Source organism: Mirounga leonina, unplaced genomic scaffold (genome assembly GCF_011800145.1).
Source record: "Mirounga leonina isolate KUSES-001 unplaced genomic scaffold, KU_Mleo_1.0 Mir_169, whole genome shotgun sequence".
Lineage (NCBI taxonomy): Eukaryota > Metazoa > Chordata > Mammalia > Carnivora > Phocidae > Mirounga > Mirounga leonina.
Genome location: NW_023270431.1, coordinates 9,947,219 through 10,019,307, shown reverse-complemented (window position 1 = coordinate 10,019,307; position 72,089 = coordinate 9,947,219). Strand labels below are relative to the sequence as shown.

Sequence of the window (72,089 nt, the reverse complement as noted above, 5' to 3'; positions counted from 1 at the left end):
ATTAGGCATACTTTCTACAGAAGCATTTCTACATATATTTTTATCAAATAATTATATGAAATAAATTTTATATACACAAAACCAAAACATTGTAAAGACAAACATATCCAAGGTCTCAGAATTGTGATTTGAATTTTTATTGGTATGCCCCATAGCCTATACTATTCCCATAACGAATGAGGAAAGGCAGAGAACTGTTTTTATTATCCGTTAATACAGGTAGAAACTTTGTTGTTAATGAATGAATGGCTGGTAAGTAAATGAAAGCAGCATACATGGATTATTCTTTGCAAGAGTTCAGGTATGAAAAAGAGGATGATGACATAGGGTAGGAGAGTTGAATGATACTTCATTTCTTTGTACATGGAGATAAAAGGCCAAAGTAAAGGGGAAATAGAAGGGATGCTTAACCAACTGAGCCACCTAGATGCCTCTGGCCATGGAAACTTTATTATTCATTTATTTTATTTTATTTTTATTTTTTATTTTTTTTAAGATTTTATTTATTTATTTGAGAGAGCAAGAATGAGAGAGAAAGAGAGTACATGAGAGGGGGGAGGGTTAGAGGGAGAAGCAGGCTTTTTAAAAATTAATTATTAATTATTAATTAATTTTTAAATTAATTATTAATTAATTAATTAAATTTTTAAATTTATTTATAACTGGTTATAATTTTTTAAGTTTTTATTTAAATTCCAATTAGTTCACACATAGTGAATGTTAATTTCAGGGGTACAATATAGCGATTCAACACTTCCATACAACTCCTGGTGCTTATCAGCAAGTGCACTCCTTAATCCCCATCACCGATTTAACCCATTCCCCCACCCATTTCCCCTCTGGTAACCATCAGTTTATTCTCTATAGTTAAGGGTCTGTATCTTGGTTTACCTCTCTCTCTTTTTTTTTTCCCCCTTTGCTCCTTTGTTTTGTAAATTTACTTTAACTTTTTGGCCTACCAGCATTAAATACCTTCTGTTGGTAATTTAATTTTTCTAGAAAATCACTTTTATATCTTCTAATATATTCTCTTAGAGTCTTTCTAAGAATTCTCCTGTATCTTTGTTACTAAATCTCTTTTCCTTTTTAATGCTGTGTTCTTTCTTTCTTCCTGAGTCAGATGTGGCGTTTTTTAAATTCCTATTTGAAAGGACTAACTCTTTGTTTTATGTAGCAATTCTATTACTTTTTGCTGTATTAGTTAATTTCTAGTTACTTTACTAATTACTAACAGTTTATGAATATTGTTCTAATAACTTCATTTTATTGAAATCTAGGTCACTAAATTTTAAATTCGTAAACACAATGATGTCTATTCAGGAATTATATTTTTATTATATTGTATTAAATTGTATTACATTATACTATATTACATTGTATTTTATTATGGTTTTGACTACATACTACAAAATTTGAAATGCTCTATTTTTATTTATCCAAGTCTCCATTGTGACATTTAATTTTTCCTAGGAATGAAAATTAAATTCCTTTTTTTTAAAGATTTATTTATCTATTTGAGAGAGGGAGCAGGGGCAGGGGAGAAGGAGAGGGAGAGGGAGAGGGAGAGGGAGAGAGAGAAGCAGACTCCTGGCCAAGCACAGAGCCCCATGCAGGGCTTGATCCCAAGACCCTGAGATCATGGCCTGAGCCCAAATCAAAAGTCTGACACTCAATTGACTGAGACACCCATGCATCCCAAAAACCAAATTTTTAGTGAATCCTTAAAATGTTTTCGTGATTTCACTTTAGCATTTTTTTGTGTGTGTCAAATTCAATTCTTGTACTTTTTTCAGAGGTCTAAACTTGTCTTAGTGTATATTTTTCTTGGTTTATAAGGGGAGTTTCTTTCATTGTTTACATAATCAACTAATAAAAATGTTAAATGAAGATTCTTAAAATATGTTTTGTAGCCATCAGATACATATATACCACATGCCTATTTAATAAAGCTTCTTAGTTCTATTATTCCTATACTCTTTAGTTTTATTATTTTACTTTTATTGACTTGCCAATTAAAAAAAAGCTGTATAATCTCTCAATATAACTGTTTCCCCTAATTTTCTTTTATGAATATGAGATTTTGTTCAATATAATCCTACATTTTCCAACTAAGTATTTCTTCAGTGGATAGAAACATTTTAGTAACATACAGCTTTTTTTCTGTCCTATTTAATGTTTTTACTTAGAATTCAATCTTGATATTAATACCATCACGTTAGCTTTGCTTTATTTTGATGTCTGCTTTTATATGACCAACAGATAAGGCCTGATGGTCAAACAATTCACTGCAGCAATGAAGAAAATCATTTTGACATTCTCTCTGGTGCGCCAAAAGGGAAGAGTTAGAGAAGGGTGTAGAGAATTTTTGGATTTGGTGACAAGAGGTTTAAGATGAGTCTTTCATTGTCAGAAATTAATTGGGATTAGGCAAAGTCTGTCCCAGCAAGGCAAAACTGAAGCAATTTTTAGTGGTCAAACTCTTGCTCAGATAACTGAACTGCTTGTCTCAGTGAACAAACCAATGCTCTGATCAGACAGCCATTTGTCCAGGTGAGCAAAATGTATACCTGTATAAACTGGTTTGCAAGAATTTCCTGAAGTAAACACTGAAGATACTTAACTTCCTAAGTAAGAATATCTTCGAGCAAATAGTTATGTCGATGCAGGTGGTTTCAGTTCTCAAATTATTTTAAGTTATGATAATGCAGCAATCTCCACTTATCTTTGACCATCTCTTGATTTTTAAGCATTCTATATAATTTCTGAAATTTTACTCTAAATTGCATATTGCTAGATCTATTTTTTAGATTCTCTATTCTGTTCCTTAGATCTATATTTCTGTCCTTTTCTCAATAGCACTTATGTTTTTCTCAGCTGTAAGTTCTCATATTTATAGCTTTGATCCATTTTAAGTTAGATGTTCTGTATGGTGTTAAGTAGTTTATGATTCCTTTTTTATATGAATATTCAATTGTTTCAACAACATTTCTGGAAAAGACCATCTATTCCTAGATAAATAGGTAAATAGATAAATAGATAAATCTGCTCTGGGGTTTCTATTTTTTCCTCAATAATCTATATGTGTATCCTGATGTCAATAGCCCATTGTCATTACAGGAAGTCTTAACATCAGGACACTAAAGTCCTAAAACCTTTGTTTTCCATGGCAAAAATTGTTGCTCTTCTACTTTTTGTGATTTTCCATATACATATGAGAACAGCTTGTCAATTTTTACCTCCTCCCTCCCCTAAAAATCTACCCTGCTGGGTTTTCATTTGGATAGCATTCAATTTAGAGATCAACTTTTTGAGAATTATCTTTTTAATAATTTGGGGTTTTCTCATTCCTAATATGGTGTATCTCCTTATTTTTTACATTGTCTTTAATTTCCTCTAGCAACATTTTTGTAGTTTTTAGTTAATGAAACTTGTACATATTTTGATAAATTTGAAAAAATGTGTTCCTAAATATCTTATAATTGTAAACAGTAGTATACTTTGACTTCAATTTCCAATTATTTGTTGTTATATAGAACTACAATTTGATTTTGGTACATTTTACAAATTAGCTGAACTTACTTATTAATTTACAGAGCTTTCATGTGGATTCCTTCAATTTTTCTACATAAATTATGCCATCCAATAATATGAACACTTTTACTTTTTCCTTTCCAACCAGTATTCCATTGATTTTTGTTTATGTTCTTATTGCACCGGCTAGGATATAAAGTATATTGTTAATTAAATGTAGTGAAAACACATATTTTTGCCTTGTTTTTGATATTTGGGTAAAGCCTTCATGCTTTCAATGTCTTACATGTCAGCTGCACATTTTTTATAGAAATTCTTTTTCAGGTTAAGCAATTTTCATTCAATTTTGAAAATTACATCATGAATGGGTGTTGAACTCTTTCAAATATTTTTCCTGCATCTATAGAAATGTTCGAATGGTACTTCTTTTTGGATGTATTAATGTTGTAAATTTCATTCATTGATTTTTCATTTTTAAACTAATTGTGCATTTCTGGGATGAACTCAGTTTTGCCAAGACATGCTATACTTTTTATAAATCACTGAATTCCATGTGCTGAAAATTTAAGATTCTTTGGGTCTATATTCATAAGGGATAATTGTCTATATTATTCTTTTCTTGTAATGTCATGTCGGTTTTTGGAACCACTGCTGATCTCATTAAATGAATTAGGAGGTTGAACATCTTTTCATTTGTCTGTTGGCTATCTGAATGTCTTCTTTGGGGAAATGTCTGTTCATGTCTTCTGCTCATTTTTTAATTGACTTATTTGTTTTTTGTGGTGTTGACTTTAAGTTATTTATATATTTTGGATGTATCAGATATGGCATCTGCAAATATCTTCTCCCATTCTTTAATTTTTCTTTTAGTTTTATTGATTGTTTCCTTTGCTGTGCAGAAGTTTTATTTTAATGAAGTCCCAATAGTTTTTTTTTGTTTGTTTGTTTTTTTGTTTTTGCTTTTTTTCCCCTTGCTTCAGGAAACATATCTAGTAAGAAGTTACTATGGCTGATGTCAAAGAGGTTACTGCCTGTGTTCTCCTCTAGGATTTTAATGGTGTACTGTGTCACATTTAGGTCTTACTGTATGCTTAATAACTGGAATTTAAATAAAAATTTGAAGAAAAAAAGAGGCATATGGGAGTACTCTCATGTGTAACTCATTGAAACTAAAAAAAAAGGGGGGGGGGCCTGGGTGGCTCAGTTGGTTAAGTGTCTGAATCTTGGTTTCGGCTCAGGTTATGATCTCATGAACTGTGAGATTGAGCCTGTGATGGGCTCTGTGCTCAACGGGGAGTCTGCTTGAAGATTCTCTCCCTCTGCCTCTCCAACTGGCACGTGCTCTCTCTCTCTCAAAATCAATAAATCAATAAATAAATCTTTTTTTTTAAAAAAAGAAACAAAAAATGAGTTAGGGAGTGCTATAACCTCTCATTTTCTGGAAAACAATTGATTGGGAAGAATTTGCACAAATTTTCCTTAAATGTTAAGTAGGATGTTTTTAACTATAAGTTCAATTTTTTTTATTAAAGATTTTTATTTATTTATTTGATAGAGAGAGTACAAGTAGGCAGAAAAGCAGGCAGAGGGAGAGGGAGAAGCAGGCTCCCTACTGAGCAGGGAGCCCGATGCGGGACTTGATCCCAGGACTCTGGGATCATGACCTGAGCCGAAGGCAGCCGCTTAACCAACTGAGCCACCCAGGCGCCCCTATAAGTTCAATTTTTAAGTAGATATATGGCTACCCAGATTATCAATTTCTTCTACAGAGTTTGTTACATTGTTATATTGCTATACATTGTTATATGATAGTTTTATCTTTCAGATAATATATTTATATCTAACTTGTTGAGTTTATTACCAAAAAGTTTTTCATAATTCATATGAATGTCATAATTCATATTCCCTTATTACCCATGTAATGCCTACAGCTTGTGCAGTGTTGTTCCCTTTTCTCTAACATCGGTCTTTTTTTTCCTGATCAGTCTGGCTACAGTTTGATCAATTTTAATGATGTTTCAAAAAAAAAAAAAGAAAGAAAGAAAGAAAAGAAAAAGAAGTTTCTGGTTTATAAACTCTGCTTTTTATTTCATTGCTTTCAATTCTATATATATATTTTTTTCTGCTTGCTTTGAGTTCAGTTTGCTTTTTTTCTACTTTCTAAAGGTGAAAACTTAGTCATTGAATTTAGACCTTCCACTTTTCTAATAAATGTGATCAATGCAATAAATTTTACTTTAGATACTCTTTAGCTGTATCTCACAAATTTTATTATTTAAACATGTTTTCTCATTCAGTTTAAAATATTCTCAAACTTTCATTTATATTTCCTCTTAAATGTGTGGATTATTTTGAAGTTTGTTGATTAATTTTCAATATGTGGGGATTTTCCAGATAATTTCCCATTATTAATTTCTTTTTTAATTCTGTTGTGTTCAGAGAGTATACATAAGATGATATTTTTCCTTTTACATTTATTGAGACTTGACTTATGGCCCAGAATATGGTTTATCTTGGTAAATATTCCATCTACACTTGGGAAAAAAATGTGTATTATACTACTGTTGATTGTAATGTTCTATAAATGTTAATTAGGACAAATTTTTCTAGTCTTCTATGTTCTTACTGATTTTCCTGCCTTGTTTTTCAATGAACTATTATTATAAGTGTACTTCGGATTTCCATCTCCTCAGGACTTATCTTTTTTTTTGCAACTTCTCTCAGGGATTCACAGCTCTGTGCTATCTAATGTCTAAAAACAGTTTTTCAAATGTTACCTAGATTTCTATTTGCTTAAGTTAGGATGGTAAATCTGGTTCTTGTTACTCCATCTTGGCCCAAAGATGAAAATATTTACTTCTTCTGTTAAAAATGTCTCCCTCTTCCTTTTTTCTTTAGTATTATATATATACATATATATATATATATATATATATGTAGATATATATTTATTAACACTAGTTTTTGCAAGACAAAAAGATTGCAGGGAATTTTTGCTTTTCTTCTTTTCTCATATGCCGTAACATTTTTTGCAATCTGATATTTAAATAAATACAATCTATTTTACATGCAATAAGTAATGTAATAATTTTAAGTTCAGCTTTGAAAACAAAGTAAATTGATATAAATTGTCCATTCTGTAGAATAACCTAAATCTGAAAGTTTATTTGAATTTTTTAAAGCCATATTATTTTTATTTATAGTCAGGATTAAACTCTACTCTTTCTGCATCATTAATACTGTTATCTCCAAGAGTGCACATGTTGTTATTCACCATAAACTTATTCAATTAGTGCATTTGCACTTTCAAAAATCATATTTGCTATCAAAGGAAGAATAATTGATATAGTCAAACCTTTAGGCTAATTAAAAAAAAAATCCATACACTGAAATACAGTGGCCACAAATGACAAGGATATCAATGGATTTAAAGCTTCCTAGGGTGATTGTTTTGAAGACTATTGTTCTTTCCTATAAACAATATATCTATTATTCTATCATTCATATTCAATGACACAAAGATAATATTTAAATCACAAACATAAATTACAAATATAATCATTATTTCAATGCATTAAAAATCTGATTTCAAAGTGCACCCAATTATTTTCCTCTGTTCTTTAGTGAAGCTAACAGAATTTTCCAGAGGAGAGAGTGTAATTAGCAAATCTATGGGTTAATTTAAAGACACGCAATTTTCAATAATAATGAGAGTTAATATTTCTTATGGGAACTGGCTTAAACTGGGTTATGAGGAGGTATGAATAGTTGAAATAGATTAATTATCTTTCAAATTTGGGATATTAAGATTGAATAAAATGCTTTTAAAAACTCTATTAAAATGATATCTTTGTGTGAGCAATCCAGGTCATAGATCTCATTCCCCCCCCCCCCGAAATTCATATTTTAAACCATTTAACTGTAAACTATTGAATGGAAATGATAGCTTATGGGATTCTTGCCAATAACACTGAAAATATATTAATGGTTTTATATACCTTCATGCAGATAGATTGAGAATTGTTGAACAAGTAAAGGGTCTTCAGAAGCAACAGTCTATTTTTTGAATAGGCATATTTTTCTTTGCCAGTTATTTTGTAGATCCAAATTTTTAAACTTATATATCTGCACTAGCATAAATCTTAATTTATTTTATTTATATATAGATTAATTTGCTCAAATCAGACTTTGAAATTAGACTCTCAGTTTGAAAATTTTATCAGCCCCAATTATTTACATACAAACTCTAAGAAATTAGTAGTAATTCACTTTTATTTTTCATAGTTTCTACTTTTCTGTACCTACATACTGCTGGAACATCTGTAGCTGTACAATTTGTACTTGGAATGCTGGCAAATGGCTGACTTCCAACACTTCCTGCCAATATAAATTAATATGTACCATCAGAGGGACCCCCAAGTGGTATGAGAATGCAGTCTCTTGGGTTATTTTTATGGAAGAAGCTTGAAGCAAAGCTGAATAGCTCTGGCTCCCATACAGCAGACATGAAAACACTCGTGCCTTTGGTGTTGTCCCTGATGGTATGTACTAATTCACTCTAAATTATTCTAGTTTCTATTTTAAAATGAATGAGAATGAGGAAAAAAAGGCTCCAGTGAGTGGGTACATTTTTGTATGCTTTTGTGCATAAATGTATACAGAATATATCTATTTATCTATCTCCATATAAAGAACCCTAATGATATATTTAAGCTTCTAGGAAGATCACTTGTATATACCAGTTCTTTACTTTAAAGAAAAATTAATATAAGATTCTGATTAATCTATATTAAGATATAATTTTAAAATTATAAATGTTTTTCTTTAAATAGCAGCTTTTCTTTTTGCATGGTAAATTATTATATCACTGTTTATTTTCTCATACTTCATAAAACCTTATTTTTAGAAAGATAAACACCCGTAAATATTCTTCCTGGACTGGTATAGATATGGTAAATTTTTTTTTAAAATAATGAGTAAATGGTGAGTGCTGTGAATTGTGTAAGACTGATGAATCACAGACCTGTACCTCTGAAACAAATAATACATTATATGTTAAAAAAAAAAAAAAAAGAAGAAGATAGCAGGAAGGGAAAAATGAAGGGGGAGAAATTGGAGGGGGAGATGAACCATGAGAGACTATGGACTCTGAGAAACAAACTGAGGGTTCTAGAGGGGAAGGGGGTGGGGGGATGGGTTAACCTGGTGATGGCTATTAAAGAGGGCACGTACTGAATGGAGCACTGGATGTTATACGCAAACAATGAATCATGGAACGCGACATCAAAAACTAATGATGTAATGTATGGTGATTAGCATAACATAATAAAAAAATAATGAGTAGATTTTGTATATTAAAATCACTCTTAAAATATTTTAACAAATGAACAGTCACTATTCCCCAAAACTCTCATAGCATGTAGACACACACATACACACAACCTTATAAAACATTTTTTAAAAAATAATTTTTTAATAATAAGGTTAATTGGAGGGGTGCCTGGATGGCTCAGTTAGTTAAGTGTCTGACTTCAGCTTAGGTCATGATCCTGGGGTCCTGGGATCCAGGCTGCATGGGGCTCCCTGCTCAGCGGGGAGCCTGCTTCTCCCTCTCCCTTTGCCTGCCACTCCCATTGCTCTAGGGCGTGCACTCTCTCTCTCTGTCAAATAAATAAATAAACCTTTTTAAAAAGTAGGGTATTTGGGGCCATCTGGCTGGCTTAGTCCATAGAGCATGACTCCTGATCTGCGGGTTGCAAGTTTGATCCTCACGTTGGGTATATAGATTACTTAAAATAAAATCTTAGAAAAAAAAATAGGGTTTTTGTGGAATCCATACATGAACATTTCAAAAAACAACCTTTTTTTTTTTTTTTAAGCAAAGAAGAGGCTTTGAGAACCTCTTGGAAGCTGGCTATATTTTGACACTCTAAAATCTAATTTTAATTGCTTATATGCAATTTTTTAAGTTAAATAGCACATTTTTAGTAAACATACAGTTCACATATTACTAGAAGTAGAGGGTAATATTATAGGCTTTCTCCTTACCACTTAAATTTTTTCAAGTCTCACAAAAATTTGATAAGCTAATATAATATCAACTTTTCTGATTTAAATTGTAATTATTAAAGAAGATATAATGCATAGGATAGAATAAAAGACATAAACAATGTTATTATTGATTAATTGAACTATAAGGACACTTACCATAGTTATTTTAGGGTATTTATTTCTTTTTAGAGTTCCATCTCTTTAACATAGGCATCTTAGCCTCTTTTTTTTTTTAACTATATTTATTTCTTTGAGAGAGATCATGAGCAGTAGGGAGGCACAGAGAGAGGGAGAAGAAGACTCCCTGCTGAGTGGGGAGCCTGCCAAGGGGCTCAATCCAGGACCACAAGATCATGACCTGGGCCAAAGGCAGATGCTTAACCAACTGAGCCACCTAGGGGCCCCAGGCATCTTAGCCTCTTTATTGTATTATACACTTGCCAAAGATGCATGTGACCACTCAATGTTTATTCGTTATTTTTTCAAAAGATTCTTCCACTGATGCTATTTTCACGATTCCAAAAGCTTCTTGGCCAACAATTCTCTTTTCTTTGTACTCTTTCTCTGCATATCCATACTTTGCCAAGTCCTGTCTCAAGGCCCTTCCTAGTATCAGGACTCAGCTGGCAAATCGATGAGACTACAAATGAAAGGAGATATATATATATATATATATATATATATATATATATATATATATGTTGTGAGCAACATGGCATTGATATGAATAACTTTATTTTTGTGTAGCTATTTAGTGTAAAAATAAATATCTGATGTTTCACAAGCTTAATAGTTTATTTTGTATATAAAAATTTATATGCTTTATATTTTCAAAAGAATATATTTTCCTGAATTCAGTATTTCTTCTAAACAGTGAATTGAAGAGACTGCTGCTTGGAAAGTGAAAATATATAAGTAAATTGTAAATCTACTTGAAAATATATAAGAAAATATATAAGTAAATTATAGTGATCTTATCTTCCTATCCATTCCATATTATTGTTACCATTCCCTAACATCATAAAGGATAAATCAAGATGTAATTATGAAACTCATGACTTGTTTTTCCTAGTGATTAAATGAGACTAAATAAAAGCACAAAATGTAGAGGTCAGTTTATTGTTTTCAGTTTTGTTCATTAGTTTAATCAATACTTACTAGTTCCTAACTAGTTACATTAGATCAATCAAGTATTTGTTGTGTGTCTACTCTGATGTAGACAACTCCTAAGAGCTGATGATAATGAAGTCTCAGTTCTCAGGGCTCCTCTATTTTAGTGAGAGAAGCAGTCACAAAATAGCAAAGAGATATGTGAGAGATGTGAGATGATGAAAACTATGGTTAAAAAGAAAACACCTCTGAGACCTGAAAGCAAAATTTGTAACAAAATATGTGGCAAATATGTAAGAAAATTTGTAGCAAATATGTAAGAAATATTATTCGAGGAAGAAGGATGAGCTTATGCAAAGATTCTGTATTAGTTTCCTGAGGCTGCTGTAATGAATTCATACAAACTGGGTGACTTCAAACAACAGAAATTTATCTCATACTTTTGTTTTTTCTTTAAGTTTTTGTTTAAATTCCAGTTAGTTAGCATACAGTGTAATATTAGTTTCAGGTGTACAATATAGTGATTCACCACTTCCATAAAACACCATGTGATCTTCACAAATGCTCTCCTTAATCCCCATCACCTATTTAATTCATCCTATTTAACTCATCCCCCCACCACCTCCCCTCTGGTAATCATCAGTTTGTTCTCTATAGTTAAGAGTCTGTTTCTTCATTTGCCACCCTCTCTTTTTCCTTTTTGTTCATTTGTTTTGTTTCTCAAATACCACATATGAGTGAAATCATATGGCATTTGTCTTTCTCTGACTGACTTATTTCGCTTAGCATAATACTCTCTAGCTCCTTCCATGTCATTTGTAAATGACAAGATTTCATTCTTCTCTATGGCTCAGGAATATTCCTCTGTGTGTGTGTGTGTGTATTGCACTGTATATACATATATATACCATATCTTCTTTATCTATTCATCAGGTGATAGACACTTGAGCTATTTCCATAGTTTGGCTATCATAGATAATTATAGATTCTAAATATAGATAATTAAAACATTGTGGTATATGTGTCTCTTTGAATTAATATTTTTGTATTCTTTGGGCAAATACCTAGTAGTGCAATTGCTGGCTTATAGGGTCTATTTTTAACTTTTTGAGGAAACTCCATACTGTTTTCCAGAGTGGCTGCACCAGTTTGCATTGCCACCAAGAGTGCAAGAGGGTTTCCCTTTTTCCACATCCTCATCAAAACCAGTTGTTTCTTATGTTGTTGATTTTAGCCATTCTGACAGGTGTGAGGTGGTAACTTATTGCAGTTTTGAATTGTATTTCCCTCATGATCAGTGATGTTGATCTTTTCATGTATCTATTGGCCATCTGGATGTCGTCTTTGGAGAAATGTCTGTTCAGTCCCCTGCCCTTTTTTTTACTTGGATTTTTCATTTTCAGGGGTGCTGAGTTTGATAATTTCTTTATATATTTTGGATACTAATCCTTTATTAGATATGTCATTTGCAAATATCTTCTCCCATTCCTTAGGTTGACTTTTAGTTTTGTTAATTGTTTTCTTTATTACGTGGAAGCTTTTTATTTTGATTAAGTCCCAATAGTTTATTTTTGCTTTTGTTTTCCTTGCCTCAGGAGACATATCTAGAAAGAATTTGCTATGGCTGATGTCAAAGAGGTTACTGCCTGTGTTCTCATCTAGGATTTTTATGGTTTCTGGTCTTATCTCCTAGTTTTAGAGGCCAGAAATCAGAGATCAAGTTGGGCCACACTTCCTGTGGAGGCAATAGTGGAGAATCTTTTGCTCCTTCTAGCTTCTGGTGGCACCAGGTATTCCTTGGCTTGTGGCATAATTCCAATCTCTTCCCTCATCTTATCTTTGCCTTCTCTGTTTTCTCCTCATGTAAGAGCACTCCTTTTTTATTTTTAAGATTTATTTGAGAGAGAGAGAGAGAGTGCATGAGCGGGAGGGGCAGAGGGAGAGAGAATCCCACACAGACTCCACACTGAGCATGGAGCCCTATGCAGGACTTGATCTCACAACCCTGAGATCACCACCCAAGCCAAAACCAAGATTTGGACGCTCAACTGGCTGTGCCATCCAGGCCCCCCAAGAGCACTTTTATGAACACTTTCGTTAGCTTTAGGGCCCATCCAGATATTCCAGGATCATCTCATCTTCATTTATCTTACCCTTAATTTCATTACACCTCCAAAGACTCTTTTTCCAAATAAGGTCATATCACAGGTTCCAAGAATTAGAGGGTAGTCATTGTCTTTTGGGGGGGCTACCATTCTACCCACTACTCCAAAGCTCCAAGGCAAGGGCACGCTTAGAATATTCAACCAAGAATGCCATTATGCTATATTAGTACAAAGATCAGGTAAACAAACAACAAACAAAATCACTGGGGGCAGTGTTAAGGATTGAATTGTGACCCCCTCCCCAAAAGATACGTTGAAGTCCTCACACTCACAATCGGTGATGTGATCTTACTTGGAAATGATCTTACTTGCAGATGATCAAGTTAAGATGAAGTGATTAGGATGTCCTGATCCAATATGATTGGTGTTTTTATAAAAAAAGAAATTTGGATATAGACACAGACATTCACCGAAGGAAGACAGTTTATGAAGATAGCTATGTGATGAGGGAAGCAGATATTAGACTGATGAAGCTGCAAGCCAAGAAATGTTAAAAATTACTGGCTATACCTAGAAGCCAGTAAGTGGCAAGGAAGGATTCTACCTTCAGAGGAAGCATGATATTGTAGACCCCTTGATTTTAGTCTTCTATACTCCGAAACTGTGAGACAATAAGTTTCTGTTGTTTTAAGCTACCCAGATGTGGTATTCCATTACAGTAGCCCTAGCAAACTAATACTGTTATTATCTAAGGTATTAGGGACATATAAATCTAGGGCTTTGAAAATCATATGTGTCTAATAAAGCCTAAGTTCAGCTACATGTAGTAGAAAACTCAAATTCCAATTTAATTCATTTTTAAATATGTATTTTAAAAACTTTATTACACTACAAGAGGTCTAGGTCTTTTATGATGGATCCAGTTTTTCATGAAAAACGTAGAGCCATTCTAGCTATCTTCTACACCATCCATAGAGCATGGTTTCTATTTTTATAGGATAGCTGCCCAGTTTAAACAACAACATACTTACATTCTAGAACATGAGGAAAGACCAGAGACAAAAAAAAAAAAAAAAAAAGGGAATGGCAACGGAACCTGCCACCATTGTAGGAACATTCCTGAAACTACTGTAAAATGTCCGCTTACATCTTTCTGGTCTCTATCTTACCCCTTTCTGTAAGGCATGATGGGAAATAAAGTTTTAGGGATAATCACAGTATAACTTCAAATAAAATCAGTATTCTTTTAATGAGGAAAGAGCAGAATGGGCAAAAATTGTAGCCTCTGCAGTACTAGGATAAGGATTTGGAATTTTATGCTGCTAAATATTAGAAACCGTTTCAGATGATTTTGAATAGAAGATGCCAAAAACCTACCTATATTATAAAAGGTTATCTCTGCCTACATTGTTGGCTATAGAACTTGAAAGAACAAGGGTTAGAACATGGAGACCAGTAAGGTCATTTAAGCAATACGTAATGATGGCTTAGACTAAGACATCAGCAGTATTAAGTGGGGAAAAGTAGTGATTTTGGCTATCTTTCAAAATTAAAGTTGACAAGATTTTGTCAAGGTATGAATTTGGGGTGTTTATTATAAGAGGAATCAAGGATGATTGCAGGATATTTGTCCTGAGAGAGTAGAAAATAAAAGTTGCCACTTCCTAAGATGGAGGATATTGTGAGAGAAAAAGTTTGATGGTAAATTCAAGAGTTCTGTGTCATAATGTTAAGTTTGAATTGCCCATTACATTTGTCAACATAAATATCCAATATAAAGAAGAGTTTATGAGACTGAAGTTCAGAAATATTGGGTTGGAGGTCTATATTTAGGAATCGTTATATAATAGATTTTTTCTTATTTGTTTTGTAAAAACATCAATATGATAAACGAAACATTAATTTTCAAAAATACAAACAGAAAAGTTTAAGTTAGATTATTGTCATTAGCATTTTAGTAATAATTATCTAGATATTCTGTATGCATTGAGGTATGCATATAAGTTAGATTGTTGTGTGGTTTACATACAAAATTTTTCAAAATTATGTAATTTACTATTATCATAAAATAATGATTCTTTCCAGATATATTGTGCAGTAAAGTGCTAAACTCACTTTGAAAGCCAAATGAAAAAAACCTTATTATATGAAAACTTTAGTTTATTAGAAATGTGCTTAAATCTGATATTATAAAAAACAGATTATTATAATATTTATTTAATTTAAAAATAAGATTATCATGCTTTTTCTTCACTTTCATATTACTTTCCATTTTGAATAGTGTTTAGGAGTTGGTTTTCTTTAATTGGTTGTGTTTTTTTCTTTGGCATTTCCATATATTGCCCTATACAGGATGAATTTTCAAGCAGTTAAGATCTTCACGGGTTATCTTAGAAACTACAAAATCTCTTCTGCCATTTTGGATTTTCTTATTAGCAGGAGGATTGAAGGTTGTGATTTCTTTGCATCTCAAGGCAGTTGATCCTCAGTAGGAGCAAATGCTCACAGCAACCTAAAACTTGAAAAGATTATTATCTGTACTCAGATATGCCTTTTCATACAAAACAAAGATTCTGAATGCTACAGATAGCTGCAGGGATTTAAGCTTTTTCTTTCTTTCTTTCTTTTTTTTTTTTTGAAATGAACCTAATACAGTAGCCACAAGCTCTGAAACTTTATAAGGAGTATCATTAAGGAGAGTCATTCATGAACATTGCATTTTCAATTTATTTCCTATGAAATAAAGGCTTATAACAGCAATCAGTCAAAAAAAATATACACATCAATGTTGCATTATATACTGCACCATTATAAAACATTTAATTCTTTTATACCTGAATAGTTTTGGCCTGTTCTAGCTAAGTGAAATTAAAAATTAAAAAAATGTGTGTGTTATTTTCACCAAATTTAATACACAATTTGGTTGAACCTCAGAAATTCTATATAAGGGAGTTTTGCCTTTAAACAAACTTAGATGTTCATTTTGTACATACTGGAATACTTTTCCATTGTTGAAATAATGACAGCATAATTACAAAATAATAATTTGAAGATATGCATCTTGGAATAGTGATTTAATAGGTTGTTTGGTATCATGCAATACAAATATAAAAGAAGTCAAGTGACCTGGGAATTAGTCTGTTTTCCTATTATGTCTATAGAAATAAATCATTTCACCCCCTTTGTTTCCCAGTCTATAAAATATAAACAGTTATACATGATAGTGATCTTAACAGGGAACTCTACAGGAATCCTCAAAAATGTAGATCTGTTGACTTTTCACGTGTGTGACACTGGGCTTTCAGCAGAGGTATTGATGGTTTGTATGGTGAATCTCATTTTATTTTTGAATGATTATAATTATAACTGTCAAATGTGTCATTTGAAAATCTTCTGGAAAACTTTTGTGGTTTAAATATAGAAACAATAGTTACTGTCACAAAAATTTAGATGCTGTTTATTATTATTATTAATATTAATTATTAGATAATGTTGTCTATGTGGAAAGAACTCTTTATGAGGGTATATCATAACAAAGTCAGCAAAATCAATGACTGATGGAAATAAACTGAGCAACTGAAGAGATACTGATAAGAACATTAGAACATAAACATTGTAATCACAGTAGATCTGAAATTACATATATAATCTTAGGCCTATAAAATGAATAGTTTCCTTTTGCATTTGAATAAATATAATTATCTTTATTTTTTTTCTTTTCTGTGTGGATTTTAGTGACAGATTGTGATCATGGTAGCTTAAAATTCATGGAAAAAATAATAAGACAAAATCTGGAATGAGAAAAGGGTAAAAAATCATGCAGAAAGAACTGATCACTTTAGAACTAGCAGGCCCAAATCCAACAATCATTTTAAGGATTACTTACCAGACCGAAAAAAAAAAAATCAACAATTTTTTGCCCAATAGATCACTTTACTATAAACAGAACTCAGAATGCACAACTTAATTGCACATGTAGATCTTAGCTTGCTCACCTTAACTTCTTTTTAATTTTTTTACAGTGCCATTTTTTTCTTCATATCCTAAAGTTTACATCTGTGAAACATCCTTTTAGTTATATATTTTCTTAGCTTCATGCCATATCATGTAAATATTTAATGTATCTAAATGACCTTTATGTTTAAATCTAGCACAAGTTAAATCAACAACTTGCAGTAAACCATCATCTGAATTATTCCTTCTGAGAATTTACCACTAGGTCCACAATTTAATATCACTTCTTCCTTGGGAAAGCTTTGCCATGTAAGGGCATAGATACTTGTTTCACAGCCTAGGGAAAAAAACTAATCTCTAAGAACTGAAAATATTGTTGCTCTGGTACAGACTTTATTGGTGAATAGTTCTTTGTTCTTCAGATTTTTGCATGTAGATTCTGCAATCCCTCTCATGAACACACAGTTTAAATAGTCCCAATATGTCATTGAATAATGTGGGACACTAAGGGTCATATATTGTTTTGGGCAGAATCGTGTCACCTTGAAATTCATATGTCGAAGTCCTAACCCCCAGTACCACAGAATGTGACTGTATTTGGAGACAGGGTTTTTAGAGATATAACTAAGGTAAAATGAATGGGCCCTATGGTAATAGGGGAGGGCCTTAATCCATTATAACTGATATCCATATGGGAAGAGAGTAGTTGGATACAGACATGCGGCCACATGGAGAAAAGACTATGTGAATACAAAAGGAGACGGCTATCCTACAAGTCTAGGAGAATGCCCTCCTAATGAATCAATCCTGATGACACCTTGATCTTGGACCTAGCTTCCAAAACTATAAGAAAAGAAATTTTTGTTATTTAAGTCACCCAGTCTATGGTATTTGTTATGACAGTCCTAGTAAACTAATACATATATATTCAATGATCTTAAGTAAAAGAAGGTAACTAAAAACTGCTTATTATACAAAGTTCACTATGGAAACAAAAGAATTAGTAGTAGAATCCTTGAAGAATGATAAGGACAAAGGTGTGATGTCATTTCCTGACACTCTTTGTACTATTCTTTATTACATTAACTATGTTATTAATATCATATTATCTCTAATTCTTTATGCTACATAAGATATATTTAAAAAATAATTGTAAGTACTGTAAAGCACTATAGTGGAAAGTCCTTTACTTTCACCAACAATTAGTATTGTTTTAGATATTGATTCTATTCTTAAATTAATAGTTTCTATATAAGGTATTCATATTTATCATGTATTTTTAAAGAACTTAATAATCAATCTTTTAAACTCACCACTTGTGATTCAGGCAAGATACTGTTATGGTAAAATCTTTGCAGTCTGCTGAGTATTTCTTTTGCCAAAAATTGATTTTCTTTAATGCTTACATAGTAATTGGCTATAATTACAGATTTTGAAAAATAGATATAGGTACAGAAATGATGAAAATGAAAATCAAGAGGCTAGAATTCTCATCTTGGGTTAGAGTAACTAGATACAGTCAATTAGGTCAATTATTTTATGCTTTAATTCTGTCTCCTTATTTGCAAATAAAAAATGAAATATATATTTTATTTCTTTTTAGTTCTAAATCCCATTACCTATGGTCTATGACAGGGGTCAGTGTAGGACCACAGAGTAATTAATTATTTTAGGTGTTTTGGTCCATACAGTTCCTGTTGTGAATATTCAGCTCTGCTCAATTCTGTTGTTGTAGTGCAAAATCAGCTATAGGTAATACATTAAGAAATGAATGTGGATGTAGCTCAGTAAACTTTATGTATAAAAATAAAAGATAGGCCAGATTTGGTCCATATGCTGATTCCTGCTCAATGAGATTTACATATCACAATCCACAATTTTCTCAGATCTAGACAAACAAATATATATAGGAAATAACTATAATTAAATATATGTACATAGGAAATAAAGCCTGCGATTTATGTCATCGGCAACATAAATATGCATAACAGAAAATTTTGCAAGGATGATTAACCAAATTATAAAATAGTAAATTCAAAATAGCAATAAATGTAAGTAGTCATAAGTACTATAACTAGTCATGTAAAGTAAAATAACAATGAGATGATGCTTTACAATATCAGTTTAGTAAATATTAAAAATTGTGATTACTATGACTTTTTTAGCATTGCAGGGAAAACAATATTCTTATACATTGCTTTTGAAAAAGTGAATTATAATGGCCTTATTGAAAAACAATGTGGTAATCACTTATTAAACTTTAAAATATATATTTACATCAATGCCAATCACTCAAGAGGAAACTAAAAATTAATAGTGCTATATCAAATAAATTTCATTCATAGTTAAAAACCTTCCATTAAAGAAAACATCACCCAGATGTAGTGTTTATAAGGGCTACAGGTCTACAATTTCAATTTCAGAAAGATATTACCAGAAATATTTTGGTATTAAAATAATGCTGGTCTCTTAAAATCATTTGGGAAGTATTTCTTCCTCTTCTATTTTCTGGAGAAGGTTGTAGAGCATAGATGTTATATTTTGACTACTTATGTAAATAAACAGTAAAGACTGAGGCATTAAAATATTCATTTGCAATATTGTCGATTGTTGTGCTCATTTTGTTCACACATTGTTCATTGTTCAACAATGGTCAAATTTCTGGGAAAGATTACAAACTGAAAGGGTCAGAATCAACATAACTTAAAAGGGCATTAGGACTCAAATGAAGTAAAGTAAATAAATAGAAAAAATCCTCAGGGAATAGGCATGGGCTATTTAAAAGAAACAAGAATGCCAACCATATATAAACCCCTTTTAAAGAAAAGAAATTTTGGGCTTAAAATATTTCACTCTAAATGAATTTTCAGCTATCAATAAATGCCAGTAATATGCTACGAACACCTTTTGCATTGTAAATCCATTTGTACAAATGGAATAAAATTTATATCATACCAAGTACTTCCATGTGTGGGGAATCTGTCATTTCTCCCCATTGATCGCAGTGCATTTTCTACATCAAGGTTGCCCTCTGCTTCGCTTTCAGTGTTCCTTTTGGCTCTGGTTCTGCCTCTTGAATTCCCAGTGCTGATAAGGTTGCAGGAATAGAAATGGCTGCAGAGAATAGCCACAGTCTTTTCCCCATTGTGTTACTGGGTGACATCAGGGATAGAGGTTGCTGCAGATCATGAGATCCTGAGAGAGATCTGGAGCTTGATACCCTTCTTATAAACTGGGGGCATGTTGATGCTGCCTAGTTTTGTGTTTTTTGTTTTGTTTTGTTTTGTTTTTTCACCTTTTGGATTTCTGGAGTCTTGGCCCTAAGACTTGAAGATGTGGACTGCTTTCTTTGTGGTATGTTGTTGCTGCTACTCTTAAGGTGGTGGTGAGTGAGGAAGAAGGGGTGAAAGGGAGCTTATGGTGGACCTGAGGAGCTCCAGGTGGTGGTGAGGGCAAATGTTGTTTGGTTGGTTGTAGTGATGGTGCTTCTTGGATAAATGGACTCAGGGGAGACCCTTTCTTATGCTTTTCTGGTAATGAAGGCAAATGTTTCTCAGTGACTGGGAAGCTTCTTTGTGAAGAATGGGAGCCTCTGCATTGCTGTGGTTTGGATGGTGATGTTTACATTTAGGAGGCTGGGTGGGGGCAGTTTTTCCTCTTTGGAGCTGGAGAAGGAGAATATCTCCTCTGCATTCTAGAATGAGTGTCTTCTTGGGCATGGTGAGCACAGATGTGGAAAAGGAGAACAGGGACAGGGAGAAGAAGGGGAAGAAGAGGGAGAAAGGAGAGAAGGGGGAAGAAGGAGAGGAGGTGTTAAAAGAGGTCGCTCAGTCCATTAAGCCTCTGCCTTCGGCTCAGGTTTATGATCCCAGAGTACTGGGATCGGGTCCGCATAGGGCTCCTTGCTCAGCGGGGAGCTTGCTTCTCCCTCTACCCGCCGTTCTCCGTTTGTGCTCTCTCTCCGACGAATAAATAAAATCTTTAAATAGGTCGCCCTCTGATGGGCAGTGGTCGCAACTTCTTCTCCCTCTGTAGCAAGGGAAGTCTCTTTCTGGCACTTTCAAGGATAGGCACCCTGGAAGGGGAATGTGTCTGCAGCCTGCCTACCTCTCTATAATTCACACAGGACCTCTTGAGTCGCAATTTGCTGAGAGTAAGAGCCACAGTCATATAAAAACCGCTGGTTTTGTTGGCCACATTTTCGTCGTGTACCGAATCTGCTGCTCGTAGCTTGCCGCTTTATCTTTTCTTTGGTTTCGATAACTACGTTTCTAGGTTTGAGTGCTGGTGAGCCTGTCGTTCCTCAGCGCCTTTAAGTTTCATCATTTTACTTGAAGTTCTCTCTGGAGAGACGTCTTTTTCTTGTGTGGTTGGATGGTAGAGTGTTGAGGGACACGTTTTTGGCCGGGGAGTTGCTGGAGGTTACAGCCAGCACCTTTTTGGACGACTTGCAGAAGACAGCCTGCTAGTTTTACTCGGAAGACTGGATATTCTCCTGAGAGGTTTCTTTGGTGGTGACCTAAAACGAGGACGGTATGCTGCTTCCAGACAAGGGTGGAGATGAGCATCTTTTCGTCTCACTGGAGATGTACTCCTGTTAGGTCTTGGTGGAGGAGAGGCTTGTCTGGTGGAATTCTTTGAGACATGGTCACGTTCCTGGGCTAGACCAGCTCCTGGGGTGTGATCTTTACCAGGATCTGTGGTGCTGGCTGCTGAGAATGAGAAGGAGACCTAGAATGCGGCTGGGACCTCGATTTGGAGCGTGGTCAAGTAAGTCTGCGTGTCCTTTTCGTTTTGGATATACATATACATATACATATACACACACACACACACATATATATATATATATATATATTTTTTTTTTTTTTTTTTCCCCCCCAAAGAAGGTTCTCTAGACTGATCCGCGTTCAGGTTTAGGAACTCTTAGGATGTTACTAGTAGAGGTGACCTCTTGCACTGAAGGTTCTTTTACTTTCATCCAAGGTTTTGAGAGCTCTGGAGTCTTCTTCATTTTAGCAAATAGGGAATGATTTCCCACCCTCTGCCCTCCAGCTCTTGGTTCTGTAAAGATGAGATGGAGAATGACTGACCTATCTTCCTGACAGGGGAAGTTCGCTAGAAGGTGATCCCGGTTAGGATGTCTTGAGCTTCCTGACCCCTCTGTTTTTCTGTTGTGCTTTCCTTTTCTTACTTATCCCTTTTAGGTTTTATCTTGCTTTTTCATAGATGCCAAATTCTTATACAATCTATCTCTATTTTATTTATTCTCCATTGAGTTCTAGGAAAGCAGGATGGAATCCAGTCATTTTTGTTTTCTGCATACAACAGCAAAGGCCATACTTAAAATTTCTAGTTTTCCCTTCCTTCCTTTTTCTTTCTTTCTTTCTTTCTTTCTTTCTTTCTTTCTTTCTTTCTTTCTTTCTTTCTTTCTTTCTTTCTTTCTTTCTTCCTTCCTTCCTTCCTTCCTTCCTTCCTTCCTTCCTTCCTTCCTTCCTTCCTTCTTTCTTCTTTTCCCTTCCTTCCTTTGTCCCTCCCTCCTTTGCCCCTTCCTTCCTTCTTTCCTTCCTTTCATCTAGTAGGGTTGATATGAATTATTTTGGAGTCTGGAGTCTTCACTTCCAGCTAGTTGAATATAAACTCAATCACAATATAATGTTAAACCCAAGTATTTCTGTTACTTGTTTTGTTCTCCAGGGATTTATAATCTTCAAATTTACTTTGAGCATGGTTTCTCCTGAGGCCTCTCTTCTTGGCTTGCAGACAGCCACCGATTTGCTGTGTTTCTACATGGCCTTATTCTCTGGGCAAGCACACTGCCACTATCTCTTCCTCTTCTTATAAGGGCACTGCTCCTATTGATTAGGGTCCCAATCTTAGATCTTATTGAACCTTAATTACCTCCTTAAATACAGATGCATTGGGGGTTAGGCCTTACCCTATGAATTCAACCTAGATATAATGCAATCCAGACAGAAGAACTGAAAGTAGAATACAGTTACAAATTATATTTCAAATTATCAACTATATTGAAGAAAATAACTAATCTTTTTTAAAAAATATTGTTATTTATCTATTTGAGAGAGAGTGTGGGGAAAAGGCAGAGGGAGAAGCAGACTCCCTCCTGAGCAAGGAGCCTAATGCAGGGCTCCCTCCCAGCATCATGAACTGAGCTGAAGGCAGACGCTTAACTGACTGGGCCACGCAGGTGCCCTGAAAAGAACTAATCTATGTGACCTTGGAAAACAGTATTTTGGCTGGGTATTTAATCTTTTAGTGTAAGACTAAAGACAAAAGAAACTGTACACAGATACTGTAGTCTATAAATAATATTTAGTAATTTTTTCACAGGTGTATAGATTACAATTCTAAAACTTCTATGTGTATACTAGTTTGAACAAATAAGTAAATACCTTGTAGGTACATAGAACACAATTTTTAATTGTTGAAGAAATAAGTTCTTTAGTATCACATGGAAGAACTCATTTCTCTATTGATTTATCTACCCATATGTTATACTATGTATATATATATTATAAAGTTATATTTCCTAGGTTGTTTGTATTGAGAGACCCCAGAAATAATGACACCCTTTCAACAATGAACACATTTAGCAGGGAGCACTGATTTTGATTCTAAATGCCATTCTCCAAGTAAAGAGGCAAAAACTTCTTGAAGAAATCATTGATATTAGGGCTGGGGCAGGAAAAATCAAGTTGAACCTGGAGAAACTTAATAGTGCTAGAAAGTAGAGAAATGCTGATGCAGATATAGATATATATAAAGACATAGATGTAAATGCAGAAGTAGATGTAGACGTAGATGTAGACATAGGCTTAGGTATATGTGCATGTAAAAAGGGCAGGTAAGGCATTCTGAAAGAGTTCTCAGTGGATAAACTGGTACAATTAGAACAGCAAAATAATAATAATATCAAGTTGTAAGCCATAGAATCAAATAACTGTGAGTACATATATTTAAAGATGAATACATAAATGGAATACGTAAATTTCTGGGAACATGGCACAGTTCCCTCTTAGAGAAAATTCCCAATGGATAATATAGAAGGAATGACGAAAATAGAAAATCAACATTAGAACACCACAGTAATAATTTGAAGAAGGCAGGATTCACGATAAGGTACTAAAATTTGTGGTCAGAAGCTTGAAGAGAAAGGGGTACCTGGGTGACTCAGTTGGTTAAGCACCTGACTCTTGATGTCAGCTTGGGTCATGATCTCAGGGTTGTGAAATTGAGCCCCAAGTCAGGTTCCGAGCTGGGTGTGGAGCCTGCTTGGGATTCTTTCTCTTTCTCTCACCCTCTCCCCTTCCTCTTTCTCCCTCTCTTAAAGAAAAAAAGAAAAAAAAGTTTAGAGAAATAGATACTTATATAGTCTCAAAGAATCTCAAGGTATTTCTGAATTATAAAAGGAAAAATAATAACTTTACCATAGAAAAACTTCAAAACACAATTTTAATCAAATGATCAAGGTTAGTGCCTTCAGTAACCAGACATATTATGTACCCCTGATAAGATTCACTGAGAAGGGCATGCTGTATGTTATTCTTGGAAAAGAAACGCATATTCTCAATCTAATCATGAGACAATTTCAGTCAAACCCCAGCTGACGGGCAATCTAAACAATATCTGACCAGTATTCTTCGAAAGTGTCCAGGTGATGAAAGACAAGGAAAGACTGAGGGAATTGTCACAGATTGGAGGAAACAAGAAGACACGTTGGCTAAATGCAGTTTTGAATCCTGGATTAGCCTGTTGCAGAGAAAGAATATTAGTGGAAAAAATTGATGAAATCTAAATAAAATCAGTAGTTTAGTTATTACCATGGTGCTATTATTAGTTTCTTAGTTTTAATAATCATACCATGATTTTTCAAGGTGTTAATAATTAGGGGAAGCTGGGTCAAGGGTGCAGAGGAAATATTTGTATTTTGCATCTTTTCTGTACATACAAAATTATTTCAAAAAAAAAGAAAGGGCATGAGAATTTTAATTTTTTTTTCAGATTTTATTTATTTATTTGATAGAGAGAGACACAGCGAGAGAGGGAACACAAGCAGGGGGACTGGGAGAGGGAGAAGCAGGCTTCCCGCTCAGCAGGGAGGCCGATGCAAGGGGCTCGATCCCAGGACCCTGGGACCATGACCTGAGCAGAAGGCAGACACTTAACAACTGAGCCACCCAGGTGCCCCTAGGACATGAGAATTTTAAATTTAAATCTAGTTTTTAGCTCTGGAATTTACTTAAAATTTCAACCTTATTTACATTGTGATGTTTTCTTGCTCTTAGTGCCACCATAGTTTATATCTAAATATACAGTACCCAGAATTGTTCATGTATATTTTTTCAGTTACAATTATTATATTTTTAGGTATATAAAGTTCTAAAGTTCTCAAAGTTCAAAGATAAATTTTACTCAAAACTAAAATTCAGCTTATGAAGATCTTTTTAGAAAGAGTATTAAGATCTGAGAAAACACTATTGGTTAGGGGAGATGGGCTTATTGTGTTAGATGACTTTTTCCAGTTCTTTTCAAATACGGGAAAGAGAAGGAAGCTTAAGCCTTGGTGATATGACTTGTGGACCTTGTTAGCAATGCATGCTGCAGGAGAGGCAATAGGAGTAACTTTCTAATTGGCATCTTTTTCCCAAGAACTCCTTATGTATCCAGAATAGCATGTGTTATTTCAGTAGGACAGTAATTAAATCACCTCAGCCACCGCATGGAAGTGTGAGTTAGTTTAATGCATTGATGAATACTTAAGTTTTACAATTCAAGGGAATGTTACCTGAGGTTTCCTTTCAATAGGTGATATTAATACACATTAATTTGATATATTTCCCATTTCCCTCTGGCTCATATATTTTAAAAAAGACTGTCTGGCTGTTCTGTCTTAATTAAAAATTCAGCAAAACTTGTTCTTTCTCGAACAGTCCCTTCCTTACCAAATGAAAGATGACTTACACTTTTCTTCTTGGTGTTGTGATGGTGGTGGTGGTAGTACTTCTGGACAATCAGAAAATGTAGAGTACTTAATTAGGGATAACGTACATTCTACTCAACTTTGCAAAGTGGCCTGCTTAAGAAACACTTTTAAAGAATTATAATGTATTCCTCTTCTAACCCAGGATGTCAATATTCAAAATCAAAATAGATTCAATTACCATTTCACCTAATGTTTAATATACTTACAGGAGCATTTTAAAAAGCCACTTATATTAATCAGATATGAAGATAACTAGGAAAGAAATGGCTGCATAGATGTATTGCTTTGATTAATATAATGTAATTAAGTGAAGGTAAATGAGATTCCTCTACTGAATATTAGTAACAGGAGCAAAGTAAATTTAAAGAAGCAAATTAATGCTGTTAGTATCTCCTCAGCATATAGTGAAAGAACAGAATTTGCAGAATTACAGGCACGGGATACATATTGGTTGTATTCCTTTTAAATTATTCCTTCAATAACCAAGTCAAAATATAGTAGAATTTATTAAGCCATCTTTAGATTACCAAGAAGTTGGCTATAAGATTTGGCTTTTGAAATTTTCAGATGAAGGGAGTTCATGATACATTATTATTTTTTTAAAGATTTGATGTATTTATGTATTTATTTATTTATTTTAGAGAGAGAAAGAGAGAGTGCGGACAGGGAGGGTGTGTGGGGGGTGGGGGATGGGGGTTGAAGGAAAGAGAGAGAATCTGAAGCAAACTCCCCGTTGAGCACAGAGCCAGATGCGGGTCTAGATCCCAGGAGCCAAAACCAAGAAAATCCATTTTAATTACTACATTATTAACATGTTTGTGTCTTTAATTTTACAGTTTTTTAAATTAATCGTATTATAAACACCCTTGTCTTTAATTCAATTTCAAAATATAAGTCCTTTTTTGAAATTAAAAACACAACCCTATTTGTTTTGATTATTTAAGTGTTGGCTTATGCTGGAGTTAGTAGTTATTTCCAGAATTGAAATAGCAAATTTCTGGAAAGGTCACATGTTATTCATTACCCTACACAGTACACTTAAGTTTTTGTCTCACTGAAAAGTGAATATTTTAATCTTTACTAGGCATTTTTTTAATAGAGTTGTATTTGTCTCAATTATTATGCCCTTAGGGCACAGGTATCACTCCTGAAACCTATTTTATGGCATTTTGGATAGTACCAGTTTATAAATGGCTATTTAATAAGTACCAGTGGTGGTGATTACTGTACAGTACTTTCCCTGAGGCAATATAAGAATGCATTATGTGCAATAAAATAGCTTTTATTTCAGTTGAACTATCCGAAGTTAATAATCCCATATGATAATTTACAATTCACCCTGATGATCCTTCCAATAAATATAGAAATGGTATATCTCTTTGTTTTTGTTTTAGTAAGAACTGTGCATCAGTAACTCTTTTTATAATTTTCCTTCATACCTTTTAACTTACACTTGTCCTTGTGTGGAGTATGAATTTACTAGAGACTGTGGTCATGAGAAGGTTAATAAGGAGAAGATATTAAATGTAGAAAAGTGGAGAATATATTAAATCAATTGTAACTAGCTAATTAACATCTTAGGTAAAGGTCTAAGTATACTAATTTAAACTAGTTAAGTAATACCTGTATCAACTTGTAGTGTCAAGTATATATAAGTTATTTTATCATCTTTGATCTGATAAAAGTCATTCTACTAACCATACACATTCTGATTGCCATATAATCATCGATACAGTTTTAAAATATTTTAAAAGTGTTTAAGTATGCTTAAAACTTTATAAAGAGAATTATAAATCTTTGAATCTTCACTATTTTAAGGAGAACAAAAGTTATCTCCACAATCTAATCCTCACTGTTAGGTTTAGAGTTTTGAGACCAGAACTCCTGACTCCTAGAGCAATTCAGTTTTGACTGGCTATTAATTAGTCAATCAGCCCAAACTGACTGGACATTACTGTAGACATCAGGAGTTCTGAGCTTTTACCGTAAACACATTCGCAAATCCTGAGTTTTAGATTTTTTTTTAAAGATTTTATTTATTTATTTGACAGAGAAAGACACAGAGATAGAGGGAATACAAGTATGGGGAGAGGGAGAAGCAGGCTTCCCGCTGAGTGGGGAGCCTGATGCGGGGCTCGATCCCAGGACCCTGAGATCATAACCTGAGTGGAAGGCAGACACTTGACTGAGCCACCCAGGTGCCCCTAGATTCTTTTTAATACATGTAACTGTGATCAAAGTTGTGGATGGAACTTTGATGGTTTTCAATAAAAAAGGTGTTTGTAAGCTATACCTTAATATGTTATGATACATAGACATGCCTTTGCCCCATTTTTAAAATAAAATTAATGCAGTAAGTTATGTTTACTATATTGCTGTAGATTTCCTATGTGAACTTTTTTCTATGGGCCGGGAAAAAAATACCTCCCCCAAAAAATACTTTATTCAAAAAGAGGGAATGAAGGAAAACTCATGTCAGAACATGAAAGTGACAGAGTAATAAAATAGCATTGCAATATTCAATTAAAAGCTGGATTTTAAGAACATGGAATATGATTATAATCACTTACTTAGGAATTTGAATTCATTTTGTACCTAAAATACCAACAGCATTAGTTGTAGAGATAATCATTGTAAGTTTGGTTTCCACTACTAGGAATTTAATATAACCACCTCACCCATTTCTTAAGACTGTTTTGTGTTAATTAAAGACTATAAAGCATCTTGCAAATAAAATGCTACATACATACCTAATAAGGCTAATAATGTTTATAATGATACCAGCTGTTGAAACCCAACAGATACACATAATTAATGGCAGTTGAAGTTTACCTACAGCTTTTCCATCTGCTTCATTAGAATACAATTTCTAAAATTAAAAATGGTACTTTTACTTTAGAAGGCAAGGTTTTTCTCCACACGCATTCTAAAATATGTGTGTTTTTTTATGTAGCCTAAAAATATACTTAATATCTTACTTCAAGAAACTATCCAAAGGAAACTTTTATGATAAACACATTTGGAAATACCATCTCTTTCTCTAATTTAATTCTATTTGTATATATGTCAATTTCAGTACCTTATTTAGAAATGAATAATAACAATAGTTTAACTTGATTTGTGTCACCAACGTTGTGCAAGGCTATCTGTCAAACACTACACATTTCATTACTTAGGTAACATCCAAAACAGGACTGTGAGATAAGTATTGCTAATAGCTCAATTTTACAATGTAGAAAACTAAAGGTAAATCAGGTATTAATACAGAGATAACTTTTAAAAATCAGAGAAAATCCTTTTATAATTTAACAAGGGGGCCCCAGAAAGTGAGAAAAAAAAAAAAGAAGAAGAAGATCTAAAGCTTACTGGCAACAATAAAAGAGAAAATGAATGTAAACATACAATATGCACTTTGCAAAAGCTAACTGTGAGGTTCACCATGAGTGGGGTGACACTCCTTATAGCACCCCAGTTTCCTGATGCAGAGAAGATAAGTTGGCAAAATGTTGAATATCCTCAATTACAGGTTTCAGTTTGGAAATAATCAATACAAATGAGGTAAATAGATGTTAGTGGGACAGTTTAAGGCCTCAAAAGTCAAATATGCCTTTGCTACATGGAGTGAATTCCTGAAGGCATTTATAAGGACCAAGGAGAGCACGTAGCCCAGGAATTCATACCCCAAGTGACACTCAGTTCCATTTTTCCCCAGTCCCTCATGCTTTCATGTTTCAGAAATATGGACAGAAAACAAGACTTAGTCTTCAAACTCTAGCTTGACATTGGAAAATAAACTGATCTTAACGAAGTGAGAAGAGTGTGAGGAATTCAACCATGCTACCTGAGAGTAAACGGGGACGTTTTGGACAGAGCTATCAACATAACTTTAGCATAAAGAAGATAAGAAAAATTATTGGTAATTATGGATTTCTTCCTATAAAGCAGTGAAAAAAAAATAAGGCGGCATGGAGATGAAGAACTCAGTCTGTTAGAAAACATAACCCCAGATAATAAGTACATATCATAGTATAACATATCACACAGATAACTGTATGCACAAACTTAGTAAAAATACAGAGACAATAGAACAGGAACTCAAAATCCAGATAAAACAAATTACAATTGGATGACAAGTATATAGTTGAAAGCATTTCAGAAAAATAAGCAATGCTAGTGTAATAAATCAATAAATAACACCCAAAGACATAAATAGGGAGCTGAAAAATAGAATTGTGGCATGAGGAATAAATTAAAATAATCATACTGAATATAAAGAAAAAAGGCAAAGAATAAAACATTTGAAGAGGGGACGGTAGTTCTGAATGACAGTATAACACAAGGATAATGTCATTGTTGAAGTAGAATAACTGAAGAAAGAGGGTACAAAAGTGTTGAAAATTAGAATATAAAAGGTATAAGTTCTAGAAATCAGAGAAAGAATAAGATATGCAGTCTACTAGGGCACAACATACATAATGGAAAAAATTAAAATAATTACCATCAAAACATAACTTGTTTTAATTATTGAACTTCAAACATGAAGAATTCTTCGGAAACCTATTTGAAAAAGTAAGTCACCCACAGTGGAAAGATTAGGTAAAATTTCTCTCCATCAGTGCCATTTTTTTTTTTTTTAAGATTTTACTTATTTATTTGACAGAGAGAGACAAAGCGAGAGAAGGAACACAAGCAGGGGGAGTGGGAGAAGCAGAAGCAGGCATCCCGCCGAGCAGGGAGCCCAATGCGGGGCTCGATCCCAGGACCCTGAGATTATGACCTGAGCCGAAGGCAGACGCTTAACGACTGAGCCACCCAGGCGCCCCCATCAGTGCCATTTTAGAAAAAAACGTGGATGTTTTGGTTTTGGATGATATTTGGCTTCTGTAGTTTTACATTTTTAATTACTTGTTCTGTTTTTTTGAAGACAATATATCATTTCTATATATATTATCAGTCACTTTATAAAAATATTAATACTCTAAATCCTTATTTAAAGATTAACACCATTGAATACATTTTTGTATTTTGCTACTACTATTTATTAATCTGAAAGTATTCTTCTGTATATAATTTGCAGTAGCCTTTCATTAATACATTCAAAATAATTTATGATTAGCTTTTATCTTTTAGATACTGTTCTAGGTTATGAAGTTATAGCAGTGAATAGAATAAAGGAAATGCCATGCCCTCAAGAAGCTTCCATTATAAAGGAGGGAGACAGAAAACAAACATAATACATAAATTATAAGAATGTTAGAAGTTGATATGTTCAATGGAGAAAATAAAATTTAAAAAAAGAGTACAAGATATATAGAATGTTGATGACGGAGTAGTGGTTTGGCATTTTAGATGGGGTTGTTGGGTATGCATCTCTAAAAAGGAGCAATTTGAGCGAAGACTTGGATGAGGCGCCAAGAGTAGCCTTGTGAACATCTGAGGGAAGAGCTCTGGGGTGAGAGAAAATCATAGGTGATGAAAATATGCTGAGGCAGAACATGCCTGGCATTCTGAAGAAAACAAAGAAACCAGTGTGTCTGGAACAAGTAAGAAAAAAAAAAAAATAATAGGAAATAAAGGTAGAAAAATAAGGGTAGGTAGATGGTTTGTAGTCTAAATAAAATGCGGTGCCACTAGAAGATTCTGAGCAGAAAGCAACCCAATCTGATTTGCCTTTTGAAAGGATCACTGAAGGGGTGCCTGGGTGACTTAGTTGGTTAAGCATCGGCCTTTGGCTCAAGTCATGATTCCAGGGTCCTGGGATTGAGTCCTGCATAGGGGCTTCTTGCTCAGCAGGGAGCCTGCTTCTCCTTCTGCCTGCCCCTCCCCCTGTTTGTGCTCTCTTCTCTCTCTCTCTCTCTCTGATAAATAAATAAATAAATAAATAAATAAAATCTTTTAAAAAAAGGATCACTGGAGCTGTGTTGAGAATATACTTTGGGGGTACAAATTTGGGGTAGGCAGAGTAGTTTGGAGGCTAAAATAATAATCTGGATGAGAGAAAATGGTTGCTTGGACCACAGAGGTAACGGTGAAGATGTCAGTGAAGTATTCAGACTTTGATTGTAAATGTGTGTGAGTGTATGTGCATGCGCACAACCTGGTCAATTTTACTGAGGCATAATTTACATAAAACAAAACATAGTCATTCTAAGTTTGCTGTTCAGTGAGCTTTCAAAATCCAGATATAGAACATTTTTATGCCTCAAATTTGTTACTCACTTTTGCTGTCAATCCACCTCACCAATGCAAGCCTCAGCAGCCACTAATTTGCTTTCTGTCATAGGTTTTATCTGTTCTACAATTCACATTAATGAATTTCATATTAGTGGGATCACACAATATGTGATTTTGAGGTTTCATTTCTTTTGTTCAGCATAACATTTTGGGATCTGTCAATGTTGCTCTTATCAATAGTTTATTTCTTTGTACTGTTAAGTGATACCTTATTTATATATACTGTAATTTGTTTATCCACTCACTACTTGATACAAATTTGGCTTATTTCTGATTTGGAGTTATTATGAATAAAGCAGTGAATACTGACATGTATTTTCATTCCCTTGCGTAAATACCTAGGAATGGAATGGTCAGATCACATATTAGATATATGTTTTACTTTTTAAAGAAATTGTTCTCCAAAGTGATTATAGCATTTTGCATTCCAACCAGGAATGTATAAGAGTTTCAGTTGCTCAGAATTGTTGCTCACACTTGTTATTACCTATCTTACCCCTCACGGGGAAAGTAGTAGTAGTAGAATTTCATTGTGAATATTTATTTCATGGTGACTAGTGATGGTGAACATCTTTTCCTATGCTTATTGGCTATATAGTGGGATTACTGGATCATATGGTAATTCTATTTTTAATGTTTTGAGGAACCTCCATACTGTTTTCCACAATACTGCACCAGTTTGCATTCCCACCAACAGTGTATGAGCATTCCTTTTTCTCTACATCTTAGCCACTACTTATTACATCTTTTGGTTTTGATTTGAACCATTGTGACAGGGGTGAGGTGCTACCTCAGTGTTGTTTTGATTTGCATTTCCCTGATGACCGATGATGTTTAGTCCAGTATTATTTACAATGGCCAAGATATGGAAGTAATCCAATGGTCTAACCATAGATAAATAATGAAGATAATGGTATATGTATATAATGGAATATTACTCAGCCATAAAAAAGAATGAAATCTAGCTATTTGCAACAACGTGGATGGATCTAGAAGGTATAATGGAGGTGAAATAAGTCAGAGAAAGATAAATGCCATATGATTTCACTCATATGGGGAATTTAAGAAACTAAACAAATGAGCAGAGAAAAAAAAAAGAGACAAATGAAGGAGTTTATAGGAAAGACCCATGTTGGAAATCTACATTTTAGAGTTGTCAGTGTATAATATATTCAAAGCTATGAGACTGGATGAGATATCAATCATAAGCGGAGGATTGATAAAAAGGAGAGCAGATCCACGGACTGAGACACACCAGCAGTAGTATTTGGGAAAAAGAGAATCCAGCAGAGAAAGCAGAATGAGTAGCTTATATGGTGGGAGAAAAGCCAGGGGAGTATGTGGTTTGCTGGAAGGCCAGTGATGCAAGCATATCAAGGATGAGTACTGAACAACAGTGTCAGATGTTGCTAACATGTCAAAGTAAGTTGTGGACAGAAAGTGTACCTTTGTACTTAATAACAGAGGTCTTTAATGACCTTAACAAGAGTATTTTCTGTGTAGTAGCAGGGTCAAAAAACGTAATTGGTGTGAAATTAAAGAAAGAAAGGATGACTGATGAATTAATAAAACCAAGCCGTGATCACTTTGCCGATATCACAAAAAGATCCAGTCACAGATTATAGACCTCATAATAGAAGTTCACAACACCATCTGTAAAGTAGGCCTGCAAAAAAATCAAACCTGAATCCATAATGTGTTAAGTGGCACCATAGGGTTGCTACATGCAAAAACCAGACTATAGGAAAAATAACTCAATTTTGAAAATAAATAAATGGAAAGAAAAAAACAATATGATGAAAGCAGAACAACAGATCAAAGTAGACAATAAATTTATAATCAATTACAAAGTATTTACTAATTTCTTAGATATTGATTTGGTCAAATAGGTCAGAAAGAAACATATTTGTGAAAAAAATGGGGAATTTCGAGTACTGATGAGCCTTTTATTTATTTATTTTATTTTTTAATTTCTTTTTAGATTTTATTTATTTATTTGAGAGAGAGAGAATGAGAGACAGAGAGCACGAGAGGGAGGAGAGTCAGAGGGAGAAGCAGACTCCCCACTGAGCAGGGAGCCCGATGCGGGACTCGATCCCGGGACTCCGGGATCATGACCTGAGCCGAAGGCAGTCGCTCAACCGACTGAGCCACCCAGGCGCCCCCGAGCCTTTTATTTTTAAAGAAATATTTTTTTTGTTTTGTTTTGAAATGGTATTGTGGATTTTTTTTGAAGTCTTTATCTTTTAGAGAGACATTCTGGAGTGTTCATGAGTAGATAGCTGTATCTAGAAATTGCTTCAAAAGAATTTAAAATGAGGGAAGAGAGTGGGGGTATAGACAAAATAATACTGTCTATAAGTTAATAATCAATGAAACTGGGTGATGTATATGTGTAGATTTATTACGTAATTCTCTAATTCTTAATATATCTGATAATTTCTGTAATTAAAGGTCAAAAAATAAAAAGCTCAGATAATGCATTCAGTATTAAAATAAAAGAGCGAATGAATGGGAAGAAAGGAATCAGAGAAAGCAAGTATCAATGACTTTTTGAAGGAATTACCTTATATATTTTTTTAAAAAAGCAGTGAAACCTCAAGAGAATTTTTATAATGTGAGAGAGATAACATTTTGCTTATGAACTGACAGGAATGGTCTAGTAGAGTTGAAAAGTTGATGGTGAAGGACAGAGAAAAGATTCTATTCAATTCAAGTCCTTGAATAGGCAATATAGGCCCCTCAAATGGAAACTGATGCACAAGTGGAATAGTCGTCTTTGGACTACAGCACGCACTGTTCATCTTTGACATAAAGAGAGAAAGTGGGTAATATGGGTACCTGTGCTGGGGGACAGGGACATACGCTAGTGGGAATTTGAGCAAGTTGTCTTCTGTTTGAAAATGAAATAAGAAGCAAGGTCACCAGCTGAAAAATGAGTTAGCAGAGAAGATTCTGTAAGTATAAGTAGAAAGGAATAGAATGGAGACAACTAGGGAGAGGTATAAACAAGTCTGGAGAATTAGGTAAAGACCAGATTATGTATGGCCTTATTTCTCATGTAGAAAGATTTTCCATCATCCTAAAAACAGAAAACCATAAACTATGGAGAGAAGATAATTACCAGATGTATGTTTCTTTTTTTTTTTTTTAAGATTTTATTTATTTATTTGAAGAGAGAGACACAGCGAGAGAGGGAACACAAGCAGGGGGAGTGGCAGAGGGAGAAGCAGGCTTCCCGCAGAGTAGGGAGCCCGATGCGGAGCTTGATCCCAGGACCCTGGGATTATGACCTGAGCCATAAGCAGATGCTTAATGACTGAGCCACCCAGGCGCCCCAGATGTATGTTTCTAATAAGACTCTGGTTATAGTCTGGAAACATAATTAGAGATACAAGAATTGGATGTAGATACATGTATGTTGCTTGTCATGGATGAAATGGTTCAAAACTTACTGACTGATTTCATCTCAAATTCTTGACCATAAATCTGAAGTGGGCCTTTTATACTGTCTGGCATGCACACTACATTTCTCTAGTTACTCTCTCTTCTACTCTTCTAAATAACTCTTTAAGATGTTCTCCTATCTTCTCAAAAGGCCTCTTCTGCCCAAATAATTAGTTTCTCAACAATATGTGACATTAAATGAAGAAAGGAAATGATTAATTAGTGGATAGTTAATACCTGTTAGTCATTTGCATCGTGTAAAGTAGTTTCCCAGCCACAAATTCTGGGAAAAATTTCTTTTAGACTTGAAACTATAGTTTGTTTGTTTGTTTTTTTTAATTTCATACTCTCAAGATCTAGTAAGATATCTGAGTGGTGGTAGACACTTAACAACTGCTTATTGAATGAAAATAGTTAATACAACTGTTCAACATTTCATACATTGAACCTTACATAGAGAAATTGGATCTTAATTGGATCTTAAAACTTACTTTTTAAAATAAAAACACAATAAAATGCTCATTTATAAACTTGCTAAAAAGCTGGTCTCCCTGTGATCTTAGCATATATGTGATCATAAAAATGTAGAAAATACATAAATCAATTCTACATTCAGGTATGTTATAGGTATGTGTCTCTATTTAACTATATTTAAAATCACTTATATGCCAAATGCCTAGGACAGTACTGGCACATAATAGTGTAGGGGAGGAAAAAAGTTTTTCTCAGACTTTTTAGGGTCCGTTTCTGGGTCTGGAAATTAAACTGACAAAGACAGATTAACAGGATAAAAGCATACACATTTTATTACATTTTTACATATGCAAGGAAACCTTCACAAGAAACGAAGACCCAAAAAGTAACAAAGAAACAATAAATTGGTGATTTGACAAGACAGAGGGGTTTAGGTAGGGGTAGTAAATGGTAAAGAAGTAACTGGATTAGGATGAGGATTAGTTTAACAAGGTTTGCTTATATAGATTTCTTGGCCCCCATTTCCCCATATCTAATGATAAGAATGTCCTCCCTCCTCCTGGTATAGGGACAGTACCTTTCACGTGGGAGTTTCATGACTTCTTTCAGGGAAGAAGGGCAGGGGTGGGGGAGACTTACACTGCTTCTGTCATTTTAAAAAGTTCCTTTAGCTAAAGATATTTAATATAACAAATTGCCATATTTTGTTCCTGGACCCCATCAATAACATAATAGATGCTCAATAAGTACTTTTTGAATGAATAAGTAAGTAAAAGAATGGATGAATTAGGCTGTAGTTGTACGTGTGTGTGTTGGTTGGTTGGTTGTTTATAACATAGTGCAGAATACTTCCTCCTACACCAGGACTTGTGTCTTCATTGTTCATTTCCCCTTGATGTCTGACCCTGGCACATTTTACATTTTTGGGAAGTCAGAAGTTATATTTATCACCACTTAAAGGGCATTTTTGCATATCCTATTATCCTGGAGCTTACCTTTCTGCATTCGAGATTCATCAAAACTTACACATTCATGAGAATCTCCCATATTGTCAGTTTGAGGGAAAGGAGACAGAAGGTAGTAAATGCACAGCAAAGGTCACTCAGACAATGTCACCACCAGGATAAAACCCCAAATTATTTTTTTTTAAGATTTTATTTTTAAGTAATTTCTACATCCAATGTGGGGCTCCAGCGTAGACCCTGAGATCAAGAGTCTCACACTCTACCAACTGAGCCAGCCAGGTGCCCCATAAACCCAAATTCTTGACTGTTAGTCCATTGAATGTTGCATGATGCTCTTTCTCAAATGATGCCAAGAAACTCACATTTGTATTAATAACTTTATATACTGTTATTTTGAGGAGAAGTAGCTTAGCATAGTGATTAAGAGTGAACCTTGAAGCCAGATACTGGGTATCAAATCTTTCTCTTCTACTTATCTTGGACAAGCTGCTAACCTCTTAGTTTCTTCATCTGTAAGTGGAAATAATAATAAAATAATAACTACCTCAGGATTGTCTGTTGGTATTGAATTAACCAAGACATTATTTGTATAAGTGCTTAGAGAAGTTTCCTGGTTTATAAGTGATATAGAAGTGTTTGCTACATAACTAAATATGTATAGAGATTTATTTCCATTTTTTATGCTGCTGGTTCTGAGCATGATTATAGGGCTGAGGATTAGCAACTATTTTGTATCTTATCCTTCCTACATTTGAGATCCCAGGAGAGAAGGAAAAAAAAAAAAGGCAGGGGAAATGACCCAGTCAAATCTCATTGTTCACATATCTATCAAATCTTTTAATGACATTTTTAAATGAAAAGATAATGGAGTCTTTATATAATACTTTTAGCAGAATTTAGTTGCTTTAAGTTGTTATAATGAACAGAATTTATGAATTTTAGAGGGCAGGGCATATTGGACAATATCACTAGTTTGAAATTTTTGGAGTATAAAATGGAGATATTTCATGACTAAAAATCTCCCTTTGGATAAGTGATGCCCCACACTCATTTATTGGAGGCCTCAAATGCCTGAGTGCATCTGAACAGCAAAAAAAGAATGAGGGGAGCTGTTTTTGAGGACTCAAACTTCTCACTTGCCATTGTCTACTGATTATATCAATCCTTTCAAATTTTAGTTAAGTTTGATCCTGGAGAAGATACTTGATTCTTCTTAGTTAAATTTGGCAAGCTGTCCCTTTGTTAACGCAGGGTGGCACTGTGGAAATGATTGTTTTTCAGATTCACAGTTTATAAATGTCCAGATCACCTTTGATCAGGAACCAGGATGAGATGGAAAAGCAATACGAAAATTTGATACCACAGTAAAGTCTACTCATCTTTGATGTAAAGTAGGAATGACTTGAGGCAGGTTTTAGGGGCTAGTCTGACCAGTGGAATTTAGAAAAAATAGACTTAAACTCAAGGGAACTAGCCAAATGGGTGGATATGGAATATGCTATTGGGTGGAAAGGAAATTAGCAAAAATTTCAACTCTCTGTTGTTAGCAGTTAAGGTGAAAACTAGATGTCTAGAAGTAGTTTTCTTAACAGAAAAAAAATAAAACCAGAAATTCTTTGTCACAGGAAAAGCCTACTTGAGCTGCTATAACCCTCTTAATAGCTGGTGTGTTTATAAGTAAATTAACTCCATTAAGACCACTGATTACTCTAAAAAATATAAAAGAATGATGGCCATGGTCAGGTGACCATGCAATCCCAAGGGTTTTCTGCTAAAGAATTAGGGTTCTTTCTAGTAGAAGCCTGGCAAATCATTATTGACATAGATACATAAATTCTTAGAATTAACCATGGGGTGGGGTAGAGATTGGGTATTTCTAGAAAATCCTGAATGGAAGAAATTCTTTAGGTTTTCAAATATCCCCAAGTAAATGTTTATGAGCAGACATTTCTAGATAGTGACTATTAACTTGCTGTGGCTGGTAAATGAAGGTTTTTGGCAGATTGGCTTTGATAGAGGTTAACTGCCCCATGCTTCTTTTGAATAAATAGAAATTTTATAAATGAAAGCAGTTCTAAACTGGCTTTATGATGACACATTTAATTTAATGTTATTGACAAGGACTATGGTAATATTACAATATGACAAAGGATTCCCCAATCTTCTGTACCTTATGTAATCTTGTTCTTGAAGCCTGGTGAATATTTAGGAGGCAGTAGCTAACTTATTCTCCATGCAAGGAATTGCATGAAAAAGATACCAGCTGTCCAAAAGAAGCTGCAAAATGGTGGAAAATAGAAAAGGTAGACAAGAAAATGTCAAGGGATACCTGGCATAACTGAATGTTTGTTTAGATGGTCTTCAAAGAATGGAATAACAACAAAGAAACTTGATAGGATTCCCATGAAGGGGTTAACAGCTTATTATCATCAATATAGGGTGCGGTGCAGAGGTGAGAGAATTGCTCCTCCCACCTCTTATGTTGCCATATCTAAAATTCTCTATTTTAGCCTAAAGAAATTTCAATCCAATTATGAGGATCATGATTTAGAGTGAAATATATTGAATAGGCAGGGAGTAGGGGAAGAAGGTTGTAAATTTACACTAACAATAAAGTAAAAGGCTTAGATTTGCATGTCCAACCCCTGGATGGAGATCTAAAGACATGCAAAGAATTGGGTGATTTGTCTAGGGTATGGTATCCAATACATTTTAGATTTCTAGATGCAGGAGTTCAATATAAGCCCCCTGATGGATACAGATGGCACCCCGATAGGAGTGAAGGCTATATTGGGAGCATGTGGAGATGTCTGGTAGAGGAAATTAAAGTGAAGCTGGAATAACAAATTGTCAAGTCGAACTGCAAATATTAGTCTGTGGTCACATACGCTTCACTTGAGTGATTAATTTAGGTGGATATTGTGTGTGAATGGGACATGTTTCTTTTACCTTTTCCATAGACTAAATCTGTTCTTCAACCCGTTAACTGGTCAAGCTAACTGATGAACTTGTCCCATCTCTCCTCTATAGCAAACATTAAGCAATACAGTATTCCAGGAGGACAGTGAGAGATTACTGCTATGATTAAGGGAATGGTTGAAGGGTGATTTTTAATTCCCCCGAAGTCATTTTTTTATCAGTCATCTATAGCCAGTATGCAAAATAGATGGTTCCAGGAGTTTGACAGTAGACTAACAGAATTAAACAAGGCGATTCCTTAGATTGATTCACCTATACTTGAAATGGAATAGGATCCATTGGAAGTGCCAGAAGCTAGAGGGGACAGAAGGTCACAAGGCTAATGCCTTCATTTCCATACAAATGTGGATTTCATCCAGGCACAAAGGTAAGATTGCCAGATTTTGAAATAAAACACAGAAGCTCAGTTAAATTTGAATTTCAGATTAAAAAAAATACTTTCTTTTACTATGTCTTAGATATTACATGGGACAAATAATGTATTTTATCTGGCAACCCTATGTGGCATTCTTCTAGATTGGAGTTTAGTATACAGTTACTGTTTTGCTACGGGGATATTTGAATTGCCATACCTGAGTGATATAGGACTCGGACTTGGTAACCATTTAAAGTGTGTTAATATACTATGTTGATTATATCATGATTCGCCTCCTCTGATGAAGAAGCATAGGAAGAGTTAAGGACTGTGGTCACTAGTACTACAAATGGAGACTAACTGATTGATCCAACTAAAATTCAAATGTCCGTCCGGTCTGTGAAATTCGTGGGAGTTCTGTACTCAAAGGCTGTCTGTGCATCTGCTCTTCATTAAGTAGACATACACTGCCTTGTTACAGGTTGTTGGTGTAAACTTCCCCACTATAAAAGGGCATCAGAATGTTCAGGAACCAGAAATACTGATCACGGCTGGGGTGATATAAGAGAGATTAAAATACAGAAGATGATGTTCAGCAAAGATTACTCATAAGATGGAAATAGTATATTCCCGGGCATACTGAGGGAAGATTCAAAGGAATTCACCTGTTCATGAGCGGATTAATTCACTGCCAATAGGACTGACTATAGAGCACTCCAAGGACTTTCCTGCTTCCCTTGCTCCATAAGCTGAACAATATTCTCCCCAATTGAGGCAAAACAGATTTCCTGGATCCCAATTGTCGTTTTCCTTGTAGATTGGAAATCATCTGCAGTACACCCTGCAGATGGTAAAATCTTAGTGACAGAAGGTCAGAGCTGAGAGTTGTTTATTTTGCGGTAGAAGAGAAATTAGGCTTGGGTGCTTAGAGCACTGTTTGAATATTTACAGACTGTTGGGCAGTAGCTAGTGGCCTTGTAATATGGATAGGCAAACAGAATCTTAGATGTCTAGACAATAAAAACACCATTCTATGGAGTTCTCAGTAATGGAAGTTTCTGTGGGAATTTACAGAAAGAATTAAAGTGGTTCATGTAGACGACTGTGTGTGTATGTGTGTGTAATATGCACACACCACACACAACCACACGACAGACAAACACAGTCAAACCCAAAAATCATTTGCCAGCTCAGAAAATGATTGGGATGCTAAAGCAGATGCCTCTGTCAGACCTCCAAGTCTTCCTCCCTAGGTATATATGAAACATACTGACATGCAGGCACTCACCATACACAGACGGAGAAAACATGTATTACCCTGGCATCCTATGAAACTGATATAAGGGACGGAAACTGTACCCATTTTCAATAGGAGAGAATTCACTTGAAAATGATTTGGGGAAAATTTTTTGCACAGTCAAGAGTCCCACCATATCTAGCAAGTAGATCTAAACCAGTAACTCCAGGATGCTACAAATTGCTGTTAAGTAGGATTGGTACTTACTTTATGCTTTACTTATCTTGTAACAGAAGCAGCTTTGGTTAATACAATTAAAAGTTTTAGAGAGCAAATTCTCTATCATCATACATACATTTCACTGCTACCAATGTAAAAAGAGAATGAACAAATGAAAGAAAGAAACAAAGAACAAGAAAAGCAAGAGAACATAGTACAAGGACATACCATATTCCTACTATACCCTCAGAACATTGATCTCACTTAAAATTAAAATGAGAAATCGAAGTACCTGTTACTCAAAAAATGTGATGAAAATGTTTAAAGTATAGATTAATTTCTTTAAATGATTGTACCCTCATGTTGCATATGAAATGAAGTAAGCTAGGGACTTGATGGGAAATTTTTCAAAGATCAAACCTGAGAATGAGGAATGGAGGAGGATGCAAGCACAGAACTTTCTATCTTTCCGACCTCAAAAATTCTTTGATTTTTTTCTGATCCTGTTGTCCCAGGTCTAGGTGTGACTTTGTGTATCTCCAAAGAAGTTGATAAATACACAAGATACAGCACCTATTCATATGTGCTGTGGAATGCATCATCACTTCATCCCATATAGCCAGCCAGATTGCAGTTAACTCTGACTATAACTCCATCACCATCAACAGAGACAGACCTGTGGTTTTTTGTTTTTGTTTTTGCTTTTTTCACCAGTCAAATCCATTGGCATCCATCTCAAGTGATTCTGATAAAAAGTCAGTTAGTCAGTTTTGTCTCCCCTATTGGTAAGAAGTATAGCTGAGCCAGGAGGAGAAATTCTGAGCAAAGAGATATGGGTATGGGTCAAAGATGATAGGTGTAAACAGAGGAGATCCTGCAAACAGGAGGAATGCTCATAAGTCGGAAAGAGTACCAGGAAGGAGGTCAGTCATGCCATTTCCATGGGAGTTCCTCAGATCTAGAGAATAACTGTCCACTATTTTTTTTCTTTTTTTTTCTGTTTGGGTACTATCTAGTGGCTAATGCTAAGAGAAAACCTCTGTGGAGACCTGTGCGTTCCACAGAAGGAAAATTATATTTCTGCTAATGTATATGAAGTCTGCCTAAATACTACACTTGGGTGATCCAGAGCAATAAAATGATACTGTGTGTCTTGATGACTCAACTTCTTGGTAGCTGAAAATAACTAACCATTAGGTTGTGCTTTATAGGCTATATTACCATTGTGATTAATTTTTAAATAAGTCAAATGACATACTACCAATGAAGAATATAGGGCAGAGAGTTCTGACCAGCAGAACTTCTGCACTCTTTGGGGCCACAATCCACAATATACCTTGGTATAACGGGAAAAAATTTGCTGCCATGTGACTAATGTCAAAGCTTGGTTTACTCCCAGTCTCCTTTGATTATACCAAATATAAATTTAGATAGAAAATATTTAAGGAAAGTGGAAATTAAATTAGGATAGCATTAAGAGATAAGAATTTGGATCTTATTTGGTTGCCATTTTTTACCAAAATCACCCTTATGGCAATGCAAGTTTATAGAAACTTTGTGGGAGGGAGTTGAAATTGATGGCAAAATATATAACAGGCTTATAAGACACGCAAAATATTTTTGGGTACACAAATCCAGTAATATTCAGTAACAAAACATGTATGATGACTTGATCAGCCCTGGCCCTGCTATATGTCCTGAGAGGATTTTAGGAGGTAGTGTAGGGATCTGAGTCAATATAAAATAATATTCTTGGAGGTTCTTCGTAATCATGAAGAAGAATTGGTGATCCAAATAAATCTTCTAGCAAGAATTCTCTTCCAAGAAATTTTGGAGGAATTCAAGTTTAGAGGAAAGTAAAGCCATTATTGGACTAACAAAATAATTGCTCTAATGTAACAGTGCTGAGAGCCTAACCGCTCATCCAAGAAGGACTACTGGGTACTTTAATCATTTTGGAATCTGATGTACTTTTAAGATCAGCGGCGAGGATTTCTAGAAGGTCAAATTAGAGAGGTACATTTATGGGAAACTTATTTATTGTAAGCTTACAGCATAAGTTGTGATAGGGTCCCACTTGACTGATGATTTAATCATTTCTAATGGTCTAGAGACAATACATTCTATGGTTTTTTGTTCTTTTTGTTCTTTTGTGTTATGACTCATCTGGGACAAATAAGGGAACAACAGTTCCTTAACAAGTAGATGGGCTGTGTTACATAATGATATCTGGAAGCTAATATGTTAGTGATCTATTGCTATGTAATGACCATGGTGGCCTCAATGTGCCTTTCAACTTTACCAAACTTTAGACAGGTTTCCCCCCCCCCAACTAGAAGCCTTTGACTTCCCTTTTCTTAGAGCATTTGCTTTAGAAAAGTTGCAATTGTAAATTCTTTGTCCTTTAAATGTAAATCTTCTACAACCCAGGAATGTCTTTCTCAAAGACCTCTGAAGATCTCTTTGGAATGTAATCATTAAGATAGTGTCTCTATTTCCTAATCTGTTGAGGGAAGGAGCTTAATTTGCATAAGAGTCAGTCAGCAAATTTAAGTGGCAGATGACCTTATCACCTTGCCCAATCATCCCCCTAATTTTATCCCATACTTTTCCATCAGCTGGCACCAGAGCTTAAATATCTTCTTGTCTTTTATTTCAGGAAGAGTTAAATTCAGTCTTTCTTTCTAATTGCATTAAATCTCTCCTGTTTCACCAGTCATTAATAAGGTCTTCTTTGTCATTCTTAATACTTTAAGTATTTGTTACAACTTCTTTTGAATGGTGACAATTTAACAGTAAACAGTGACTTGAAACAACACATTTATTATTTCATAGGAATAGACACCAGGGTACTATGTATCTAGAGATTTGAGAAAGAGCACTATTTCCTTTCCTTTGACCAACTGACCAATTGATAAGATACCTAGTTTCTTTAACCTGTTGTAACCAACTAACTTCTTGCCACTCTCTATAACCTTATATTGCTTTACGTTACTTTATATACTGATCACCATCTATAATGTTGCATCAATTATTTGGGTATTGTTTTTGCCATTTTCCAGTAAAATGTAGGTCCTCAAATTATAGGATCTTGTGTTTTTTATATTCCTGTATTCCCAGCAACTAAAATAATACCAAGTATATCATATGTCCTCAACATATTTTGATTGAGTGAGTGATTATTATCAGTCTGACATGTTTTATTGCTGATGTTCTTAAAGATATATGTAAGTAAAATCCTTTACAGGAACTATTAATTTATTATTTCGTAACTTATTATTAGGTTTTTCACTATTGGGAAATCTGGAGAAAATCAAGCTTTATGTTCTACTTAAAAAAAATTCTGGAAAAAATTCCTTTTCAGTGTCTTCCAAAAGAGAAACAGCTAAAATGTATTTGCATAGAATTGCAAGTTTAATGTTTCCTTGGGGCATTCAGTTCTAGAGCTTTCATCATTTCCTCATCCTTGCTCTGAAATGCCTGAGTCTCTTTAAGCATTTAGTAATTTCTGAAGCATTTTTCTCAGTCTGAAAATTCTTACTTGGATAGAGTATTTTTCTTCACGCTCTTTAAAAATCAGTTTTACTTTTTCACTTTAGCTTCATAATTTTATCTATTTCAGTGAATGATGGTTGATTCTTCCCATTAAAGCTTTCTCAAAGCTAAAAACCTTGCAGTTTAAAGCCCTTGATAATAATTTAACAACATTTTTGAAGTCTGTCAAAAATCTTGAAATATTAGGATGCTCAAGTATTGAGTTACCCTTTTATTTTGCTGACTCATACTACTTGTGCATATATCCAGAGTTTCTTGAATTTTAATGGGACATATTTCTTGTAATGGAAAGATCTTCTCAGATGTGTGAGTGTGTGGTGTGCACGTGTGTATGTGTACGTAGTTGTGTGTATGTGTGAGTGTAAGGTTGCAGTAAGTCAGATAAACTTAAAGATGCAAGGGAAAAAATCTCTTTGAAGTGATAAAAGAAGAGTAGACATCAGGCTCCTGACCAAGATGGTGACTTAGGGGGCTCCTGAATTTCTGTCTTCCCACGGAGACACTGAGTATACTATACACAACTGTTGCCTCTAAGAGAAATCTGGAAACTAGCTGAGTGACTTCTACACATTGGGCAAGTAAGAAAATAACTACATCAAAATGGGCAGGAGAGGGTGAGACACAGCCTTGCTGTAAAAGCCACTGCTGGTCCTGTGCCATGCGGTGGGGGGGGAACCCCAACTCCCAGCTTCCTTGTGAGGATCAAATGGTTTGGACTGTCATCTAGTGCCCTAACCTCTGAGGGTCTCATTGAGGGATAGGCCTCCAAAACACATAACTCTGAAATCTAAGGGTACTTGCATTCATAAATCCCACAGGACTATCCCAAACAAAGGGACAGTTGTTAATGGGTGTGTGAGCACCGTCTTTAGCTATCTGCCCAGGACGCAACACAGAGGGAGCAGGCAGAAATGTTCATAACCCAGTCTTCCTCTGTAAGGGCTTTGACTGTGTACTTTACCAGCTGCTGCCTGAGGTTCTGGCTTCCAGTTAACATGCATCTAGGTGCTGGCTGTTATCCTCTCCAGAGACCAGGGGACCTGGTGGGCCCTTCCCCACCTTCTCCCACCAGCTTGCTTCTTAATAAAAATCAAGTCACCAGCATCTCTCTGGAAGGAACTTATTCACATGTTTAGCACCCCAACTTTTATAGATGTCATTTGAGAGATGGACCCCCATATCACTGGGCTTTGATACCCGTTGGAGCTTGTGTTCATGAATCCCACAGGATTGCAGCAGATGAAGAAGTAATTTTTGTAGGTGCACATGTGAGCATTTGTTAAGGCTGTGCCCCCAGGGCTCCGTGCAGAGAGAGCAATCATGTTCATCATCTAGTCTTTCCCTGGAAGGGGTCTGACTAAATATTTTACAAACAAGTCTTAGTAAATTTAAGAAGATTGAAGTCGTATCAAACATCTTTTCCAAACACACGATATGAAACTAGATACTAGTTACAAAAAGGAAACTGGAAAATTCACAAATACATAGAGATTAAACAACATGCTCTTGAACAATCAATGGTTCAAAGAAGAAATCAAAAGGGTGATCAAAATGGGTCAAAAAAGAAATAAAAAATTATCTTAAAACAAGTGAAAAGGGAAACACAATATACCAGTTAGTAGTTCTAATGTTATAGTGATAACATTAGATAATGATATAGTGATAAATACAGCAATGAATGCCTATAATAAGAAAAAGTCCACCTAGACTGAGTCATTAAAAAAAAAAAAAAAAATCTAAGGGCACCTGGGTGGCTCAGTTGGTTGAGCCTCTGACTCTTGATTTTTTCTCAGGTCATGATGTCAGGGTCCTGCAATCTAGCCCTGCATTAGGCTCTGCAGTCAGTGGGGATTCTGCTTCTCTCCCTCTCCTCTCTCAAATAAATAAATTAATTAAAAAAATCTGAACACACCAATTTCTTACTAGTAAGGAGCTTGAATCATTAACAAAGTTCAGGGCCATATGGCTTCACTGGTGAATTCTACCAAACATTCAAAAAGAAATACCAATCCTTCTTAAACAGTTTTAAAAAGTTGAAGAGAGAGAGAACACTCATTTTATGAGACCAGCATTACACTTGTACCAAAGCTAAACAAGGATACTATAAGAAAAGAAAATTTCAGATCAGTATCCCTGACGAGCATAGATTCAAAAATCCTCAATAAAATATTAACAAACTGAATTTAAGAGCACACTGAAGGAATCATATGCTGTGATTCATGTGGGATTTATTCAGGTGATGTGAGGATGGTTCAACATCGGCAAATCACTGATTGTAATACACCATATTAACAAAATGAAGGGTAAAAATATATGATCATCTCAATATATGAAAAAAATGTTTGACAAAATTCAGCATTCTTTCATGATAAATACTCTAAACAATGTGAGTAAAGAGGAAATGTATCTCAACATAAAAAAGCCATGTATGAGAAGCCCACAAATAACATCCTGTTCAAGTTAAGCTTTTCCTCTAAGATCAGGAAAAAGACCAGGATGCCTGCTTTTGGCATTATATTCAACATAGTACTGGAAATCCCAGCCAGAACAATTAGGCAAGAAAAAGATATAAGTAATTAAATCAGAAAAGAAGTAAGATTGTCTCTGTTTGCTCATCACATGGTATTAAATATAGAAAACCCTAAAGAGTCCACTAAAAAAAAACTGTTAGAGCTAATAAACAAATTGAGTAAAGTTTCAAGATACAAAATCCATATGCAAAAGTCAGATGCATATCTACATGCTACATGCTAACAACAAACTCTGAAAAATTAATTAAACAATTGAATTTATAATAGGATCAAAAAGAATAAAATACTCAGGAATAAATTTAACCAAGGAGATAAAAGATCTTTACACTGAAAACTGTAAAATATTGATGAAATTGAAGAAGACACAAATGGCAAGACATTCCATATTCATGGATTGGAAGAATTAATATTCTTAAATGGTTTATATTTTCTAAAGCAGTCTATAAATTCAGTGCAATCCCTATCATAATTCCAATGGCATTTTTCATAAAATCAAAACAATGCCCAAATTTGAATGGAACCACAAAAGAATCTGAGTAGCCAAAGAAATCTTGTGTGGAGGCATCATTCTCCCTGATGTCAAACTCTTATTACAAAGGTCTAATAATCAAAACAGTATGCTGTTGGCATAGAAACAGAATAGATCAATAGAACAGAATAGAGACCCCAGAGATAAACCCATGCCTATATTGTAAATTAATTTATGACAGAAACGCCAAGAGCACACTAAGGGGAAATGACTGTCTCATAAATAAATGGTGTTGGGAAAACTAGATAGCCACATGCAAAAGAATAAAACTGGACTATTCCCTCATACCATACACAAAAATTAACTCAAAATGGATTGAAGACTTAAATGTAAGACCTTAAACCATAAAACTCCTAGAAGAAAACTTAGGCAATAAGCTCCTTGATACAGGTCTTGGTGATGATTTTTTAGATCTGACTCCAAAAACAAAGGAAACAAAAGCAAAATTAAACAAGTGGAAGTATATTTATAGTTTCATAAACTAAAAGCCTTCTGCACAGCAGAGAAAATCATTTAAAAAAAAACCTCATTTCAGGTCACCTCCTGAATGGGAGAAAGTATTTATAAATCATGTATTTGATAAGGAGTTAATATCCAAAATATATAAAGAACTCATACAACTCAGTAGTAACACAATATGATTAAAAATGAGCAGAAGGAGCACCTGGGAGGCTCAGTCAGTTAAGTGTCTGACTCTTGATTTCAGCTCAGGTCATGATCTCAGGGTCATGAGATCGAGCCCCTCATTGGGCTCCATGCTGGGTGTGGAGCCTGCTTAAGATACTCTTTTTCACTCCCTCTGCTCCTCACCCCCCACCACACTCCCCTCTCTTAAAAAAAAAAAAAAATGGGCAGAAGATCTGAATAGACCTTTTTCCAAAGAAGACATACAGATGACCAATAGGTACAGGAAAAGATGCTTAACACCACTAATCATCAGGAAGGAATATATATATATATATATTCATAATAGCCAATATATATATATATATATACCACCTCTTCTTAATCCATTCATCAGTCAATGGACATTTGGGCTTTTTCCATAATTTGGTTATTGTTGATAATGCTGCTATAAACATTGGGGTGAATGTGCCCCTTAAAATCAATATTTTTGTATTCTTTGGGTAAATACCTAGTAGTGCAATTGTTGGGTTGTAGGGTAGTTCTATTTTAAGTTTTTGAGAAACCTCCATACTGTTTTCCAGAGTGTCTGCACCACTTTGCATTCCCCCCAACAGTCTAAGAGGGTTCCCCTTTCTCTGCATCCTCGCCAACATCTGTTGTTTCCTGTGTTGTTAATTTTAGCCATTCTGACAGGTGTGAGGTGATATCTCATTGTAGTTTAGATTTGTAGAGGGTTGCTGGAGGGGAGATAGGTGGGGGGATGGGCTAAATGGGTGATGGGTATTAAGGAGGGTGCTTGTGATAAGCACTGGGTGTTATATGTAAGTGATGAATCATTGAATTCTACTGAAAGTAATATTACACTATATGTTAACTAACTAGAATTTAAATAAAAACTTGAAACCTAAAAAAATAAAATAAGAAAGTAATTGAATGTAAAGTATAGCATGGTGACTGTAATTAATAACACTGTATTGCACATTTGAAAGTTGCTAAGAGTTTATTTTAAAAGTCCTTATCACAAGGGAAAAAAATAATTTTGTAAGTATGTATGATGATGGATTATAACTAGACTTATTGTAGCAATTATTTCACAATATATACGAATATTGAATCATTATGTTTTATATCTGGAATGAATATGTTAGATGTCAATTATACTTCAATAAAAATATTTTTTAAAAAGGATAACAAGGGTTGATGCGAATGTGGAAAAAAGGAACCCTTGTATACTGTTGCTGGGAATATAAGTTGTTACAGCCACTAGGGGAATAAAAAATTAAATATAGAGCTATCATATGATCCAGCAATCCCACTTCTGGGTATATTTCCAAAAGAAATAAATCACTATCTTGAAGAGATATCTGTGTTTTTATGGTCATTGCAGCATTATTCACAATAGCCAAAATATGGAAACAACCTAAATGTCCATTAATGGATGAGTGTGCATGTATCTATATCTATATATGCATGAATATACAGTATCTACATCTATTTTTATCTAACTATCATCTATCTATCTATCTATCTATCTATCTATCTATCTATCTATCATCTATCATCTATCTATCTATCATCTATCTATATCTACCTATCATCTATGTATCTATCTATCTATCTGTTTATCTATCTGTCATCTCTCTATCTAATCTGTCTATCCAGTTGTTGGCAGAGGTCATTGAGAGGATGTGACCTGGACCAGTCTCTTCACCCCCTCCATTGTCTTTGGAATATGCACTCTGCTTGCCTTCTCTACTCCCAGAATCTGCCTTAGGATAGTGATGTAGTGGGCACCTGGATGGCTCAGTCGGTTGTGTCTGCCTTTGCCTCAGGTCATGATCCCAGGGTTCTGGGATTGAGTCCCACATCAGGCTCCCTGCTCAGTGGAGAGTCTGCTTCTCCCTCTGCCCCTCCCTCACCCGCTTGTGCTTTCTCTTTCTCTCTCAAAAATAAATAAATAAAATCTTAAAAAAAAAGATAGTGATGTAGTATTGAGACCATCTGTTTGGTATGTATGAATGAATCCAGTTAAATCATCTACCTAAACCTTTATTATTTAGCGAGTGGGTGTGGAAATCTACTCATCTTATGGCTGCTTAATACAAGCCTCATATGTAAGTTCCCTTGCTTATTAGACTTGCCATCTATCAATCTGGAGTGACCTGCCTCTTTCTTTGGTCTCTCCCTGCCCTCCACATATGGGGACGGGCTTCAGATTTCTCTTAGGAAGCTCCTGAGAAGGTTGTTAATCAATAACAATGAAATATTAATCAGCCTTCAAAAATAAGGAAATCCTGCCTTTTGAGACAACATGGAGGAACTGGGAGGGCATTATGCTAAGCAAAAAAAGCCAGACAGAGAAAGACAAATACTGCATGGTATCACTTACATGTGGAATCTAAAAAACAGTTGTACTCATAGAAACAGAGTAGTTTGTGGTTTCCAGGGGCTGGGTGGTAGGAGATATTAGGAGAGGTTGGTAAAAGTATACAAACTTTCAATTATAAGGTGAATAAGGTCTGAGGATCTAAAACGTAACTTGGTGACTATAACAGATAATATTATCTGTATAATTAAAATTTGCTGACAACAGAATTTAAGTATTCACACACACACACACAAAAGGGTAAATATGTGGGGTGATGGATTTTTTTTAATTTAATTTTATTATGTTATGTTAGTCCCCATACAGTACATCATTAGTTTTTGATGTAGTGTTCCATGATTCATTGTTTGAGTATAACACCCAGTGCTCCATGCAGTACATGCCCTCTTTAATACCCATCACCAGGCTAACCCATCCCCCCACCCCCCTCCCCTCTAGAACTCTGTTTCTCAGAGTCCATAGTCTCTCATGGTTCATCTCCCCCTCCGACTCCCCCCCTTCATTTTTCCCTTCTCCTAATGTCCTCCATGCTATTCCTTGTTTTCCACAAATCAGTGAAACCATATGATAATTGCCTCTGTTTTAATTAATTTGAAAGTGGCAATCCCTTCACAGTGTATACATATATCAAATCATCACATTGTACACTATTACAATTCTATTTATCAGTTATACCTCAGATAAATCTAAAAAAGAATAGAAAAAATGTACTAGTGCAAACCCCAAATACATCATGATAAGACCTTATTATCTTTTTTTCTTTGCCCTTCCTATTAAGTGAGATAGTCAGGTATCTTTGTTTTGCTAATTCTATCAATTATGCATTAACAGAAATTATATTCATTTCTGTAAAATAGAATGCATTGATGACTACATGTTTTGGAATTCTAAAATAGAGAAAGATGTCAACCACTAGATTCCAACATGAATTCAGGAAGAAGGCAAGAGTGCTTTGCATACTTCCACATAAAGTTTCTCATTAATCTGCTTAAAGTTGGTTAGGCACGGAAATATATTAATTAGAGGATAACCCTTACCAGATTTGATAAAATTCTATGGAAACAAATCATCTGGTAATAGATATGAAGGGGTTAACTATGAAGGAACTTTACAATGAATCAAAACATGATTTAGCAGTATTTTTCATAGAAATGGATTTGAAGACACAGATTCATTAAGAAGATAAATTGAGCTTTAAGATTTAATAGATGTATAGTTCAAAAAGTAAAAGGAATGTAGGGTAATCCAGAGATTTTTTGTAGATATGTAAATTAGTGTGGGGTGGTTGATATTGGATAAAGAATGAATAGTTCAGTGGTGGAAGATACTTTATATCTCATTGATTTTAAAATAGGTCACTCAAATAATGATGATTTCAGTTATTTATTGACATGTAACAAACTACCTAAATACTTAAGAACTGAAACTATAATTTATTATCTGTCAGAGTAGCATATGTTGATTGGGCCCAACAGGGCAATTCTTATCAGTCTCTCAATTACCAGTTCAGATGGTGGCTGAAAGCTTGAATGGGCTAAACACTGAAGATGGCTTTTTTCTCTTAGGTTGGGAACCTAGGATGGGATGGTTGTATGGCACCTCTTTCTTTATGTGGCTAGCTGGGTTTTTTCTCATAGCAAGGTGTTCATTTCATGGTAGTTGGACATTTTACTTAGTAGCTTGTTTTCTACAGAATGAGCATTCCAGAAGATTCAGGCAGAAGTTGCAAGGGATCAAGACCTAGAATGTCACTTCCTCTGCACCTTATTTGTCAGGCAAATCACTAGAAGAGCCTAGGTACCAGGTGAGGGGAAAAAGGGACTCTACCTCTTATGGGGAAATGAGGTATGAGTACCTGAAAAAAATAATTGATTATAAATATCTTGGGGATTAGCTATCACATAAAATATCCCCAAAGCATTTACTTGCTTTTTTGTGAATATAAGGAGAGTGAACAGGGTAAACGTGTAGTTTTGGACATCTTGAGCATATAAGGAGTAGTTGTAACCACAATAGTTGATGTGTTTGTTCAGAGACAGCATGGCATATAAGGATAATATATTTAGATAGAGGTGGTTGCTTACCACTGTTTAAGAACTAAGAACCAAGAACTCTGCAGGGTCTGAGATTCTTGAGAGCTTTCCACACTTCCACTGATGCTGGTATAACACACAAGATTCTGGGTTAGAGATAAAGAATGGTATTACATGAACTCCCTGTTTGCCTCAGTTCCCTCTGCCCCACAAGTTCCACAGGGGTTGATGTGGTTGAGCATAGATGGGTGCTATTCATGTAGTGGAGTTTGTGTGGCAAATGAAGACCTTGGGTATAGAAAATCCCAATTTTTTATAATGGTTGCAAGCAAACCAGCCTGATTTTTGCCCTGAATGAAGATATCGTCTATGTTATACTGGAAAGCAAACAAACCTGTCCTCTGCTCTGGAGGGAGACATCATCTTTATCTTCCAAGGCTGCTTGATATATGAAAGTCCTTGAAAACTATATTCACGTTCTGTTACTGCCATAACAAATCACAAACTTAGAGGCTTAAAATAACACAAAGCTACTACTTCACCATTATGTAGGTCAAACATCTGAGTTGGCTTAACTGTTGTTTTCTCTGCTCTAGGTTTCACATGTCTGAGATAAAGGTGTTGGTCAGCTGGTCTGTTATCTGGAGGCTCTCAGAAGCATTCACTTCTAAGCTCATTCAGGTTGTTGCAGAATCGAGTTCCTTGTGATTGTGGGGTTTAGGTTCCCATTTTCTTGCTGTGCCAGCTAGAAATAGTTCCCTGGCAAATAGAGGCTTCTCTTGGTCTACCCATGGGTCCTCGTATCCCAGAACCAGAGACATCACATACAATATTTATCACACTTGGAATATCTCTGACTTCTTCTTTTGCTTCCAGCCCTAGAAAGTTCTCTGCTTTTAAGGACTCATGATTACCTTGTGCTGACCAGAATGAACTCCTTATTTTAAGATTTTTAATCATAATTACCTCTGGAAAGTCTAGTTTACCATGTAACAATATATTCATAGGTTCTAGGGATTAGAGTGTGGAACTGTTTAGGGGGACCATTTTTTTGCCTACTACACAAAGATGGCCATGAACAAAATCTGTCAGTGCTTTTGCCCAAAAGACATGAAGAAACATGAGAAACTCATGGAAAATTGTCTTCTAGCTCTCCGTAGAGATGAAAAAAGTCCCCAAAGCAAACATTCCAAAATGACGAAGTTTAAAAGGAGAATAAGGAAAGAGTAGTACTACTGGAAAAAAAAAAATAACAGTGTCAAATATATTCAGATAAGTTTAGATACTAGATATTTGTTCATTTGATTCAGTATTTAAAGAAAATCATTAGTGACTGTTTAGAACCAGTTTTAGTATTGTGGGAAGGTATGCTAAATTGCACTAGGAGTTGGAGTAGGTATTTAGTGAAGAGACACCAGTTAAGTGCATACTACCTTTGGCAAAGCTTATTAGTGAAGTAGAAGAGACATCAAAAAGTTGCAAGCTAGGAGTGGAATCAGTGGTGGGTTTTGTTTTTGTTTTTGTTTTTGTTTTTGTATGGGTGTGTGTAGTGGGGCATATTCAAAGGGTAAATTTCCATAAAAAAGGGAAAGTCAAGGTGAGAGCTTAGCAGAGACAGAATTGATAGAATAAGTTTCCATAGCACAGGACTAGATTGACTCAAAATCACAACTATATTAAATGGAAGTAGAAAGTGACTGACGATGTGGGCATAAATTTATGGGGAGGTAGCATACCAAGGTAGGTGAAGTTCATGCTCACATTTTATGCTGTTGTGAAGGAAATAGAAAAAACTAGTGGATTGAATCAAGAGAGATAGAAATTGACCTTGACTTTAAGTTTAATATTGGAAGAAATAAGAATATCAGATAGAAATAAATTTATAGGAATTAGTAGAGTTTGGGTTGAGGGTATTCATGCGTGAATTTCTTAATGGTGTGAAGGAGATAAGGAACGATAATGTTTGCTGAAATTAAAGGTGGTGGAGGTTGCCAAGGGAAGAGTTTTAATGTTTATGGCTAATTCTTGAGAGAGATTAATAAAGAGATTAGATAAGGATAAGGAAAAGCACTGTGAATCAGCACAGATCCTCACTGAGGGAGAAGGCCATGGATTTGAAGTGTCAGCACTTTACATGATTTTCTTCAGTAATGCTCAATGCCTCCCCCAAATATTTGTTCACACAGAATTTTGGATTATATTTTCTATTTCTGAGGGAATAAGAAACCAGATGTTGGACTTATAGAAATTGTAGAGATAAATTCTAGAACACAAATAATATTGGAGCACAGAGAATAACTGCAAGATGGGCTTTAAAATGTCTAGCAGGTTGCAAAGAGAATGATTGGCTCTTTCAGTTTCAGAGAAAAAAAATAATATTAATTATATTCTATGAGAACCTATATCCATGCCAGTACTCTACTATAAAAAATAAGTGCTTCATATTAACAGCAACAAAAAGGCTAAGCCAAGCCATTCAATGAATGAAATACCAGATTTGGTATGCCCTTTTTACTAGAAGCAAATATATAAATATTACATGAAAAAGTTATATCTAAAGGCAAGTCTCTTATTATGGGAAAAAAAAAAAATGAGCCAGATGTTAACTCAGTAAAAATTACCAAACAGAAGAAACCAAGCTACTATTAATGAGAGAGTAGGAACAACAAATATAATTGATTTTCATATGTAAGTATTTCTTATATATAAATGAAAGGCAAAGATCTGTTTAGAAATATAACCACAGGGGAGGGGAGGAGCAAGATGGCGGAGGAGTAGGAGACCTAGATTTTATCTGGTCTCAGGAATTCAGCTGGATAGGGATCAAACCATTCTGAATACCTACGAACTCAACAGGAGATCGAAGAAAAGAATAGCAGCGACTCCCTAAACAGAAAAGCAACCACTTTCTGGAAGGTAGGACGTGCGGAGAAGTGAATCCAAGGGGATATTTTGGAAGATAGTCAGCAGGAGAGGGGGCCTCCATCAGCCGCTACTGGCAAGTGATAGAGCTGTGGAGCACAAAATCGGAACTTTTAGAAGTCTGCTCCGCTGAGGGATGTCGCTCCAGTGGCTGAGTGGAGGGTGGAACACTCGCTGGGACAGTGTGATCTCAGGACCCTCGGGGACACAGAAAGACTGGGGGTGCCTGAGTGTGGCAGAGTTTCCAGGTATTGGAGTGGGCAAGCCAGCTGCAGAGACGGAGCCGAGGAGTGGGCTCTCAGCTCGGGGTTGCCATAAATCATGATCCATGGCACAGTCAGGACACTGCTCTTCCAGTAGGGACCCAACAAGCGGCAGATCTGGGGAGACTCCCCTTCCTCGCCTGGGAGGAGCTCACCGCAGGGATCTGCTGGGTTTGGAGACTCCACATGGGGTGTGGTGCCAGAGATAGAAATGCTTGGTCATAGGCCGGGTGAGGATGGAGTGCGGCCAGAGACCGGAGAGATGGGAGTGACTGACAGCTTTTCTCTGGGGGCGCACTGAGAAGCTGGGCCCTGAGTTCTCGGCTCCTCCGGGCAGAGATTGGGAGGCCGACATTTTCACTCTGATCCTCCAAAGCTGTACGGAAAGCTTGCAGGGAACAAAAGCTCTGGAGAGCAAACCCTAGCAGATTATTTAGCCCGGACCGGCAAGGGCGGGGCAATTTTGCCTCCGGGAAAGACATTTGGGAACCACGGCAACAGGCCCCTCCCCCAGAAGATCAGCAAGAGCCGCCAGCCAAGACCAAGTTTACTGATCAATGAGAACGGAAGAATACCAGTGGTAGAGAAATACAGCACCTAGAATTCATGGCTCTTTTCCCATGATTCTTTAGTCTTTCAAAGTTAGTATTTTAATTTTCTTTTTTTTTCTTTTTTTTTCAATTTTTCTTTTTCCCTTTTTCAACCAACATCTTATCAACCACTTTTTATAAAAAATCTTATTTATTTTTCATTTTTATAGTCATATTCTATTCCTTCATAGTAGTTAACCTTATTTTTGGTATATACATATAAGTTGTACTCTCTTTAAAATTTTGGGATACAGTTTCTTCTAACAGACCGAAATATAACCTAAATCTCTAGTGTATGGCTTTGTTCTAGTCTCCTGCCTGATTACATTCTCTCCTTTTTTTTTTTTAAATCCTCTTCTTTATTCAACCAACTTCTTATCAATTCCTTTTATAAAATCCTTTATAATTTTCATCTTTACAGTCATATTCCATCCCTTCATGGTATTTACCCTTATTTTTGTACATATATAAGCTTCTCTTCCTTTAAAATTTGGGAGGCACTTTCTTCTAACAGACCAAAAAAACCCAAAATCTAGTGCGTGGCACTGATCTATGCACCAGCCTGAACATATTTGATAATATTCTGTTTTCTTTTTTTGTTGTTGTTGTTGTTGTTTTTATCTTTTCCTTTCCTTTTTTTTTTTTTTCTTCCCCTTTCTTTTCCCCCAGTTTCAGGTCTCTTCTGATTTGTTTAGTGTATATTTTTCTGGGATCATTGTTACCCTGTTAGCATTTTGTTCTCTCATTCATCTGTTCTACTCCGGACAAAATGACAAGATGGAAAAAATCACCTCAAAAAAAAGAACAAGAGGCAGTACCTTCTGCCAAGGACCTAATCAATATGGACATTAGTAAGATGTCGGAACTAGAGTTCAGAATGACGATTATAAAGATGCTAGCTGGCCTTGAAAAAAGCATGGAAGATATTAGAGAAACCCTTTCTGGAGAAATAAAAGAACTAAAATCTAACCAAATCAAAAACAAAAAGGCTATTAATGAGGTGCAATAAAAAATGGAGGCTATAACCGCTAGGATAAATGAAGCAGGAGAGAGAATTAGTGATATAGAAGACCAAATAATGGAAAATAAGCTGAGAAAAAGAGAGAGAAACAACTACTGGATCACGGGGGCAGAATTCGAGAGATAAGTGATACCATAAGATGAAACAATATTAGAATAATTGGGATCCCAGAAGAAGAAGAAAGAGAGAGAGGGGCAGAAGGTATATTGGAGCAAATTATAGCGGAGAACTTCCCTAATTTGGGGAAGGAAACAGGCATCAAAATCCAGGAGGCACAGAGAACCCCTCTCAAAATCAATAAAAATCGATCAACATCCTGACATCTAATAGTAAAACTTACGAGTCTCAGAGACAAAGAGAAAATCCTGAAAGCAGCTCAGGAGAAGAGATCTGTAACCTACAATGGTAGAAACATTAGATTGGCAACAGACCTATCCACAGAGACTTGGCAGGCCAGAAAGGACTGGCAGGATATATTCAGAGCACTAAATGAGAAAAATATGCAGCCATGAATACTATATCCAGCTAGGCTGTCATTGAAAATAGGAGAGATAAAAAGCTTCCAGGACAAACAAAAACTAAAGGAATTTGTAAACATGAAACCAACCCTACAAGAAATATTGAAAGGGGTCCTCTAAGCAAAGAGAGAGTCTAAAGTAACATAGACCAGAAAGGAATACAGACAATACACAGTAACAGTCACGTTACAGGCAATACAATGGCACTAAATTCATATCTTTCAATAGTTACCCTGAATGTAAATGGGCTAAAGGCCCCAATCAAAAGACACAGGGTATCAGATTGGATAAAGAAACAAGACCCATTGATATGCTGTCTGCAAGAGACTCATTTTAGACCCAAAGACACCTCCAGATTGAAAGTGAGGGGATGGATACCATTTACCATGCTAATGGACACCAAAAGAAAGCTGGGGTGGCAATCCTTATATCAGATAAATTACATTTTAAACCAAAGACTGTAAGAAGAGATGAAGAAGGACACTATATCATACATAAAGGGTCTATCCAACAAGAAGATCTAACAATTGTAAATATCTATGCCCCTACCATGGGAGCAGCTAATTATACAAGCCAATTAATAACAAAAGCAAAGAAACACATCGACAACAATACAATAATAGTGGAGGACTTTAACAACCCCCTCACTGAAATGGACAGATCATCTAAGCAAAAGATCAAGGAGGAAATAAAGACTTTAAGTGACACCCTGGACCAAATGGACTTCACAGATATATTCAGAACATTCCATCCCAAAGCAACAGAATACACATTCTTCTCTAGTGCCCATGGAACATTCTCCAGAGTTGATCACATCCTAGGTCACAAATCAGGTCTCAACTGGTACCAAAAGATTGGGATCATTCCCTGCATCTTTTCAGACCACAATGCTTTGAAACTAGAACTCAATCACAAGAGGAAAGTCGGAAAGAACTCAAATACATGTAGGCTAAAGAGCATCCTACTAAAGAATGAATGGGTCAACCAGGAAATTAAAGAAGAATTTAAAAAAATTCATGGAAGCAAATGAAAATGAAAACACAACTGTTCAAAATCTTTGGGATGCAGCAAAGGCAGTCCTAAGAGGAAAGTATATAACAATACAAGCCTTTGTCTAGAAACAAGAAAGGTCTCAAATATACAACCTAACCCTACACCTAAAGGAGCTGGAGAACAGCAAATAAAGCCTAAACCCAGGAGGAGAAAAGAAATAATAAAGATCAGAGCAGAAATCAATGAAATAGAAACCAAAAGAACAGTAGAACAGACCAATGAAAGTAGGAGCTGGTTCTTTGAAAGAATTAATAAGATTGATTAATAAGATTATGATATAAGTCTGGCCAGACTTATCAAAAAGAAAAGAGAAATGACCCAAATAAATAAAATCATGGATGAGAGAGGAGAGGTCACAACCAACACCAAAAAAGAAAAAAAAATACAATTATAAAAACATATTATGAGCAACTATATGCCAGCAAATTAGATAATCTGGAAGAGATGGATGCATTCCTAGAGATGTATCAACTACCAAAACTGAACCAGGAAGAAATAGAAAACCTGAACAGACCCATAACCATTAGGGAAATTGAAGCAGTAATCAAAAATCACCCAACAAAAAAAAGCCCAGGGCCAGATGGCTTCCCAGGGGAATTCTACCAAGCATTTAAAGAAGATTTAATACCTATTCTTCTGATACTGTTCCAAAAAATAGAAATGGAAGGAAAACTTCCAAACTCATTCTATAAGGCCTGCATTACCTTTATCCAAAAACCAAAGACCCCATCAAAAAGGAGAATTACAAACCTATATCCCCGATGAACATGGATTCAAAAATTCTCACCAAAATACTAGCCAATAGCCTCCAACAGTCCATTAAAAGGATTATTGACCACGACCAAGTGGGATTTATCCCTTGGCTGCAAGGTTGGTTCAACATCTGGAAATCAATCAATGTGACACAATGCATTAATAAAAGAAAGAACAAGAACCATATAATCCTCTCAATAGATGCAGAAAAAGCATTTGACAAAGTACAGCACCCTTTCTTGATCAAAACTCTTCAGAGTATAGGGATAGAGGGTACATACCTCAATATCATAAAAGCCACCTATGAAAAACCCACAGCGAATATCATTCTCAATGGGGAAAAACTGAGAGCTTTCCCCCTAAGGTCAGGAACACGGCAGGGATGTCCACTATCAACACTGCTATTCAACATAGTATTAGAAGTCCTAGCGACAGCAATCAGACAACAAAAAGAAATAAAAGGCCTCTGAATCAGCAAAGAAGAATTCAAACTCTCACTCTTTACAGATGATATGATGCTTTATGTGGAAAACCCAAAAGACTCCACCCCCAAACTGCTAGAACTCAACAGGAATTCAGTAAAGTGGCAGGATAGAAAACCAATGCACAGAAATCAGTGGCATTCCTATACACCAACAACAAGACAGAAGAAAGAGAAATTAAGGAGTCGATCCCATTTACAATTGCACCCAAAACCATAAGATACCCAGGAATAAATCTAACCAAAGAGGCAAAGAATCTGTACTCAGAAAACTATAGAATACTCATGAAAGAAATTGAAGAAGACAAAAAGAAATGGAAAAACATTCCATGCTCATGGATTGGAAGAACAAATATTGTGAAGATGTCAGTGCTACCTAGAGCAATCTACATATTCAATGCAATCACTGTCAAAATACCATCCACTTTTTTCAAAGAAATGGGACAAATAATCCTAAAATTTCTATGGAACCAGAAAAGACCCTGAATAGCCAGAGGAATGTTGAAAAAGCAAAGCAAAGCTGGTGGCATCACAATTCTGGACTTCAAGCTCTATTACAAAGCTATAATCATTAAGACAGTATGGTACTGGCACAAAAACAAATACATAGATCAATGGAACAGAATAGAGAGCCCAGAAATGGACCCTCAACTCTATGGTTAACTAATCTTTGACAAAGCAGTAAAGAATGTCCAATGGAAAAAAGACAGTCTTTTCAACAAATGGTCTTGGGAAAATTGGGCAGCCACATGCAGAAGGATGAAACTGGCCCATTTCTTTAGACCCCTCACATAAATAGACTCCAAATGGTTAAAAGACCTAAATGTGAGACAGGAGTCCATCAACATCCTAAAGGAGAAGACAGGCAGCAACGTCTTCAACCTCAGCCGTAGCAACTTCTTCCTAGAAACATCACCAAATGCAAGGGAAGCAATGGCAAAATTGAACTATTGGGACTTCATCAAGATAAAAAGCTTTTGCACAGCAAAGGAAACAGTCAACAAAACCAAAAGACAACTGACAGAATGGGAGAAGATATTTGCAAATGACATATTAGATAAAGGGCTAGTATCCAAAATCTATAAAGAACTTATCAAACTCAACACCCAAAGAACTAATAGTCCAATCAAGAAATGGGTGGAAGACGTGAACAGAAATTTTTCCAAAGAAGACATGCAAATGGCCAACAGACACATGAAAAAGTGCTCAACATCGTTCGGCATCAGGGAAATCCAAATCAAAAGCTCAATGAGATACCACCTCACACCAGTCAGAATGGCTAAAATTAACAAGTCAGGAAATGACAGATTTCGGCAGGGATGCCCTCCTACACTGTTGGTAGTAATGCAAGCTGGTGCAGCCACTTTGGAAAACAGTATGGAGGTTCCTTAAAAAGTTGAAAATAGAGCTACCACATGACCCAGCAATTGCACTACTGCGTATTTACCCCAAAGATACAAATGTGGGGATGTGAAGGGGTACATGCACCCTGATGTTTATAGCAGTAATGTCCACAATAGCTAAACTATGGAAAGAGCCAAAATGTCCGTCGACATATGAATGGATAAAGAATTGTGGTATATATATGCAGTGGAATATTATGCAGCCATCAAAAGGAATGAAATCTTGCCATTTGAAACAGCGTGGATTCAACTGGAGGGTATTATGCTGAGCGAAATAAGTCAATCAGAGAAAGACATGTATCATATGACCACACTGATATGAGGAATTCTTAATCTCAGGAAACAAACCAAGGGTTGCTGGAGTGGTGGGGGGTGGGAGGGATGGGGTGGCTGGATATAGGCATTAGGGAGGATGTGTGCTATGGGGAGCGCTGGGAATTGTGCAAGACTGTTGATTCACAGACCTGTACCTCTGAAACAAATAATACATTATATGTTAAAAAAAAAAAAAAAAGAAGATAGCAACAAGGGAAAAATGAAGGGGGGTAATCGGAGGGGGAGATGAACCATGAGAGAGTTTGGATTCTAAGAGACAAACTGAGGGTTCTCGAAGTGAGGGGGGTGGGGGATGGGTTAGCCTGGTGATGGGTATTAAAGAGGGCACGTACCAAATGGAGCACTCACTGGTTGTTATATGCAAACAATGAATCGTGGAACACTACATCAAAAACTAATGATGTATTGTATGGTGATTAGCATAACATAATAAAAATAATAAATATAACCACAATACAATCAGTATACGTAAAAAGATTCCTTAGTATTAACAATGTATAGTCAGTGTTCAAAATTCCCTGATTTTTTTATATTTATTTAGTTTTTGTGTGTTAAGTTCTAGATAAAAACCATATAATGCACTTGTTTAGTATGTTTCTTAATCTTTTTTAAATCTATAGGTATTCCACCCTCTCTCTCTCTTTTTTTCTTTTTTTACCTTACACATTTATATGTTGAGAAACTAGCTTGCTTATCCTATCTGAAATTCAGAGATTGTATTGTTACCTCGTATTATATCATGTTCTTCTTACCTTCATTTTTCCTGGTACTCAAATATATGAACTTGAACAGATTTGGAATTAATCATTATTATTGTTATTTGACTTCTTTTTTTTGGCAAGAGAACACCATGGATTATATTGTGTTCTCTTTTCAGAAAGTACAGAATTTCTATTTCTTTGTTTTGGTAGCAGCTTATGCCTTTTATTTCATTGGATTGCAAAATGGCAAAAGCCTAATTTTATATCATTATCTGCATTTATTAGCTGGATTATATCTATACAGATTATACTTTTTTTTTTTTAAAGATTTTATTTATTTATTTGACAGAGAGAGACACAGCGAGAGAGGGAACACAAGCAGGGGGAGTGGGAGAGGGAGAAGCAGGCTTCCCGCGGAGCAGGGAGCCCGATGCGGGGCTCGATCCCAGGACCCTGGTATCATGACCTGAGCCGAAGGCAGACGCTTAACGACTGAGCCACCCAGGCGCCCCCAGATTATACTTATTAAAGGGAGAACATCCCTTTTCCAACTATTTGCTTACACTGGGGTACCATTTACATTGGCAAGGAAAAATAAAATTTTATTTTGTTTTATTTAATAAAAAAATCAAAATGATGTTAATTCCCCAGCATCATCTAAAAGTAACCAAAGAAGGTTTTCTCTCTCTCTCTCTTTTTTTTTTTTTTTGCTTTTAGCCATTAAGAATACATGTATTTAAATATATTTGATTTATTTTTTTCAATTTATTGAAGATTCTAAAAAATTATTATTGAGGTATAATTGACACACAGTGTTATATTATTTTCAGGTGTGCGACATATTTATTCAACAATTCTATACGTTACTCAGTGCTCACCATGATAAGTATCACCACCATCTGTCACCATACAACGTAATTACAATATTATTAGCTGTATTCCCTATGTTGTACTTTATATTTCCAGAACTTGTTTAATTTATAACTGGAAGTATTTTGTTTTGTTTTTTCTTAATGATGCTTACATTAACATATTTTGACAGTGGGAGCTTCTTCAAGTTGACCACCAAATCTTGTTAAGCTAACTCTGCTAGATTTTGACAATTTTTTGTTTTTTGTGATGACAAATTATGTTAGGCCTATCATGCACGTTTTTCTGCCCAGACACGGAATTAGTTATTTTCCCAAAGAATCCTTTTTCCTTTTGGTAAGGGAACAAAGGATTTATTGGCCATCGTCTGAGCACTATGATTCCTCATTTTTACTGGCTGTAATAATTTGCTAGGGCTTCCATAACAAAATACCACAGATTGGGAGTCTTAAACAACAGAAATTATTTTTTTTACAGTTTTGGAAACTGAAAGAACAAGATCAACCTGCTAGCAAGGTTGATTTCTCCTGAGGCCTCGTTCTGTGTTTTGCAGATGGCTGCCCTCTTTTTGCCTTTTCACAAAATCATTCTTTTGCAATTGTACCTCTGGCGTCTCTTGATGAGTCTAAATTTCTTCTTCTTAAAAGGGTATCAATCAGATTGTATTAGGGCCTGCCCATATGACCTTGGTTAACATTAGTTACCTTTTCAAAGGCCCTACCTCCAAATATAGTACATTCTGAGATACTGGGGGTTAGGGATTCAACATAGGAATTTCAGCAGGGGACACAGTTCAACTCATGACACTGGCTATTGTTTCTAAGTCTTGGGGATAATGAGGGACTATATTATTTTTAAAATGTAGTATATCATGAGTTATTTTATATGTGTATATATTTTTTTCTTGATTCCTTATTAGGTAACTATATTACTGGAAATAATTCAGGCATTTTTACAGTTCTGTTTTTCTGTCCTTGGATATGACCCACTAGAGACCTGTCATCAAATTTCTAGATTATAAAGTTAATATAACTTTTCTTTATGATTTAGCCACTGACTACATGCACAAGTTTATTTTGTAACTTGCTTTAGAGATTAGGGATTTCATTTACAATTTAATTCTTTTTTGTTGTCATGTGAAACATTTGGGTGTTTCCAAAGTCAAATTCATGAAAGGTTTCCTGTGAAACGTCCCTCAGTGTCAGTTGCTCTTGTCAGATGGACCTATCAAGCTTTTCATGCAGAGTAAGAACATCTTTTTTAAGGGTAAATACCTGCTGACACTTACCTGTATTCTCCATTCTCAAGGCCATCAGAATTCCCCATATTTCACCTCTTTCTTCCCACATGGTTGCTGATACCACCAGAATCTGATTACTGTTGGTGATTTGACATCCTCCACTTATAAACTGATCCCCTCCACTCTATAATCATAGGGAAGTTTTGTGAGGCAGATAGTATTTTTCAAAGATGATTGCACATATACACACATATATGTACTGTGCTGGTAAATGTTTAACAATTGACAACTTTGTTAAAATGTCTGTGCTACCCAAAGTAATCTATACCTTCAGTGCCATCCCAATAAAAGTTCCAATGACATTTTTCAAAGTGCTGGAACAGACAATCCTAAAATTTGTATGGAATCAGAAAAGACCCCGAATCACCAAGGAAATGTTGAAAAAGAAAAACAAAGCTGGGGACATCATGTTGCCTGATTTCAAGCTATATTACAAAGCAGTGATCACCAAGACAGCATGGTACTGGCACAAAAACAGACATATAGACCAATGGAACAGAATAGAGAGACCCGATATGGACCCTCAACTGTATGGTCAAATAATCTTCGACAAAGCAGGAAAAAATATGCAATGGAAAAAAGACAGTCTCCTCAATAAATGGTGCTGGGAAAATTGGACAGCTATATACAGAAGAATGAAACTCGACCATTCTCTAACACCATGCACAAAGATAAACTCAAAATGGATGGAAGACCTCAATGTGAGATAGGAATCCATCAAAATCCTGGAGGAGAACATAGGCAGTTACCTCTTTGACATCAGCCACAGCAAGTTCTTTCAAGATACATCTCCAAAGGCTAGTGAAACAAAAGCAAAAATGAACTTCTGGGACTTCATCAAGATAAAAAGCTTCTGCACAGCAAAGGAAACAGTCAACAAAATGAAGAGGCAACCCACAGAATGGGAGAAGATATTTGCAAATGACACTACAGTTAAAGGGCTGGTATCCAAGATCTATAAAGAACTACTCAAACTCAACACCCAAAAAAACAAATAATCAAGTCAAAAAATGGGCAGAAGACATGAACAGACACTTCTCCAAAGGAGACATACAAATGGCTAACAGACATATGAAAAAATGTTCATCATCATTAGCCATAAGGGAAATTCAAATAAAAAGCACATTGAGATACCACCTTGCACCAGTTAGAATGGCAAAAATTGACAAGGCAAGAAACAACACATGTTGGAGAGGTTGTGGAGAAAGGAGAACCCTCTTACACTGTTGGTGGGAATGCAAGTTGGTACAGCCACTTTGGAAGACAGTGTGGAGGTGCCTCAAAAAATTAAAAATAGAACTACCCTATGACCCAGCAATTGCACTACTGGGTATTTACCCTGAAGACACAGATGTAGTGAAAAGAAGGGCCATATGCACCCCAATGTTCATAGCAGCAATGTCTGCAATAGCCAAACTGGAAAGAGCCGAGATGCCCCTCAACAGATGAATGGATAAAGAAGATGTGGTCCATATATACAATGGAATATTACTCAGCCATCAGAAAGGATGAATACCCAACTTTTACATCAACATGGATGGGACTGGAGGAGATTATGCTAAGTGAAATAAGTCAAGCAGAGAAAGTCAATTATCATATGGTTTCACTTATTTGTGGAACATAAGGAATACATGGAGGACATTAGGAGAAGGAAGAGAAAAATGAAGGGGGGATTCAGAGGGAGAGACGAACCATGAGAGACTATGGACTCTGAGAAACAAATTAAGGGTTGTAGAGGGAAGGGGGGTGGGGGATGGGTTAGTCCAGTGATGGGTATTAAGGAGGGCACGTACTGCATGGAGCTACGGAAACAATGAATTGTGGATCACTACATCAAAAACTAGTGATGTATTGTATGGTGACTAACATAACATAATAAAATAAAATTTAAAAAAATTGACAATATGTGGGTGGGAGAATACTATAGCATTTGTTGTGTTTGTCAGTTTTCATGGTGTAAATAGTACTACCATGCCTGATCTCAAACTATCAATGTGATGCCACTGAAGGTAGAGTTGGCAAGTAATGCTAACCATCAGCCCATATGACTCAACTCCAGCATACAACTTACACCATCATATTTATTTTACTTTCTATGTGAACTGGCTTCCCTCCATTGAGTTGGTGGAGATTAAATTACTCTCTTTGAACCCAGACAGACTTTTCTAATAACCTCAACCAACAGATTACAACAGAAGTGCTGCTATATGACTTCTGAATCTAGATCACAATAAGCAATATGGCTTTCTCCTGACTTTCTTTCTCTCAGGGTATGCACCTTGGGAGCCCCAATATATGTGCTCTAGCTACTCTGAAGCTGCCATACTGGAGACAGTATATGGAATGACCAAATAGAGATGGAGAGATATTTCCTCAGCCTTTTTGTGTTTTCAGAGACGGAAATAACTCCAGCCCCAGCCAACATCCTCAAGCAAGAACTACTTAGTTAGGCACAGTCTACTTTTAGACCTGTGAAAGGTAATAATAAATTATTGTTATTATTGTTGATTAACTTCTTTATTTAGAAGTAATTTTAGACTTACAAAAATTTGAAAATATAGTACAAAGTATACCATTCAGCCACTTCCTCAAGTTTTTACTACTGTCCTTTATTGGGTCCAAGATCCAACCTAGGAACCCATATTATATGATTTGGCTTGAGGGTGGTTTGTTATAGTGCCTGGAGCATCATTACTAATTTTTGGCCAATGAAAGTCCCTTTATGTTACTTCTGTGATGGATACCTTCTGTTTTAACCCCTAGATTCACTCTGTGTGACTCTCTCTCTAAACTTTCCCCTTTGTCCCAAGAGGCTGATATGGATCCTTTTGATTGAGAGCCATATTATTTATTGAAGATACAACTTTTCTATCTGACATAAATGAAACCAATACATAACGATGGAAGAGGGATAAGATAATTATAAAAACATTCACATTCAGGACAGGGAACATATTTGGGTAATCACTCCTTTAAGGTCTAAGCTCTATGGCCTCATCCAAAGTGATCATTGGAGAAATTAATTCCATTTCCATTTCTACTTTGCTTCTGGTGATAGGAGTTTGGAGAAGCCCCAAGGTCATTTTAACTCCTGAATAATCACTTTCTATTTTGAGTCCAGGCCCACGGTCTTTTATAGTGCAGATCTCTTACCAACTTGGTAGTTTCCTTTTTCTTTTTAATTTTTAATTTTCTAACAGTTATTTTCTGTATATAATTCTGTGATTTGCAATAGGACATTTTTGTGTGTGTGTTCTTGTCTACATGCCTCTTTTTATCCTCAACTAAATTGGACCTCACAGGCTTTGGTGAGAGAGTCTCATGTTTAGTGAGCTGTTTATGTTAAAATAATCAGATATATTGGTGTCATAGTCACCACTTCATCAGTTGTTATATTTATAATTCTTTCTATTTGATCCTTTCTGCAGAGCTGAGTTTTAGTCAGATTTAGTTTATGTAATTGTTTCCCAACTTTAATTTTCACCATTTGGGGTTAAAGGACCAATTGCTTCTTCTAAATTTATTAATTCCTTAATTTCTGGATTATTTCTGAGAATTTGTATCCCTTTTTGCATACTGGCTGATTCTGAATTTATTTTTTATAATACTTCTAAAAAGCAAATGACAAAGTGTACTATTATAATTCTATCTTAAGACTCTTCTCTAAGAGCTATAAATACATTAGGAAAATTATTTGTCATCAGTATTATTATAGGAAAATTTACCAAATATGCCCACACAACATAACATATATTGCCATCCTTCCAGCCTCTGATATAAGTGTGTTTACTGCCTCACTCCACTAATAATACCTGTGTTGGGGTACCCCCAAACCATCCCCAGACCCAGTCCTTTGCTGGAATTATTCACATCCCACATCCTCATGGTTATAGTTATTACAGCTAAAAGATACAGACAAAAACAAAGAGAAAAGATGCATGGAGCAAAATTCAAAGGAAGACAGGCAAAAGCTTCTAGGGATTCCTCCCAGTGAAATCACATAGTACATTCTTAACTCCTCTGCAGTGATGTGTGACATCAACTTCCAAAGTGTTGCCAACTAAGGGAGCACATTTGAGCTTGTCTGTTCAGAGTTTTTCTGGGAGTCAGTCGTTTAGGAATACAGGGCCTGAGTGACTGACTTCAGTTATTCTAGCTCCAGACCCCTGGAGAGAAAGTAGATAGGATAAGTTACACTGTTAGTATATACCATCTGGAAAAACTGACACACTGTGGGTCCAGGCTTCAGGCAGCTAACATGCTCTTATCAGAATATTCAAGGAGCTTTGTTCTCAGGAGCTGACCAATGGCCAGTCCTGAAATTAGGCCTTTCTTTAGAAAATGTGCATGTTTGAGCAACCCACGTCTGCTGAGTTAATCCTTTCCTGAAAACAGCACCCTTTTCTGTATCTGTCAGAATAGGCCTTCAGTAGCTTAGCGCATTAAAATTCTAATTCTTACTACTGCAACAAATCCCTGTAGTGTTAGTTGGGAACTCTATTATTTCATTCTCATTTAGGAGCTTGGGGGAAGAAAGATACAGTGTAGCAAATTATGATCTACCTTTTAAAATTTTAGCCTGGAACTGACACACATTTCAGTAACAAAGGTAAGTTTTATAGTAATGCCTAATTTTTTCAGATGGCTTAGAAGTAAAATTTTACCCTTTCTACAGAGAGCAGAAAGCTATAAGGATCTGGTGAATGCTACTAATGACTTGTATGTTATTATATTTACGATTAAAATTTTGATTATTTTACCTATACGGTATATAGGTATATGTAAAATATGTAATTATGTATATTATACATTTGTACTAGTGTATTATTATTATATTATACTTGTTTATTAATTTTACAGAGGTCTCAAAGATAAATCTCACAGTTTACTATCACTTCTGAAGTTAGCCTTTGAATGTACCTTTCATTTGAATGAATATGTGAAAAATACTCTTTTTACTTACAAATCTGTAGGTTTTCCATTCAGGACCAAACATTCAATTTCTTACAGAAGCTGAAGTTTGCTTTTAACAAGTTGAACAGTGCTTTCAACCTCTTTAGGGAGCTAACGGGTCAAATATTAAAGATCACAATCTGCCAGAAACAGATTCCTGTATCCACTTAGGCTTTGTGTTGAGATGCCAAAGGCCTACATTTTAGGAGGGAGGGTAAATACGAAGTAGATAAACTCCCATGGAATTGTGGCCCGAACATGAATTCTTTGAATCCCTGAATGGAATAAGTAGATTTGGTATTTCTAGGATGTTTAGACTCGCCAATTACAAAAGTAAATTTTATCTGAGCAATATAACATTATCTGTAAGTATATGACATAAGCTCTACAGTTTTTCATATTATAAGGTATAGAATTTAATAAATAAAAAAAGCTAAGTGAAACATCACATTAATAAAAAAGATAATGAGAATAACAACACCAGAGTTTAAATAACAGAGGCTAATTTTACATTTACCACCAAAATAATATTACAAAATATATAGCTAAATTTGATACAGATGAAATTGTTATAGAAGTTCAAACTTGTCTTGTAATTATTTAAGAAATCAAATCTATATATAAAAACTCACAGGGGTGCCTGGGTGGCTCAGTCGTTAAGCGTCTGCCTTCAGCTCAGGTCATGATCCCGGGATCCTGGGATCGAGCCCCACATCGGGCTCCCTGCTTGGCGGGAAGCCTGCTTCTCCCTCTGCCACTCCCGCTGCTTGTGTTCCCTCTCTCGCTGTGTCTCTCTCTTCAAATAAATAAATAAAATCTTAAAAAAAAAAAAAAACTCACAAAGAAAACTTAAGGCCTAGATGGGTCCACCCCTGAACTATACCAGGCAATTATGAAATAATGCCAATGATAGAAAAATTCTTTCAGAGAATGGACAGTGAAGGGATATTTTTCATTGTATTTTATGAGGCTGGTATAATATTAATATTGAAACCTAACAAGAATTACAAGAAAGGAAATTTACCGGAACATTTAATGATTATCTATGTAAAAATAAATAGGTATTTGTACACTGAATCTAATGTAGCTGCTATAAAAATAAGCAGGTATTATCAAATATGTTTTATTCAGTTCATGATTGAAAGAAAAATACTTTTCTTAACATATATTATGGAAGTTCATCCTGGAATATATCTAACAGTCTAGTTCTCTTTGGAAAGAATATCGGAAAGATGAAGATATCTAGACATAGATATCGCAGTCACCTTTTTGTAGGCTGTGTTATTAATTTCATTTTTCTCAGTCTTGACAAAATGTCTTTACTTAGTAAAATACACGTATGTATCTGACAGATGACATCCTTATAATGCCGAGACAAATGAACAAAACTCCATGTATAAAGAATGGAGAAATGTGTCATAAGGTTAGTTTTCTCAACTTATCTGTTTGTTCTATTTGTTCTTTTACTTAAGTATATCTTTCTTTTCTATGGCATTTTTACCTTTTCCCAAATAAAAGCAAACTGAACTGAAAATGTCAGGAGTATCTGAGAAAATGAAAAACTATGATGCAATACAACTAACATGGCATACTTTTATG

General features: G+C 35.3%; 1 pseudogene; it reads right to left on the bottom strand.

Moving 5' to 3' along the window:
• Positions 1-19,764: 19,764 nt before the first annotated feature.
• Positions 19,765-36,957, bottom strand: LOC118017293 (annotated as a pseudogene).
• Between the last annotated feature and the right edge of the window lie 35,132 nt (positions 36,958-72,089).